This window comes from Carassius carassius, chromosome 16, assembly GCF_963082965.1.
Source record: "Carassius carassius chromosome 16, fCarCar2.1, whole genome shotgun sequence".
Taxonomy (NCBI): Eukaryota; Metazoa; Chordata; class Actinopteri; order Cypriniformes; family Cyprinidae; genus Carassius; species Carassius carassius.
The window spans coordinates 17,973,139-18,045,227 of record NC_081770.1 but is presented as its reverse complement, the minus strand read 5'-3'; the positions used below and the strand labels follow the sequence as shown (position 1 = coordinate 18,045,227).

The 72,089-nt window shown below is 38.3% G+C and overlaps 4 protein-coding genes and 1 pseudogene across 4 annotated transcripts in view; 1 reads left to right on the top strand and 4 right to left on the bottom strand.

The window, feature by feature from the left end:
- Positions 1-19,230: 19,230 nt before the first annotated feature.
- rrp36 (ribosomal RNA processing 36) lies at positions 19,231-22,106 on the bottom strand. The gene is made up of 8 exons (XM_059569388.1): positions 21,870-22,106; positions 21,227-21,579; positions 20,961-21,096; positions 20,513-20,579; positions 20,292-20,396; positions 20,132-20,206; positions 19,890-20,007; positions 19,231-19,661 (listed from the first exon to the last, which is right to left on the bottom strand). Exons 2-8 carry the CDS (start codon positions 21,519-21,521, stop codon positions 19,483-19,485), a joined length of 975 nt encoding a protein of 324 aa, XP_059425371.1. The 5' UTR covers positions 21,522-21,579; positions 21,870-22,106; the 3' UTR covers positions 19,231-19,482.
- Positions 22,107-23,434: 1,328 nt separating this feature from the next.
- LOC132159784 (amine sulfotransferase-like) lies at positions 23,435-26,060 on the bottom strand. The gene is made up of 6 exons (XM_059569389.1): positions 25,837-26,060; positions 25,444-25,646; positions 25,248-25,374; positions 24,124-24,218; positions 23,812-23,992; positions 23,435-23,615 (listed from the first exon to the last, which is right to left on the bottom strand). Exons 1-6 carry the CDS (start codon positions 26,000-26,002, stop codon positions 23,488-23,490), a joined length of 900 nt encoding a protein of 299 aa, XP_059425372.1. The 5' UTR covers positions 26,003-26,060; the 3' UTR covers positions 23,435-23,487.
- Positions 26,061-30,556: 4,496 nt separating this feature from the next.
- On the bottom strand, positions 30,557-42,482 carry LOC132159785 (amine sulfotransferase-like). Its single transcript, XM_059569390.1, has 6 exons — positions 42,269-42,482; positions 41,864-42,066; positions 41,659-41,785; positions 34,716-34,810; positions 31,391-31,571; positions 30,557-30,765 (listed from the first exon to the last, which is right to left on the bottom strand). Exons 1-6 carry the CDS (start codon positions 42,432-42,434, stop codon positions 30,638-30,640), a joined length of 900 nt encoding a protein of 299 aa, XP_059425373.1. The 5' UTR covers positions 42,435-42,482; the 3' UTR covers positions 30,557-30,637.
- Positions 42,483-47,388: 4,906 nt separating this feature from the next.
- LOC132159786 (amine sulfotransferase-like) lies at positions 47,389-51,929 on the bottom strand (annotated as a pseudogene).
- A 14,220-nt stretch (positions 51,930-66,149) lies between these two features.
- The window catches only part of LOC132159747 (beta-1,3-N-acetylglucosaminyltransferase manic fringe-like), a 14,932-nt gene continuing 8,992 nt past the window's right edge, over positions 66,150-72,089 (top strand). The window contains exon 1 of the mRNA XM_059569343.1: positions 66,150-66,749. Within this exon, the coding sequence (XP_059425326.1) occupies positions 66,408-66,749 (342 nt within the window). The 5' untranslated portion in view covers positions 66,150-66,407. The remainder of the gene's footprint in view (positions 66,750-72,089) is intronic.

The window sequence follows — 72,089 nt, the reverse complement described above, 5'->3', positions numbered from 1 at the left end:
ACAATCAATAGATTTTTCCTTAGATGTTGATTTATGACACATAATTTAAAATTAGATAGATTTAAATGATAACTAAAAAATATTATCATATTTCCATAAGAGTGTCACTAAATTAATTTCAGACATTTTGATGACCAAGGAGAGGGAGTGGTCATGTGAAACATCCAATCATTCGGTATCTCTGAAAAGCCCTGAATGTGCTCTGTACAGGACATCCAGACTTAAAACTGTGGCATGAACAGTCTCAAGAGAAATTCACAAAAATGTAATGTCCTCATATGAGGCTGCAGGGTCTCAAGAGGCTAAATTACTTGTTTACTAAAATGGTATGCCAGAGTAAAATATAATAATAGAATTAGATTTTTTAATTGCATTTTTTATTAAAACACGATGATTAAAATTAAAAACTACCACTGTTTAAGACAGTAGTTTTATATTTTCACCGCCTTGGAATTATATGGTTCTTTCTGGATTCTGAGCGGTTCTGAGATATTGAGCTTCAAAGATTTTGCATTCCATTTAGCAAACGTGATATGTGGAACAAGTCTCTTTCATGCATAAAAATGACAGAGACCATAAATGTATTCTAAATGTGGAATATCAAAAATCCCCTCAAATTTGTAAATGGGAATTACTGGAACGCTCAAATGCAGATAGAACCTTCTAATTCTAAAAAGTCATTTTCCACTTGGAATTATAAGGTTCTATCTTGCAAAACATTAACTGAAGCAACAATTTTCAAGAAATAAAAAGTTTGCTTTTATTTGTTTTAAAACATAAAATTAGTATTGTAACAATGTGTCGATATGATAAAAACGGAATGCTTTTTATGAAATTCATTTCATAATTTAGGATGAATAATTTGTATTCTTTTTTTAAAACGAGTAAAGCATAAAAGGCAATGCTAAATATTTTTTTCAGTGCAGATGTTTAATTTCATGCAGGAATATGGTGGGTAATTAAACACATCATTGCAGGAACAGTTTAAGTAGCTACTGTGATATATCTAAATAAGGACTTTGGGATCTGTCTCTCTAGAGATCAGTTTGGACCGAGATAACGTTTACATTTATGACCTCGTCAATTAAATTGTTGACCATTTGACCTTAAAACTTGAGACATTTTAAGACTTTAAACTGCAAGAAAACAATGATTTAGCAAAGTTGTTTCACAAAGTTTAACCCTTACATTCATGAATGTTGCACCAATCATTACATATCGGGTCTATGTTATATCGTCCCAGACCTGTAACACGGATGGATCTCTAACCACTGCAATAGTGTAAAACTCTCCTGATATATTAATAACAATTACAAAGGAATAACATAAAGCATATTCTGTTACCTTTTGGAAACTGGAAGGGTTCAATTTGAGCAGATGATTTGATTTTACCATCACTGTCACCGTCAGAGCGCACTTAGCATCTGACTCATATTTGCGATCTCAACCATATTCTTCAGAAACAACATTTTGATCGCTATTCACCCCATCCACCATCGGATGACTGTGACACATACATTTCATTACATACAGTTATTGCTCTGCAGTAAAGCCATTCAATTCGATTCAATTTTTGATTGATTGCCGATGATATTTTGTTTTATGCCTGTAGTAATTATGAGTGAAACATCTCGTCGTCATCATCTATGAAACAGTGCCACTCTGATGAAAAAACTGAGTCATCAGATATTTTATTAGTGTTGTGAAAAAATTCTCTTCTTTAAGAGATAATAAACATTGAAAAATGTTTCACTGATTACATATTATTAAAATATTTTACATTTGAAATATTTAACATTCAATCTTTCGCGCTGTCACAGAGAAGTCCAGCGACATGACAAAGAAAGTTGATCCTGATTGGTCCGCTTGTGTGCATTCGAAGTGCTGATTGGCTGACAGATAGAACCTTATAGAACCAAGTTAGAGCAAAGACTATAGAATACCCAAGACGTGTCACTCGTATAGTTTTGAATGAGGAAAATGCAATGCTCAATATGGCCGTTCAATCGCAGGAAGCCCCGCCTTCTGAATGAAAGAGCCAATCTCTAATCGGTAAAGTCAGCGCATCACTGAAGCTGCCGTTAGAAGTACCGGTTGTTATAGAAACAGTCAACGCTCTGAGACGTGCTCTTAGATCTATCCTGAGAAACAAGCTTTTTATAACACTATTTGAGCAAAAGTAACAACATTTATGACACAGTTGTTATCAGATTTATTTGGTGATTTCAAATATGAAATTTAATCGTAAGCTTAGTGAAAAGTTTTGGAGAATTTGATGTTTTCCCATTCAAAGAGATGGGAACTGCACTTGGATGAGCCCCTAGAGATGTTTCAAAGATGGCCGCCGAGTGACGTGACTTATCTTAAAGAGACTTTGGTTAGATTTCGACTTTGTAGATAGAACCTTTTTGTCTCTAGAGGGTGCAAAGGACAGTGTCTGGGTCAGGAAAGTTTCTTTGATATGAACATTTGTTAAAAAACGTCAAATCTTTAAAGTTTAATCTTAGTTGAAGATTATTATTTATATCGATATTATTTGACTCCAAGGGCCCAAATGTGCACTTAAGTATATAAAGACTGCATGATTAACAAGCTGATTAATAATTCACTGGATAAGATTATTATTGTTATTATCATTATTTTTACATATTTAGATTTTCTGTTGATTTAGCTTATTTTAATACTTGTTTTGTGTGATCTTTAATAATTTGTTATTCAAGTTATCTTGAGGTCCCATTTGAAAGTTGTCTGAGGCTGAGAACCACTGAGCCAAAGCAACGGAAGCACTTCACCAGTTAGGTCTAAATCTAAGTGTTACAAATAGCAGACTGGCCAAATTGTTTTATAACCAATTGATAGCTGACCACTGAAAAACCTTTTAAGCAACGACTTGGTGAAGCTGCTTGAGAATACAGACCTCACGCCTCGACGATAATAGCCCAATTACAGAAGCAAAATTGTGTGAGTTGTTATTTTGGACAGAGGGTGGTATTAAACTTGCTGCTATTTGCCAAGAAAATGGGGGCCACTGCTGCACCAAGGGATTATGTGTCAGTCAGTCCTAATGTGGGTAAAAATGAAAAAGAAAAAAAAAAGATTGTAAAGACATGGGGCAACTGCCAGCAGTGCTCTAGCGCAGCTAACTACTAACCCGCAGCTGATAAATGCATCCGGAGGGAGCCATGAAAGTCAAATCAGAAATGGAGGACAGCGTTAAAAAAAGAAGAAATATTCTCTTTGGGCATTCTGGATATGCATATCTATGCATATTAGTGTGATTCTGTGTGGATATAAGAAGTCTCAAGGCAGTTGAGTTCATGATTTGAGAAAAGTTATCAGTATGCAGATACCTAGTAGGAGTGTGCGATGTTGACCAAAAAATTATATCTCAGTGTTTTTGGGTATTTTTTTTCAACAACAATAATTTAGAGATATTTTCATTAGTGGGTTTTTATCCTGGCACCTTGGCTGGTTTAGGCCTATCATGGATAAATAAATATACCTCTAAAACTGCCAGCAGGTGGTGGCAAGTCCCCTATTTAGCAAATGATGAGTGAATAATTGAATAACTCATGAATTGAGTTATTCAGTTTGAATAACTCAGCAAATTGCTGTCTTTATGAATGGATTATTGAACAATTGAGTCAACAATTGACAGATTAATTCAGGAATGAAACAACGCTGTGCTGCTCTGAGACATGCAAATGTTCTGCTCCACCTTTGTTTTGAACAAAGTTTCATGGCAAAACAGACCGTATTATGTCTAAAATGTATTTTAATATTATACTAAAATTATTATTATTATTATTTTTTTAATGTTGTGTAAAACTTATATCACATTCGTTCATAAGCACACTATTATTCAGAAAATCTTTTTATTATAATATTACTGAACTGCCTACTGTCAAGACATGCTTGTTTCTATACTCATACACACTCATTTATACTCCTCGATCATGTCAGCTTGTATATCGTTCAATCAACAATTACGATATTTTTGTTAATAATAAATATTGCATAATCCTAGCCAACTAGGTAGATATTTTTAAAAAATGCTCTGAAATCGCTTTACTTTCAATGACATCACCAAGCCCTCATATTTTTAGCCTCTTGCCTTATACCACTTATAAACAAGTTTCATAATTTGATTAATTCCCGATTGATAGCATTTGTTTGAAACTCGTTTGTGCACGTGGCTAATGAGAATTCACTCATAATCCGCGATGAAAACATAGAAAAGCTTTAACACATTTCCCCCACTATGATTCAGAGCCACTGGCACCTGTTGACAGAACCAGTGGGTGGCAATTAAGCTGCATTTGGAAGAGCATGGCATGTCAACACACTGTGGCTGCAGTCATGTACTGGAACAGCTTCAGCGGCTTTTAATTGGACACATCATTATCTGTCGACATCGCATTTGGATTCTTGAATTATACAATTGTGTAGTTTTGTTCCCGCCACTGAACCTACAGGAGGTCTCAGTCCTCTTGTTTCCACTTCAATTAGTCTAACAATGCAGTCAGCTGGCTCCTGTGCCACCCCAGTGCCCAGACCGCCACAAAAGACCAAAATAAAAATGCGTCATCCAGACGCTCGGTTTGTTTACTCAAGGATGCTGTCAATCTGTTACTCTGCTTAATTTACCATGACAATTTGGTAATTCAGTACCTAACCATTTTCCTCTCTTAAAGTTTCTTATTAGCTCTTCTTAGCTGAGATTGTTTACTTCCCCAGGAATAATGTGGTTAGATAAATGCACCTTGAGTGGGTGAAAAGTAGGCTACATATAAAAAATTTCAATAGGCCTATTTCAAAGTAAATTTTGAACAATTCTATCTATTTTCATTTGAATAAGTAACCTAGAATGTGTATATTTGCAAGTCTGTACATGTGCAGCTCTGCTATTACACACACTGTGGTGTTGATAATGTTAGAATTAAGGAGTCAACAATTCATAGTACAATTCTTATAAGTCCGAATAATTTTCGCGAATAGACTCTTCTGAACAAACCAGCAATTCTGTGAAGAATAATTAGGCATACACCTTTGCATTATATCCTAATACATGCTCTGCACGTTAATACACCTCACCCTATTTCACCCTAAGTGGGTTGGTTGTTTACTCGAGAACCGCTCGGATCGATTTAGTTATGTTAACATTGCTCAGGGCTGTGTTTCTCAAAAGCATCGTTAGCCTTGGTGGCAATGGGTCTACGGTGTACTTAGGCTCAGAACGGTTTTGTGAACTCAAAGAAATGATTAATTCATGAATCTGACATAGAAAACATATTGTATAGAATTTAGGGGTGTAACGATTCACTCGTTTTCTCGATGCATCTTTTACAAACCCTGACGATTCATATGCATCGATCTTGAAACATGATTTTTGAATCGTGAATCACCGATCTTGGACAGTAATCGATTCAAAATGCTAAGAATCGAATGAATCGCGATTTCTATAGCGATTCAATGCTTTCAAAATGTATACACATTAAATTACTACAAGCACGAATTAATGGAGACCTTGAAGAGTGTTCGTGAATCGTGCCTCTTATCTGTCCTTCACGCGCTCCGCTGTTTACCGACTGAGACTGTCACAGGATTGCGCTCGCGCTCCGTTCGTCTCTGACGCAGCTGACGTGTGATCTATAGGACTCGTGGCCAGTAATGCTAACGTGAAGTAGTTTTACTTTTCTGTAGTTTGTCAATGGCTCTCTGCATCTTACCGACAGAGTTACCGGAGCCGTCGACAGCTGTATTTATTGCATGGACGGAGTAGAAATGTAAGTGTCTAAATCATACGCACAGATCCATTGAATGATAAATGTTTTTAAACAATGCGGATGAACCGAATATACGAAGGAAACTTGTAAAATTAACCACAGCATTAACAACGACCTTAAAATAAGAGCGCGAGATTAATCTGATAATCAGATGCATGAAAGTAGCGTTTGTTTCATTAGCAAACAGACATCTGGCGCGTTTTCTCTCAGAATCATTCGCTGATGGAGAGGAAAAGTTAAATAGAGATGGAGACGTTTTCACACTGAAAGAGAAGCGATCTCGCTCTCATAGGGGCCGTTTACACCTGGCCACTTCATGCGTTTTCTCAGATCGGATAGCTATCCGATCGTGAAAAGACCAGGTGTAAATGCCCTCCGAAACGCATTTGAGACGCATTTGAATCCGATCGCTCAAACCACTTCAGGAGGTGGTCTGGGCCGCATTCCAGACAAAACTAGACAAGTGTAAATGCATCTGGTTGTTAAAACCACATATGTAAATTGTACTCCTCCCCAAAATGCTAAAAAAATAAACGTGTGAGGGCGTGTTATAGGCTATATGTAATATTATAGCCAGATATGACGACGCTACTGGAACACGTACCACCAGATGAGAAGCTGAGCATATATTCATTAAACCAACGTGCAAACTATCGCAAATCAAAGTGAAAGTAAGTCGCGAACGCTTAACACACAATCATCATCATTAATAGTAGAGAAACGAAATGATCTTACCAGTGCTGTTGCCGCTCTTTCTTATTGCGGTCTTTGATTTTGAAATTTTAGCTGATAATCAATAAAATGCAGCTCATATCTGTTGCTTTCGGTGACGTGCACTCCATTAAATCTGCATATAGCGCGGGAATTGAAGATCGGATTTAAATCCGTTTCGCAAAAACACATTCATGTGACCAGGTGTAAATGGAACCGTTTTGATAAATCAGATAGCTATACGATCTGAGAAAACGCATGAAGTGGCCAGGTGTAAACAGCCCCATAGACGTGCCAGGCTGTATCTGCAGCTAAACTGAATAAAAGCAGAATGAACTGATGAAACTAAAAAAAACCCACAAACAATTTATTAATGATGCAGTGCTAATTGACATTTATTACAGTACAGAAACTATAAAGTATATTTTCTACCTTATTCTGTGCAGAAAATTTAAATAATTGCTAATTAAATGTAGCCTAGCATATAAAACAATCATAAAATTGCCATTAGGAAAAAAATATTGATTACAAATGATTGATTATTGTCCAGCAGTGTATTTGATTTATTACAGCTAATTAAAAGTAATTAAAAAAGAAGATAATTCCTTGTAAAAAAAAAAAAAAAAAAAAAATAATAATAATTATTATTATTATTATATAGGCTACATACATAAAATGATTGTATTTGACATTTCTGTCACTTCTGAAATTATGGCTACGCCCCTGGTGTGACAAAATGTTAGCTTATACATAATACTCTTTAAGCTCTTTTTTAAAAACTTGGCTTACATACATTTTTACGTATGCCATGTCGCATCATTAAACTAGCATTTAACAATGGACAAAAGTTTTTTTTTTTTTTTCTAACCTATGGCTCTCTAACCATAAATGCTACTGTAATTTGCCCCCTGACTAAGCATTTAAAGAATTTAGTAGAAGCATTTAAATAATCCCGTGAATGCACTTAAAGAATGCAGAATCGAATCGTTATAATCGAATCGAATCAAATTTAATTGTGAATCGAATCGAATTGAATCGTTCTAAATTTGCAAAAATCGTTCTTGAATCGAATTGAAAACCTACGAATCGTAATCGAATCGAATCGCTGCCTTGCCAAAGATTCACAGCCCTAATAGAATTACATTAACCAGAAAGGATAAAGAGCACTTTATCAAACTTGTCTGGTATATTTCCTTTGAATTAAAGTCCTTGTTTTAACCAGCCACAAGTTTGTTGGTCACTTTCTGCGTCACGTCAAAAGCTCCGCTCCGCCTCCCTCTGAGTTCAAACAAACCAATATCCCGGAGTAATTCATTTACTCAAACAGTACACTGACTGAACTGTTGTGAAGAGAGAATTGAAGATGAACACTGAGCCGAGCCAGATAATGACTCGTTCACGAGTCAAGAACCGGTTGCATCGGTTTATGGATCACCAGTACTTCTCTCGGACAGTTCGATTCAATAAACCGGTTGAAGAAAACGGTTCACCGCTTCTTTTGCGCTCGACGTAATGGTGTCATTGGCGATGATTGCCCTTGATTCAAGCCTTCGGTTAACCCGCGCTCATAACACTAGCACAGAATCAGTTCAGAATCAATCACCAAAAGAATCAGTTCAGTTCAGATGCTCTGTGTGTCAGTCTGCTTCACGCTGAATCACACATGCGCAGTATCATCAGTTCATCGGTTCTCGAATCGGACGCGTCTGACAGGAACGGTTCTTGACTCGAGAACAAGTCAGTCTTTTGTTCGTTATCTGGCTCGGCTCGGTGTTCATCTTCAGTTCTCTCTTCACAACAGTTCAGTCAGTGTACTGTTTGAGTACATGAATTACTCCGGGATATTGGTTTGTTTGAACTCAGAGGGAGTGTCAGCCACATTAAAAAAGTTAATATCTTAAGTCATTTGTGAATTAATGCATATTGGAGAGGCGAACCGTTTAAAGCGATTCAGTTCGATTTGGTGAACTGGTTCAAAAAGATCCGGTTACATCGAATGATTTGTTCGCGAACCGGATATGACAAACTGCTTTGTTTTGAACTCTCTCTCACAACAGACACAGAAGAGAAGACAAAGCTGAATAAAGTCGTAGTTTTTGCTATTTTTGGACCAAAATTTATTTTCGATGCTTCAAAAAATTCTGACCCTCTGATGTCACATGGACTATTTTGATGATGTTTTACCTTTCTGGACATGGACTGTATACTGTGCACACAGTTTATACTGTGCACACAGTTTCAATGGAGGGACTGAGAGCTCTCAGACTAAATTAAAATATCTTAAACTGTGTTCAGAAGATGAACGGAGGTCTTACGGGTTTGGAACAACATAAGGGTAAGTTATTAATGACATAGTTTTAATATTTGGCTGAACTAACCCTTTAAGGTTTTTTGTTTACTCTTCAGCTTTAGTGCATTACCAGTGCAAGAGCGTGCAAAGAAAAGTGTTCTGATTGGCTGAGGCGTTTTCTGCAGGTGTCCTGTGATTGTTTGGCACCGCATCACGTCGCATTTTTCGTGTTCATTATACAGTATATGACAAATTTCTTTCTACTGCAGTTTTATTACAACGCCGCTTGTTATGACACAGTTTACATGATTTGAATTTCCATTCTTTTTTTTTGTTTTGTTTACAATTATACAATGTGCCGAAAACTATTCAAAACATGTTACACAGGCAATCAGGTTAAATTCCATTTCTGTCCCCACATCTATCTCTGTGTTATGGGATGTGTCTTCAATGTGTTTAGTTTAGGACAGCTCAGTGTGTTTGTGTGAATGAGAGTGAGTGCGCATGTCCGAGGCGCGCCCCTCCCCCCTGTCTGATCCCCGCGAAGCAGCGGATGAATGTGTGTGAGAGTGATATGGTGACCGGTGCAGGTAGTTTCAGTGCAGCCAGCAAAATAAAGCACCTAAACTCTTAGGCAAGACGGCCTCTTTGTTTTTATATGTTACCATCGCACTAAGCAGCGTGAAGTTTAGGGAGTTAACCCCGGGAGGAGAACTTCCGGCCCTGGAGAAGACGGATCTCCCCTGTGTCTCCCAACCACGGTTAGGAAACAGAAATAGGAAAGGTTAACACTGGCGACCCCGGCAGGACATTCACGTTGTTAAAAGACTGGTGAGCATTGAAAATAAAAGGGCAATAAAAAGTAAAGCCGAGTAACTGTAATAACAGTGTAATAGCGGCGTGGCTAAGCTAATACAACATGGCGACCGCTCGTTATCCCTCCGATGTTTACGGACGGTAAACCAACTACTCAAACCCATTCATGTCGCTAACCAATGTTGAGGACATCAGTCAAGGTACTGTGAAAGCTTATAAACGCAAGGCTGAGAGAAAACATGAACATTATAACCCATTCCTGTGTGATGAAAGTTGCACTAGCAGAGGCAACAGTTCCCATGCCCTGTTCTTTTATTAATCCTGACATGACTGTAAAACATGGACATTTCCCATTGCGCCAGCCCTGTCCCTCATCTCCAACACGTAAGAGCCGCTCTGCGTCCCGTCAGCCTCCTCTGTCGGACAGTGATGAGGACTATAACCCCAAAGAGAGAGTCCCCACTCTACGTCCCAGCCAGTACGACGGCAGCACACCGTGGAGAGAGTTTCTGGACAGGTCTGAGAGCTGCGCAGAGGCAAATCACTGGTCAGTCAAAACAATGGCCATTCAGCTGAAATTCTGCCTCACCGGAGCTGCAGGCGCCATCGTCCACAGAAACCCTCGTTCATCCAAATGGGACTACCGCCGCCTGCTGGAGGAACTCGAGACTGCTTATGGCCCTTCTTCAGATCATGCAGCAGCAGTAGCAGTAGAGCTGAGGCAAAGAGTGCGTAAATCTGGTGAAGCGCTTCATGTGTTCAGAGATGACATTTATGGAAAAGTAGCTATAGCTTATGGTGATTGGTCAGAGGCTAAACAAGACGCTATAGCTGTTGAAGTTTTCACAAACCACCTGGGTGATGCAGAGCTAGTTCAAAGACTGTTAGAGCAACGTCCAGCTACACTAGCTTAAGCTTACGAGATAGCCCACCGTCATGACACTACCAAGAGAGCTGCTTCCTATGTCACCAGCATCATGCAGCCAGGGGCCCGTAACCTCACTGAACGCAGGCCTCGGGCCGCTGTTGTCAGAGAAAGAGACAAAAATGAGACTATGACTCCCACTACCTCTGCAGTTAGCCCATCACCCAATCACTTTGTCCCACGCACATCCTCTAAAACAATAAAGCAGCACAAGAACTTTAAAGGGGTGACATTCGCTGCTATAACTGTAATGGTTGGGGTCACAAACAGAGCCAGTGCTCGTCCCCTCAAAGAAATACAAAGACTTTCCTTGCAAGCACTGCCAAAGAAAGCCCGCTGGCCACTGTGTTCCACCTTAAAAGCCAGAATCGTGAAATGAACATTCACATGCACATATCTGAGCTGGAGGTATGTGCAGTCCTGGACAGCGGAGCGTGGAGGAGCGTGCTGCCCCTTCACCAATACAATGCCATTCACCAAGACGTGAGACCACCGCTTCAGTCATCCACTGTAGAGACTTTGCTCGGGGTGGGACCAGGAGACGTGCCAGTGCTCGGTGAGGCCAAGATACCGGTCAGTATCAACAACCGTCAAGTTGAAGTGGACTTCCTTGTAGCGGATATAGAGGACAATGAGGTGCTGCTTGGACATCCTTTCCTAACCCAAGCTGAGGCCCGCCTTGATTTCGGTAAGCACCGCATAATTCTGTTTGGAGAAGAAGTGCCCTACTTTCACCCAGAAACTGAAGTCACACGCTGTAAGAGTAGCCAGAACTGTTGTGGTTGAAGCGGGAAAAGCACCCGTAATGGACTATTCGAATTGAAAGTTATGCCGTTCGGCTTATGTAATGCCCCGGCGACGTTCCAACGCCTTATGGACCGCGTCCTTGCCAGCATGCAGTGGGAGACCTGCCTCGTCTACCTGGACGACATCATCATGCTGGCCAAGGATGTGCCCGAGATGCTGCAGCGACTGAGCCAAGTGTTCCAGAGACTTTAACAGGTGAATCTCAAACTGAAACCAGCCAAATGCTGCCTGTTCCGCCGCCAAGTCTATCTAGGTCATATTCTGACTGAACACGGTGTCGCTTACACACAAATGCTGACAGTCTCTCCCGCAGGCCCTACCGCCAGTCCTGTCCTTGTAATCTGCAGGACCCTTCCTCGCAGCGGAGAACCACAAGTCACCAAGCAATTCAGTGTGATTTGGACTCTGACACCAGCTCCCTATTGCTGAGTCCGGTGGGGGTAAGCGCTGTCAATGTTACCAACACAGACACTTTAAAACAAACAGAGATTATTTATGTGACAAACACAAATGAGACCAGACTGTTTTCTGGCTGGACTATGGAGGAGTTGCGCCAGGCTCAAGTTGCTGATACAGACATTGCACCAATCAGAGCTTGGTTAGAGGTCAGTAGTGAGCAGCCCCCGGGGGTCACAGTCTCCCCATGCAGCCCAGCCACCAAAACATACTGGAGTCAATGGAGAAGACTGTACTTCAGAGATGGAGTACTGGTCCGCCGCTTTTACTGTTTAGATGACACACAGTTCTATCCTCAAATTGTTCTTCCCCACAAAATGCAACCCGATGTGATGCGCCAAATGCATGAAGGGCCAGTAGGTGGACATTTTGGTATTGAAAGGATTGTGGCCAGACTTCAAACCAGATACTACTGGTACCACATGAGAGAAGATGTGGCCCTCTGGTGCCGGACTTGTACAAAATGCGCATGCAGAGCCAGACCCCACAAGACTCCACAAGCACCAATGGGAACAGTCAGAGTTGGAGCCCCCATGGAGCGCATTGCACTGGACATTATGGACCCACTCAATGAGACAGAACGTAAAAACAGTTATATACTCGTAATACAGGAGTATTTCACAAAATGGACTGAAGCATTCGCAATCCCTGACGAAAAGGCTGTGACAGTGGCAAACGTTGTTGCAACTGAATGGGTGTGTCGCTTTGGAATGCCTCACTCTCTGCACAGCAAAGTTTTTTTTAATTTTCTTTGAATCAGAGGTATTCCAAAAAATGTGCCGTTTGTTTGGGATCGACAAAACCCACACTACACCATTCAGACAGCAGTCTGACAGCCAAGTTGAACGTTTCAACGCAACACTCCAAAAGATCCTGGCCTCTACTGCAGAACACTGTCACTGGGATTGGGACCTGATGATCCCATATGCAGTTATGGCCTACAGAGCGACCAAGCACAGCGCTACTGGTTTCACCCCCAACTTCATGATGTTCGGCTGTGAAATAAGTGAGCCAGTGGACCTTGTGGCTGGTTTCCCCATGGACTCTGACCATGCACCTTCAACCCCCGAGTATGTGCAACAAATGCGTGAGCGGTTGGAACTGGCTCACAACATCAACCGAGAAGCCCTTGGTGAGTCAGTCACACGTGCAAAAAGACAATACAAAAAAAACGCTTGTCACACACAGTACAAAGTTGGCGACGCGGTGTAGTATCTCATCAAAGGAACATGTCATGTCAAAAACAAAGTCAAAAAGTGAGTCACCCATGGCAGTTTATTTGCACTAGAGACTTTATAGTTCACGTTTTTGGACTCTAATCTAGTCTGTTCTATACTTTTTTTTCTACAAAAAGCACTTTTTTCACGTTCAAAAAAAAAAGAAAAAAAAAAAAGAAAAGTTGAAGAGTTTTTCAATGCTTTTACATGCTTGCACTTTATTGCATCCAATGTATGTTTTGATTATTACTGTATTAGTCAGACAGTTTTACCTCCGGCCACCGAAGAATAGGATTTAAAAGGTGATGTACTCTTATGTTTTATTAGAGACTATTGCATTTCTAATCATTTTTCACTCCTGTGTTCACTGTTGAATGAGCTTTAGAACTTTTAGCACTGTTAAGACACTTGTTAAATTAGTATAACCTACCTATTTGAATTTACATACTATTTGAGACACAGCTATCTCTTCACATTTTAGGCCTACAGATATAGAGAGTGTGTGCTAAGTACATTTAGATCGAATGGAATTAGTGTTAATTGCCAGTCCATGGTGGGGGTAGTATTGTGGGATGTGTCTTCAATGTGTTTAGTTTAGGACAGCTCAGTGTGTTTGTGTGAATGAGAGTGAGTGAGTGCACGTGTTCGAGGCGCGCCCCTCCCCCCTGTCTGATCCCCGCGAAGCAGCGGATGAATGTGTGTGAGAGTGATACGGTGACCAGTGCAGGTAGTTTCAGTGCAGCCAGCAAAATAAAGCACCTAAACTCTTAGGCAAGACGGCCTCTTTGTTTTTATATGCTACCATCGCACTAAGCAGCGTGAAGTTTAGGGAGTTAACCCCGGGAGGAGAACTTCCGGCCCTGGAGAAGACGGATCTCCCCTGTGTCTCCCAACCACGGTTAGGAAACAGAAACAGGAAAGGTTAACATCTGAAATAATATATATCTAGTAAAAACATCTCTTACATATACACATCAGGAAGTGATCAAACCAGCAGATTATTTATAACAAATTTCATAATATAGATGCTATCTTAAACTGTGAGTTGATTAACCAATGATTTTTCTTGTAGAAGTTAAAAGTAAGAGAGACATCACCATTGCAACACTGAGATGCAGTTGTCATTGCTGCCTCGCACCTGAGGGAGTTCCTATGGCAACATGAGCCTCAGGTGATACTGTTGCTGTTCTGATGCTCAAAAAAGAAATGCGAAAAGACTTCAAGAAGAGTCAACAATGAATCATGCTCTCTGAGTACATTGTTCCTTCAAGGCTGCTTCTGTACCTCTATGAACATGGCAGATGGTGTGATAATGAACCAGTTTTTGTCTGGTTTACTGCCACCATGCAGGTTGTAAAGCAATGTCAACATTAAGCCACATTTGTTCTGGGTGGCACATATGGCTGACTTCAATTAAGATGGATTGCAGGTTAATTTAAGGATTTCATAATACCACTCACCTTTGTTTTTCCATCATTTTTGTCTGCAATCACTGTTGTCAGTGATTGCATTGTTTCCTGGGCTGAAAGGCAATGTATTGCACCATTATCAGTTATTATTTAATTAAAGTGTAATGAAGACACTTGAAGGCATATGATCAGTTAATCAGTCTTTGGCTTTGTTCGCTCATTTTTAAAATTCATTTGGAATATAATTAAGCGTCTTAATATTCCACACGCATTCATCCCATTGTTAACAACTCCATATGGGGCATGTTTTATGCGGGGTATGAAATGAATATATCAGTGTCAAGACTTAAAGCGGTCTGCCTTTGAATATTAAACACACACACAAAAAAAGAGTCACACTTTTGATAGTGTATATTCAAACCCAAAGAAATAATTACTTTCCACTAGGTATAGAAGTCTAGATAAAAATTCAACAAGAATTATAGTTTCAGTTAAAACTGATTTGTTTAGTCCAGTGAGTGAAAGATGAATCAGGCACTCCATTTGTGCTTAAGAAGATGTTAGAAAGCCAGAGCCGCTGTGAAAAAAAAAAAACATGATTTTTTAAAACATGTTTACATTGTCAGAAGTACGTCTCTTGAGGAGTCTTTCAAACTCCTTTGTCTTTCTGCATAAGATGTTTTGTATACATATCTGTCATATTAAACCCTGACAAGACGCTGCCTGATATGAAAAAAAGGCTGAGGCACTGTGGGACAGCTTAGTTTGTTTTATGTAACCAAGCACCATTATATGCTCATGAGTTTAGATGCTCCACGCAGAATCTGTAAGATGTTTAGTTAAAAGACAGACAGACAGAGATAGATAGATAGATAGATAGATAGATAGATAGATAGATAGATAGATAGATAGATAGATAGACAGTCACTTTGAATAGTAAGAGTGCAGACAGAAAAAGAATGAATCATGGATCTATGTCAAACGTAATTACATATCCCAATATTTCACAAAAGTACTATCAAACACCCAGAACATTTGAGAAGCTGTACAAAATATCTTTGAAACCTCTCATCAAAAACCCAGAGCAATCTACAGTACAAACCATGTAAAAAAACAACAACCAGAAGTACCTTAATAACCACCTAAAAACATACCTAGCAACCCTGAAGATCCATAAGAACCCATACAAAAAACCCTTGCAACCGCATTGCAACCATGCACTACGGTCTAAGATTTGGTGAGGTTTTCCTGGGCAAGCATTTTCTAAAAAGCTAGTTTTAGCTAGTCTGTTTTATGCCGCTAGTGATGCAGAAAATACACAGACCTTTAAATAAATTACTTGTTCTTTGGCCCTTTTGGAAATCTAAACTTAAAGGAGAAAGTCTGTTTCATGAATCAACAAGAGGTCTTTATGAATAAGGAAAGATTTGTTATATTTATATTTGTGTCTTTTCTGTGCCCAAAATTGATTGCAAAGTCTAAATATTACATTTCTTTTGTCTTGTGTTTCACACTCTAAGCTTTGCTATGCAAATACAGACCTTTGCAAGTCCACTGCCAATGGCATTGGGCTGATTAAACCAAATGTGATTTAACCTTCAAGTGTTTCAGCCTGAAATAACCATTTTATATTCAAGCAATATGGCTTGGCTTGGAACAGTGTTAAAAGTCTGCCTGTGTTTGCGATGTCCTTTTGTCACACATCCAAACTCAAATTCCCTATTATCAATGCAGTTAACTCTAAACTGACACAACATCAATCGCATCCGCACCATGTTGCATCCCTAAACGAGTCCTTGATTCCCCTCAACCACCTCATTTGTAAAATTCAAATATCCATAGTCATAAACAAATCTTTAGCCTTGGAAAGCAGACATGTGAGACTTGGGCAGCATCTCGAAATATCCACTTTCCATCCTACGGTCATCAGATAGATAATCTGACGGGCGAGAGAAACTGCGGGGTTTGGTAATTCAATCCAGGCGGCAGTTTGCTTCTCAGCACTCCGTCGGCTAATATCATTATGGACAGGACTGTCGTAATGTGTCAGGGGACGAGGCAGAGGTGTCGCGGAGTCAGCGTCTGTAAGGCACACAGCTCCCTCCTCATTTAGCAGGAGATTTCCCAGCAGGCCACCCCTGAAATGGATTGTTGGCTCTTGGCAAGGCAAACCACTTTATCTTAGAAATCTTTCAGGGAAGAACTAAAAAAAATGAGAAGACATTCTCTTTTGATTGTTAAGGAGTTAAAATGATCGTCTGCTTGATGAAGAAGTTTGAAGTCAGAGTGATCCAACTTGTGTGTTGAGTATGCAAAAATGCCACTTTAAAGTCATGATTGGCAGTGGGAAACTTTGGCCTTTATGAGTTTAATCACTAAACACTTGTGGTGGAAAGAAATTGGTACTGATCATAAGAAGTTGTAATGTAAATTTAGACTGGACAACTTCGTTTGTAGGCCTAAAAGTTTTATGCTAATGTGTCATTGGTGAAAAAAGCGGGAAAAAAAATGCTTTGTCTGAAAATGCTTTATGACCAATCTACATTTCCAATGGTTTTACGGTTAACTGGATTTTTTTTTTTACTGTCAATACTTGTGTTGCATACATAGCATCCGCAATTGAAACTGGTAAATTCGAGTTTCATAATTATGACTTTGTGGTCATGTTCATGTACATTTAACTGAAATACTTAAATGTACCAATCAATACACAGGCAAAACATCATTTATACATCTTTAGGCTGACCATACAGAACATGTTCTGGCAGAGATTTGTAAATTGCCGAAATTGTCTTAGCTTTGTTTTTTTAACAACATGCTTTCTGTAGTCCTTGTACATTATATTTACATGCATTTCTTTTTCTTTGACTGTTCTCTACAGATGCCTTCTTTCCTCACACCACGATTGGTCGATTGTGTATAATGCCTGCATGCTATTAGTCCAACTATTTTCAGAAATTACCTTTAGCAAATGAAATGAAAACAACAGATCAAAGCCTAAACTCAGACATTTTAGGCAATTTAGAAATCCTGGCCAGGACATGTCTGGGGAAAAGTAGATGTATGGTCACCCTACACACCTTGAATGCATGTTAAGCACTTCATTACATTGTACTTGCATTAAAAATGCTTCCTGTCTTTGGCAGAAAATGACAGCAAAAAAGGAAATATTAAATTGTTCAGCAAGTAATACGGTTTCAACCAAAATAAATTTCATGTCATTAGTAGAAACAAGAATGATTTGAACACGGAGCTTTGACCATGGTTTTGCAAAGTAGGATACATTTACATGTTGGTCCTGGGACAATATTACTATCACAATTTTAGAGATTAGGTTTGGGTGCATGTACACCATTCTTATCAATCCATATTTCAAGGTCGAGGACTGACATAGGTTTAAGTTTCTTTGATAGGAATGTTATTCCTGGAATAACAAAAGTTGATTAAAAGATGAAAGGAGCATGTCCTTGTACTAACACGTTTTTTGTTTTGATGCCCTTTGGTGAGGTTTGAGTCTGGTCTGTTTCATTTCCCAATCCCACTCCACTTATTCCACCGTTGTATCTATAAATATGAAGACATCAACGAAGTGACACATTGGTAATAAAATGCAAATCTGTCCTCTGTGCCTATTGCAAAAGAGTCTCGGGTTGCCTTGGGTTACTTTCCTGTGCACGAAGCAGTAGCAATATCCTAACTTCTGGATTAATAATGATGCTTGCCAGTTTAGCTTTCTCCGATCTCTGCTCGTGTTCCAGCTATCACTCCTTTGGGTGGCCCAATGGCCATAGAGCATATGACAAATGCTACAATCTTCTTTTAGCCAAAGCATCGGATTCTTTCTCATTAATACCGGAAATACGACTGCATCTTTAACAAGACAGATTAACGATGAAAGGGAAAGGATTGTGTATTTAAGATTCCAGAGACAAGATTTCTAAAAGCCTCCGGTGACCCAAAGAAAGGAATTAACTGCAGAGGAATGATTCCAACATATAACCAAAGGTTACGGAAGACCTCTAATCCACCGTTCTGTATTCAAGTGAGGATGGTTTCAAACACAAAAATCTTAGCTGGAGTGTCCTGCTTTGAAATCGAGCCCTTCTTGAAATTTGTAGACTGCATTAAATCCACCCCCTTAAGGGACGTGATGGACTCTAGTTGCACATGGTCCAGCAGGTTAGGAAGATATATAGCCATGATAGTCCCATCCATTACTCAAGGATGCAAATGAAATGATTAAGTGTGGACTTTATCCTTGTGCAGATTGAACCAAGGGGTGTTTGCTCCAGGATTGCAAGGTTTTAGGAAACCCTTGCTACATAGTGGGTTAATCCAGAGGAACACTGAAGATGCTGAAAACTTAAGGTTTGTGAAAAATTGTGATTGTTCGAGCAGGGTGCTTGCTGCTCGTGTCTTAATAATCACAGCAATTTCAAGATACGCCCATCTTCGAAACCCAGTGGATTTACCACAAACAACCTTGGCCTAAACAGGCTGTGTTTAAATGGGTCATGATATAGACGAAAGAGAAATATATTTGGATTTTGAGAGGGCAGATACAAATACAAGCTGACTCATCCCGTTGACGGATGTCTGTATAAACGGGTTTACGCCTAGTGCCCTTGAGGTCAAAAAATTGGATTAACGTCATACGGTGGCAGTTCAGATAGTTGATTTTCTGCATATTAACTTCTGCTGGTTTGGAACGGAGGTTTGCTGAGGCAAAAAAAAAAAAAGGTTTATGCAGAGATTCTTTATTTGAAGAATCGGCAGCTCCATCTAGTGGTAAAATAATAGAGGCGTCAGAGAATACATTTAAGATTTTATTTTTAGAAAATGTTCAAAACGTAACTAAACAACAAAAGAAAATGGATATTCAAGATAAGCATCTTAAATGTCGAATCTGTTAAGAAAACACGTCTTAATCCATGACTCTGCAAATGTAGGTGAAATGTACGACTCGAATCATCCCAAGTCTGCTTTTAACATCATCGTCCAGCAGGATTTACTTTTTTTAGCAGACTTTCTTCTGCATTTTGTCACACTCAGACAAATAAACAACTCAAGGTGCCACAGATGGGCCAGGATTGGTCCATACTTGGCGTCTCTTGTGCTGATTGGGCAACTTTTTGCGATCTTTGGTGGCGTTACGCTTCCTCTTCTTACTCAAGAAGTTCTCCAGTTTCCCGCTCTTTTTCAGCTCGCTGTACTTCTCAGCCAATTCCAGCTTCTTCCTGTCAGCTGTAGAAAGGTTTTAAAGATGTTATATACTATAAATTATCATACAACCATATATTATTTGATGTTTTCTTTCTAAATAGCACATAGCTATGAACACTGGTGCTCAAACTGTCTAGTATGACATTCACCAACAAATGTTCTTCAAAATAACTTAAATGTACTTTACTTTAGATATATGTTCACAAGGTCAAAAGTCATGAAACAGGATAAGAACAAAGACGGATTTACATTTCTTTAGGTAGAACGGTTTGTGTCCCTGGCCAACCAACTCTCTCTGTTTCCGCTTGAACTGAAGTTCCTTTTCTTTTTCCTGCTCTTCCCTTTGTCGGGCCCTCTGCTGGTTTTCCTGTTGTACACACATACAGGGATTAGACATAAAGCACATCATGAACTGCAATATTAAGGTTTTCACAACTGTAATGATGTTTTATATAGTGTTCTCTAAATTATTTAAGTTTAAAGTGTTGTACCATTCTTTTAAGCAAGGCTTTCAATTCTTCCTTTTTAGAGTCTGATTTGGCTTTCTTGAGTTTCTTCTTCACTATCTGAAACAAATCGCAGTAGGCATAAAAATAATGCATATAATGAAAACCAAAAGAAATCTGTAAGGCATTTTAGAATTTGACAGACTTTTGTTTCCTTTTCCCGGATGACATTAATGAATTTGTACGTCTTGTTAAAAATTTCAGGCTTGTATTCCCCCGAGAGGTCATCAAAGCGAGGGTCCCTTGAAATCTGAAAAAGTAATGTTTAAAAAGTGAAAAATCACAGTTTGTTAAAATACCTATAATAACTCTAATTATGAGCAATCATTAATAATATTAAATTAAAAAAAAACTCCCGAAACGCACCCTTTTCTTAACAGGAACCACTTTTCGGAGAAAAGGCACATGTTTCTTTGCAGAAATCTCTTGAGGTCTAAGAAACATATCGTTTTTAGATGACGCATACACATAAACCAAAAACAGCTATACAAAATAACTTTAACCCACATGAATGAGTATTTTCTTGTTTTTAGCATGATGGACCACTAAAAACAGTGATCAAAGGTGGTTACATTTTTAAAAGCCTAGCTAAGCAGGACAGTGTTGTTATTGGTAACTAAAACTATTAAAAAAAATGTTCATCACCTGAAATGAAACAAATCTAATAGAATACTAATATTATGTATGTGAAAACTGAAAAAAATGCACATGCTGCCTTGACAACTAACTGAAATAAATGAGTATATATAAGCAAAATCAAAACACAAATAAATAACAATTAATCCATAGAAATAATACTAAACACTGCAGGTACTTGTGTTTAGTTAGTCGTTTCATGGGCTCGTTTTTCCTCTGAGTCTTTGTGGCACCGTAAGCGATTTTATTGTACGCTTTTGTTCCAACTTTATTCTGTAGCTTCATGATTTCCTCAAAGGACATGGTTGACAATTCTACACAAAAACAAAGACATGAAAGTAAATGTGAAATTGCTCTTTTCAACAGCTTCAGCAATTAAATATTCCTAAATAATAGCTTAAATGATAAAACCATTGCCAGGGTTACAAACATATTCGATCTTACCTTTTTTTAGGTTTCCCTCCGTGTGTGATGTGTCATTGCTGACTCCATCTTCAGGGTTACTATCTGCTTCATCTTCATCACTCCCTGACTCATCTTCGTCTTCATCATCCACACCATTGTCTTCGTCCTCTTCAGGTTCAGCTTCATCTCTCATCTCCTCTTCATCCTCTGCTGAAGTTTGCATTGCACTCCTTTTACGAAGTAAAGCAAAGTTTCTCTCCATCTCTAAAACGTCCTCTTCATCATCTGAACTCTGATGTTCCATTTTAGTCGGACTCTTTGCTGATTTAGGCATTATGTTTTGGGTTTTTTGTCCTTTTTTTAATCTTGCTTTTATTTAGCTTGTCTATGAGCTGTAGAAATTAGGCATCATGTTATTAAAAAGACGAAATTTAAGAACATATAAAATGAAATATTTATAAGTTTGATGTTACTTGTTAATAATTACTTAAGACCAATTACATTAATTCTGAATAATCTTGTAAATGCATTAAAATTGGCCTGAAAATTGCTGTCAAGTACACACATATAATATCAAATTATAGATTATGAACGTCAAGTTGTCATTCAACCACAGTAAGCAATATATGAAAAGCTTCCATAAAACGTTAGATTTGTTTATTAGCATTTTGCTCGTACTTACCCTGGTGTTTTGTATTCAGACATCCGTGCTCAAGTTAAACAGACAAACATTCCGACAGAATGAAGAAAATCTCAACAACACGTGCTTATTAAAGATGTAACGTACTGCCACCTAACAAGAAGAACAAAACTGCTATCAATTATTATGTCACAGAACTAGCAAAGATGAATATTTGCGAGAAATGCGCTTCCCATTCGCACGTGGAAGTGTAAGAACAGCGCATGCGCGTCACAACACGCCTATCAAAATAAAGGTCCCGGTATATTTTTATTTTTTTGTCAAATTTTTTTTAAGACACTTCGATATTAGTGTTTTTTGCATTTAATACGATAGCCCTGTAAATTCATTCATAATAATCAGGATTATAGCCAAATAACAATAATAATAAAAAGGTAATAATAATATTAAGAGTGTACTGAAATTAAATGTAATATAAAGATAGATTTAATTAACATTTTAGTTTCCAGAATAACGTTCTAAAAAAGTCAAATATATATATTTGACTTTTTTAGAACGTTATTCTGGAACGTCTGGAACGTTATTCTATAATTATATATATTTCTTAAACTTTCAAACCAATAGAGAGAGAGACACTGGTTGAAAAATACAGACTGTAAATTCATGTTGTTTGCACATTTTACATAATTTTCACAATAACCCTTTAAACTCCGTCAAGACTAGTTTATCTGGTATCTGTTTTGATATGGTTGTGTAGCCAGCACATCCGATTACAAAGTATGCTTTCATTTTATTATTGTAATAGTGTTTTATCTTTATTCGTTTGTAAAATGTATTTCACATCTTGGGTTTTCAGTCATGCAATTCTGAGATGTCCTAGACCATGTTAAGAGTCTGCCACTGATTTGTCAAAAATCATATTAAATAATAAACTTTTAAATAATGAACTATTTCAATAGTCTTCAGTGACTCCTATAGAAGAAATGTTGCATTAATAATGACTGGATTGTCCACAGGCCTGAATGAGACAGGCAGGGGAAATTAAATTAATATTATAATCATGAAGGGGATTGAAAAAAACAATGTTCTTCGAATTTTAAATCTTTATATCTTGATTCTTTGTTTGGCACTGCATAAATGACAAACTCTGGATTTTTCACTTTGAAACATCTCACTTACCAGATTTGGGGAAGGTAACAACAAAGACATCATCATCCTTTGTTTCAAAATCCTCTAAACTGTCAATATATTCTGGAGTAAGATCATGATTGTCTGCCAAAGTTATAACAGTTCCTTTGTAGGTGATCATTTTGTCACCAAGCATTTTGTATTCCTGCTGAGCCATGTTTGAGGTCTCACTGAACCAAACCAATGACTGTAAATAGTGAAGAATACCTTGATATATCTACAGGCAGATTACAGGCTGTTACACAATCGTCAAAGTAATTTTGGTGTAGTTAATGGCCAACCTCTGGACTAATTTCTTCAACCTATTCTTTTATTATCAGCCTTTGCACATATCAAATCAAATCATGCATTTCCTAAGGTCAGTAAACCTCATGATTCCCTGACTGTTATCTGTTTTGATATAATAGCCAACACATCCATTCACATATAAATGGTTTATTAGTTTGTAAAATGTATGCCACGTCTTGGGTTTTCAGCCATGCAATTCTGAGATGTCCCAGACCATGTTAAGAGGAACGTCCTTCATTCTTTCCTGGTAGACACGGTCAAAACATTCACTCTGAGCCACGGTTAAAGAGTTCTTCCAGTCCCCAACTGTTCCTGTAACACAGCAGGTTGAACACATTAATATATCATTTTCCCACTGATGTGTCATACTTATCACATTTAATAATGCAATTTTAAATAATGAACCATTTGAAAAATGTTATTGACATGAAGGTGATACATTCATATCTTGAAGCTTTATTTGATGCTGCTTAAATTACCAACTCTTAGTTTTTCACTATTGTCTGACCTTTGCGCATAAAGAGTCCCTTTGGACGGTCTGTGACATTCTGAGGAAGGGATTCATAGTTGGCCATTGGGTCTTTCTTCATGTGCTTGAACGTGGCTGTCTCCACCACTTTATCAATCGCTGCGTCTGACAGATTCTTTCCCACAAACTCACAGATTTTCACAACGACGGATCTGAGGTCCTGATAAAAGATTTATACATTTCATCAGTTAGTCTATATAGATCCATATATATCCAAAGAGAAATACTGTACAATAACTCAAAATAAGTTTGATGGAAAGGTCAAAGGGTCATAGGCCAAACCTGTCTCACCTTGATCATTTCTTCATAAGTAAGGATCAGGATGTTGTATTTGTCTTGATTTGTGATCCATCCTTTAACATGGTCAAACCAACAGCCACCAATCACTACAAACCAGAAACAGGCAGCAGGGTCACAAAAACATGTTGAGAAGAAAAGGAATTAACTACAAAATAATTTAAGATTCAAGGTGAAGAATTAGGTGTTAAACTAAAAATGAAACCAGCAGGAACACTTTAGTTCCATGCCACTATTTTTCAAAACTGCAAACTTGGAGTCATCGGGAGGTTCTCAGAGATTTTGCTAATGTAAAGAATCCCTAAACATGACCCCCATCTAAGAACCACAAGCTGAAGTGTTGTAAAATACATTAAGATAAAAAAACAAACAAGGATTAATAGATAGATTGTGACTGTTAAAGGGGTCATATAATGTCACTAAATATAACATTACTTTGTGTATTTAGTGTAATGACGTGTGTTTATGCAGTTTAAGGTAAAAAAAAAAACATTTTTTTCCACATAATGTTCATTATTGTTGCTTCTCTATGCCCTGACTTTCTGAAAGTGCGTTGTGATTGGACAAATACCTTAAGAGTTTGACAGAAATTTTAGTCCCCTTACCATACTGTGATGACGTGTCCCAGCATGACAAGAGAAAAACAAAACAAAAAAACATTACAAACGAGGCATTTGTTGCACCCAGTGGGGGCATAATTAGTGATCATAATGACTAACACTGTCTTATTACGTGTTGCATATCGCGCTGCGTAAACATAAAATCATGCCTGCATTTGACGACAAACAACACGTACTACTCTACTCTGCTCAAAACTTGCATTTGAATCATCAGTGGTATCCTTGCAAATATGGAACTGTCTCACTTTATAGAAACAGACACTGGTATTACGAATTCACCTTGCAAATAATAAAGCAAGAAGAATAGCATGATGCCCAGGGAGAGGGCTCCCAGCTTGGCATTGGCCCGAACACTGAGCACCCCCCCGGAATTGGCTGCGTTGATTATCTGTACATGCTTATCCCGAAATTTGTTAATAAAACATCACGTTGTAGGCTACTCTCACAGGAAACAGTCCTCATCCTCTTTATTTAGGGCTGTATTGTTTTGGCCCTTACTGTATCCAGTGAAGAATTTTTCCAGCAGCACATCGAAGCTCTCAGAAGAATCCAGTTGTTTCATGTTGTTGGAAAAATGGAAATATGACACCATGACGTCTTTAGGGTTTCTCATGACATAGATGACCTGACAGCAAAGACAGGCGTATTAAAACGTGCATGACATCGAGCCATCATCTAATGAACGCATACACACTTTTCCTTTTCTTTGCAGCATTTTGGGCATCAGTGGCTGGAGTAAATGGGAGCAGAAGAGTCTTGGAGATGGACGTGTGTTGTAATCTCTCCCTGTGATCCGATACTCCAGCCAAGGCATCTGTTCGTATGTGATTTGGTTGGCTTTGTCAGGGAAATCTTCTGCATATATTAACGTCATGATCTGCTGGGTCCACACCGTACCTGAGAGACAGGTGTAGAGTTAAAATACATTGGGTTTGACTGATTTTTTTAAATTCAACATTTACGTAGTAAAGCATAATTCACATTGTTCTGCTTTTTTAAACAGTGGCAAAGTCTAAGTGTGCAGAAAGTTTGAGTACAGAAGTACTTTGAAATAGACATCAGAAATACAGCTTAACATCTCACTTACCAGATTTGGGGAAGGTAACAACAAAGACATCATCATCCTTTGTTTCAAAATCCTCTAAACTGTCAATATATTCTGGAGTAAGATCATGATTTTCTGCCAAAGTTAAAACAGTTCCTTTGTAGGTGAACATTTTGTCACCAAGCATTTTGTATTCCTGCTGAGCCATGTTTGAGGTCTCACTGAACCAAATCAACAACACTAGTAAAGAGCATAAATAGCAGAGAAGACCTTGATATACCCAGGGCCAGACTTACACAATAGCAAGTTAAAGTGTTATTTGTTTTTATGTAATTCATGGCCAAACTTTGGACTCCTTGATGCAATCTATGTTATCATTTCAAATGGGAAATGCAGTAGTAAAGTTTAGAAGGCCAATAAAATCACAAATATGAATGCAAAGGTATGGTGTAATGCACAAACTATGGTTGCATTTGGTGGATCTTTATAAATTCAACAGTATTCTGGATCAGTGATTCTCAAGCTTGAAATTAACTGCTCGTGTGGCCCATCATAAAACTGTATGCTAGAATATGCCTATTTTATGAATTTCTGCTGTAATTATGAAAACGAAGCTACATTATTGTTTTGTGATTTTGCATTTTAAATCAGATTAGAATTCAATTATTTTAATATATTAACAATAATTTATTATTTTAAATATTTTAAAGTCATTCTGTGGTCCCTCTTGGAGGTTTGCTGAGGGCCCCTTTTGGGCCCCGGTCCCCTGGTTGAGGACCGCTGATGTAGTTGTACTGAAAGAAAAAAACATCAATAAAATGGTCATATCAGACTCAGAAGGAAATGTTTCATGTGATCTATATTGTAAAATCTCTTTATATGGGGTCATTTAAGCCATTCTACACCTAACATTGAAAACAACACTGTTAAAAGTCACGCATAAGTGATTAGAGCTGTTTAAAAAAAGTTTACTCTAGGGCTTTGTCCCAGGTTAATCCCATCATCCTAACACTTGTTTGCAGTTTTGAACATAAGCCTAGATAAAGACTACGAAAGTTTGAAGCACAGAAACTGATGCACAAACTACACTAACATTATTAAAACACACACACACACACACAGAAATGATTATTTACTATTAAATTATTCAAATTTTTTAAAATGTAAAATGAATGGCCCTTTCAGAGGGGCTATTTAAACTTGTTGGCAGAACCTATTTACTCTAACTATTTACTATTTGTGCACCAACGTGATTAGGATAGTCAACATTACAAAAGAGATTATCAAACAGCTCTAGTGGCACAGATGATAAAGAACCTGCTGTAGTCTTTTTATGCAATCGACATTCGAGTTTGAATCCGCTGTTTGTGCTTATGTTATGAACTTGACAGTGTTTGCTGACATCTACTGGTCATTTTGAGGAATTGAATCATCTTAGAAATAGTGTTGGGGAGTAGCTAGCTACAAGTAGCAACGCTACTAGCATAACTAATTTTCTTAGTAGCTTTACAGTAGTGACGCTACATTCAAAACAGTGTAGCTTTTCCAGTAACTTTTTCCAGACCTAAACAATCAAAAATATACTGCAAATAAGTTAGCTAAAGGAAACAGGATTGATTAATAGGATTTAGGGATAAAGATTTTTTAAATAAGTAAATTTTTTTTCTAAAATTCCAATCACAGTTAGTTTCGTTCATCGTCATGTTTCGCAGTGTGGAAATGTTGCCAAAATAACAGACCGGTGTGTAAAACTCTCTGAGATATTTTAAAGATTATATGCCGTGAACTTTAAATATTTAACATACTTTTGAAAATCCAGCGCTTAGTTGATCCTGATAAGCGCTGTTCATCACAGTTCTAAACACGACGGCGTTCTACTTTCGTGAGGGGGTTTGGCGCCACGATATCTTTGTTTCCAGGCGGTACGTTAAAGAACGTGACACACGTCGTGGAAATCCTCTAGAATTCAACCAATCCAATGACGACTTTGACACTCCTGAAGTGTTTCCACTTTTGTGTCCCATATGCATCAGACGTTTAGCCAACGGTCCGTGGCCGTGATCTCTGAGGCTGATATTAGTAGCGGTGTAGAGTGACCAAACGCTACTTTACGTTCTGGCGAGTCATATGCCTGTAATGCACTGAAGCAGCACAGCATCTTCTTCTGACTAGATCACAAACTAAATTTGTTCATTAAAGCCATCTGTTGTGATGTCACGCATCTTGTGGCTTTACAGTCTGTCCACCGACAAAAGATCGTCTGATGGTTTTGCAAATGATGTACAGGAGTTGAAGGGTTAGTTCACCCTAAAAGGAAAATTATGTCATTAATAACTCACCCTCATGTTGTTCCAAACCCGTGAGACCTCCCTTCATCTTCTGAACACAGATAAAGATATTTTAGATTTAGTCCGAGAGCTCTCAGTCCCTCCATTGAAACTGTGTGTACGGTCTACTGTCCATGTCCAGAAAGGTAAGAAAAACATCATCAAAATAATCCATGTGACATCAGAGGGTCAGTTAGAATTTGTTGAAGCATCGAAAATACATTTTGGTCCAAAAATAGCAAAAACCACGACTTTATTCAGCTTTGTCTTCTCTTCCGTGTCTGTTGTGAGAGAGAGTTCAAAACAAAGCAGTTTGTCATATCCGGTTCGCGAACGAATCATTCGATGTAACCGGACCTGTTTGAACCAGTTCACCAAATCGAACTGAATCGTTTGAAATGGTTCACATCTCCAATAAGCATTAATCCACAAATGACTTAAGCTGTTAACTTTTTTAATGTAGCTGACACTCCCACTGAGTTCAAACAAACCAATATCCCGGAGTAATTCATTTACTCAAACAGTACACCTGACTGAACTGCTGTGAGGAGAGAACTGAAGATGAACACCGAGCCGAGCCAGATAACGACGAAACACTGAACCCTTTGATATATCAACTGTAATTTATGAAAAACAATGATTAAAATGCGGTCTTCATCGAAGACTTAAAGCACATACAGGAGGTGAATAAAAGCCTTTGAAACTGATTAATTTCTCTTCTTTATTGCACTCTAGATCAAATGTCTATTTTTACAATGAATGGTAATAATATATTTTATTCTTTGATTCGATTCGATTCATGATTCGTTTTGTTTCCATTCAAGAACATTTTTTGCAAATTTAGAACGATTAAATTCGATTCGATTCACAATTAAATTTAATTTGATTAGATTTCAACGATTCGATTCTGCGTTCCTTAAGTGCTTTTACAGGATTATTTAAATCCTTCCCCTAAATTCTTTAAATGCTTATTCTGGGGGCAAATTAGACAGCAGCCTTTATGGTTACAGAACCATGGGATTTAATAAAAAAAACACTTTTGTCCATTGTTAGATGCTAGATTAATGATGAAATGTCATGGCATATGTAAAAACGTATGTAAGCCAAGATATAAAAAAAAGAGCTTTAAAAGTATTATGCATGGGCAAACTTTTGTCACACCAGGGGTGTAGCCATCATTTTAGAAATGACAGAAAAGTCAAATAGAATAATTTTATGTATGTATGTATGTATGTATGTATTATTATTATTTTAGAATGAATTATTTTCTTATCTATTACTTTGAATTTGCTATAAGAAATCAAATACACTGCTGCTTTTTTTTTATTTTCTGCACAAAATAAGGTAGAAAATGTAATGTAATAAATGATATGTCAATTAGCACTGTATCGTTCATAAATTGTATTTATGTATTGTGTTTTTTTTTTGTCTTAATGTTTTATCATTCTGCTTTTTATTCAGTTTAGCTGCAGATATAGACTGGCACGTCTATGAGCTAGGGCTGGATCAGAATATTCGATTATTTATTCGGTGGGTTGGCATTCGATTTTCATATATAATCTTTTTTCTTTTTTTTTTTTGAACACCTGGCATCTTCATTTGTGCTTGAATATAGCCGCTTTTTTACTATTGGGCTGAACAGTTCTGTCAGGTACAGTTACAGAGCGCAGTACTCCTCCCTCCCTCTTTTCGCACCTCGTTTCCCACACACAGGTCACCTAATCCAATCATCTGGAGTGCCGGTCATGCAAAAGGACCAGGATTAGCAAATTCCTCTGAGACTACCTGCAGTTACGAGATTAGATTGATCGACAATCTGACATAACAAATCCTACACGTCTGAGAACTACATTTGTAGAGTAATCGGTTGAGACTTTCAAGATAAGAAATTTGGCTTGAAACGTAATTGCTATTTTCTGTTTTGGGTGTAATTACTTTAAATCAATCTATCTTTGCTCATGAACATTGACATAGTGACCTTTTATTTCAGTGAAAAGAGATGGTAAAAAGTTTTTGTTTTTTAAATTAAAATACAAACAAACTGTATGAAACAGGATTTGCAACCCATTTGATTGTGAAAACTGAAAAGTTACAGATAATTTCTTAAGTTATTTTCAGATTTATTTAAATAAAAAGATTTACATAGAGAAAAGATTCATTCTTTGTAAATAAGGTAAATGGATGAATCACTGTCACAGCAAGTAAACAAACAGTAATAAATCTGGGAGGCTTATTTTTTTATACCACACGACCTATGAAGTGAAGCTAAAAAGATAATGAAAAAGTATACAGACAAGTGGTCAAAAAAAACCTTCATTAGAATATTTGGACTTTTAAAATTCAGAAAGTTCAGAAGGCCAATATTAACCTCATCAATCCCTGATTGTTATCCCTTTTGATATGGTCATGTAGCCAACATGTATGTGGTCATATAGTCATGTAAGTGTTTCCTTTTATTATAATGCTAGTGTTTTATCTTTATAAGCTTGTAAAAATGTATGCCAAGTCTTGAGTTTTCAGCCATGCAATTCTGAGATTTCCCAGACCATGTTAAGAGGAACGTCCTTCATTCTTTCCTGGTAGACACGGTCAAAACATTCACTCTGAGCCACGGTTAAAGAGTTCTTCCAGTCCCCAACTGTTCCTGTAACACAGCAGGTTGAACACAGTAAAGGGATATGAAAAATATGTTATTAATTATTAAATTAATTACTCGTTTATCTTCAAAACACAAATTAAGATACTTTTGATGAAATCCAAGAGCTTTCTGACCCTGTATAAACAGCAACACAACTACCACATTTTATGGCCCAGAAAGGTAGTAAGGACATCGATAAAATAGTCCATGAGGCATCAGTTGTTCAACCATAATGTTATAATTCTGAAGCAAATTATAATACAAAGGAGAGAATATTTTTGTGCACAAAGAAAATAAAAATAACAATTTTATTTAATGATTTTGTTCTCTTCCAGGTCATTCTCCACCGCTTTTCATGAGAGTACCATGATTTGTGTTTTGAAGATGAACGAAGGTCTTACGGGTTTGGATCGACATGAGGGTGAGTAATTAATGACAGAAATTTCACGTTTGGGTGAACTATCCCTTTAATACAACATTTTCCTATTGCTGCTGATATAAGACACTTATTTAATGTAATAATACATGTTTAAATAATGTTTAAATAATACATGCAAAAATCTTATTAACACGAAGATGACACATTTATGTATTTGTATCTTGATGCTTTACTTGACACTATTTGTCTTACCTTTGCGCAAAAAAAGTCCTTTTGGACGGTCTGCGGCAGTCAGGAAAAGTGATTCATAGTTGGCTAACGGGTCTTTCTTCATGTGCTTGAATGTTGCTGCCTCCACCACTTTATCAATCGCTGCATCTGACAGATTCTTTCCCACAAATTCACAGATTTTCACAACGACGGATCTGAGGTCCTGATAAAAGAATTGTGTATCTCACTATATACTGTATATATATATATATATATATATATATATATATATATATATATATATATATATATATATATATATATGTTAGGACTGGTGATTAACATTTTTAATCTAATTAATTACATGATGTGGTGATTAATTAATCTAATTAATCGCACATCAAATTTGGAGAAATTACTCTGAAAAGATCATTTAAAGTCATTGTTGTGTAAAGCATCAACAGAGATTACAAATAGTAGGTTCGGCAATAAATATTTTGTTTGATCAAATTTATTAAATATGGCCTACTCTTTTGGTCCTTGTGAGTAAATGATGACAGAATTGTCATTTTTGGTTGGGTGAACTATAACTTTAATAATTTTCTTAATTTTATTATTATTACTATAAAAATATTAAATTATTTCTTTAATGGAATGATACTCTAAATAATAAACTAAAACTGCCAGTAGGTGGTGGTAAATGTCTTAGTGATTCAGGAGTGAAGTAAATGGTTCTTCATGAATGGTGGGTTATCACCATCAGAGTGATTGATGTGTGACATCAAAGTACTCCAAAAGAGCTTAGAGAGCAGACGACTCCTTCTGCTTTTGAATCGCTCTCGCGGTACTTTGATGTCATACACCGATCGGTCTGTGCAGTGCCACTTCAAAGCCAACACGACTATGGCCAATGGTTCAACGCACCAAATGGTTCACCCAGTTCGTTCAAAGCGTAGATTAAGAAATGAAATGCCACTGTGGGTTGCTCGGGATGAACAGTTCTGCTTTGTCTTTATCTTCTGGTTTGCAAAACTGAGCAAAACAGAATTGTGTCTAAAATAACACAATATTAACTTTTTAATGAACTGTTGTATAAGATTAGTATCACATTTGCACTCGTGTGATATTGCACTTAGCCTACTTCTCGTGTGATATTTCTTAACTATGTGATGTAAATATGAGACAGAATTTCAAACAGGAGCATTTTGCCCCATATCTTGTATTTTAGGTATATTCTCTAGGCTCCATCACGCAGTAAATTGTTGCCCTGCCTCATATTAGTCATCAATCGACTGTATGAAATGGCAGATGATCCACACAGGTCTGGGGCGGGGCAAGTGCGTTAAATGCATTAATAATTTTACGCACGTTATTTTTTCCCTAATTAATTAATCTAATCAATGCATTAAATTACCAGCCCTAATATATATATATATATATATATATATATATAAATATATATATGAACATATTTACACACACATTACAGGGCTGTTGAATGCTTGAATCTGATTGGCTGATGAATGAATGAAGGTCTGCAATTATTTTCAAGGAAACCCATGGCTAAAGTAGTTCCAGGCAGGTCTTCACTGCATTATATGTCCATATCACTTCACCACATGATTTCAGTTATTTCAAAGGTCCTTACAGCCTACAAAAGCAAAATAATTAAAACCCACAATGACACTGACCAAGCAAATAAATATAGTAAACTATAAGATAAAAATCACATTTTGCCACAATATTATGTTTTATTATTTATGGAAAGCAAATACTATCTTTCTCTCGCTCTCTAACAAATGCACACACATACAGTGCAGACACACATACACACAGTGAGGCTCTGACGTTTCTATCAGTAAATAGCTTCACAACTTCAAAGCTCCAGAACATTTTTCACTAGAAAGGTATTACAGCGCTGTTCTTGAAGAAGATTAACTTACAGTTTCGCTAGTAGTAGAGACTCCGCTGATGTTGAGAGACGCACAGACTCAGGTATCACAAATGCTAAATCAGTCTCCCTCTCTCTCTCTGATAACTTCATTATTAACTGCATTGTCTGCTATCAATGGCTCAAGCCTCCAATACTAGGTCTAAAATGATGTTTTGGCATTAGCAACCTCACCTCACTGGTGAGAGCCAGGGAGGAACCTTTAGCAGGAGAGGACAGATGGAAACACAGGCCACAGTCAGGACTGTGCTCAATGGCGAAAGTGGTGATGGAGGTGAAGCCCACTGTGCAGACAGAGAGCCGAGGAGGTGGAGCGATGGATCAAGATATCTGCAACGGAGCCACAGCAATGATCACCCGAGATGTAGGTGGAGATCCAGTGGCTGTGGGAAGGCAAATCTACAGCGGAGGTGTGGTGAAGTCCAGCCCAGTGAGGAGTCGGAATTGAGGGTGAGAGTAGAACAGTTGTCTAGAGGGCGGGATGAGGTGGAGTGCAGCCATCTGAAGCCGGACGTAGAGTCATGGGCTTCTCAGGTGCAGGAGATGAATACTTCCAGGAAGCCCGAGGTGGAGCCCCACCAATGAATGTGAGGTGAAACAGAGGGACGAATTCCACGAGTACTGCCTCTGCAATTGATGAGACAGTCAGCACGCAAACTTTTTCAGAGGAGGTCCCCTTTGGCTTGCTGTTGGCATTCTCTTTCTGGTGATTGCTCTGATGTTGTGACTGAGGCATTATCTCCATCTGCAGTGGGCTCAGGCTGTCATTCCTTGCAACGGAGCACCCACTCCACATAGACCACAACGCTCCATGCTCAAGGCAAAGCGGATGAATGGTGGCAAAGTAATCCATATATATATGTAAATAAACACTGACAAAATGAAAATACGAGTTTAAATTACATGCTGCTACTGGTTTTCTTTGTGGACCAGTGTTCTGTCACACGGGCGGTTGTATAAACACACATGACAATGAAGGCAAATATGTAATATATGATAAATCCAACAGGTAATCCAACATGAACAGAGCAATATACAACACATCTAAGACAGGTGACACCAGACAACTAGACTGTAATGGGACCAAACATTAATACACATGATAATGAGACAAACACATAAACATAAAGACCTAAAGAAAGACTGTGCAAGCTATAAAAAACAAAAAAAGAAGAAAAAAAAACAGGTAACTGTAGTATAAGCGTCCTGTGTAATTATTAGAATTGAATTATTAGGTTTAATCACCACCATTCAACGGCCCGTCATCAATTATTCCTCTCACACACACACACACACACACACACACACACACACACACACACACACACACACACACACACACACACACAGAAGAACATTTACTCCTAAGAAAGTTTCATGGAAAGGTCAAGGGGTCATAGGCCAAACCTGTCTCACCTTGATCATTTCTTCATAAGTAAGGATCAGGATGTTGTATTTGTCTTGATTTGTGATCCATCCTTTAACATGGTCAAACCAACAGCCACCAACCACTACAAACCAGAAACAAGATTAGTGTTTTTCAAACTGCAACAGGTTCAAGACACTTTATTTTTGTACTAAGTAAACTTACACTAAGAAGTATGTATAAAAGATATAGCACACAATAGTACTAATTTAAGAAAGTACTATTAAACGTACTAATATTAGTACTATTTCCAAATCACATAAATCTTAACTATCATTTATTATATATCATTTAAAAGATATACATTTTTATTAACAAGGGATGGAAGTGAAAAACACTTTATATTGATATGTGTGTAGCTTTTAAACCGGTTTTCTTTTACAGGTAGAATTGTCCAAAAAAGAGATTGAGATTATATAAATTGCTCAGTGAGGCAAACAGGGTCACAAGTTGAGAAGAAAAGGTATCAACTGCAAAAGACTTGAATTAGGTGATAGACCAAGAATTAAATCATCAGGAACACTTCAGTCCTGTGCTACTATTTTCCAAAACTGCAAACTACTTGGAGTCGTCAGAAGGTTCTCAGAGACTTTAAGGTAAAGAATCCTGAAACATGACCCCCATCTAAGAACCTCAAGCTGAAGTGTTGTGAAATACATTAAGACCAATTATAAAGAGGTCATATGATTTAAATTTTTCCTTTCTCTTTGGAGTGTTACAAGCTCCTGATGCATAAAGAAGATCTGTAAAGTTGCAAAGACTAAAGTCTCAAATCCAAAGAGATATTCTTTATAAAAGTTAAGAGTCAACCCCCCCCCCCCCCCAAAAAAAAACAGCTTGTTCTAACACGCCCCCATATCTCTACGTCACTATGTGGGAAGATTTGCATAATATTTTTGCAGATGTTCACGCAAAGAAAGAAGACTCAGACTCACAGGCTGTAAGTATGTTTTCATATTTAAAGAATTTGCCACTGATGATTCAAATGCGAGTTTTGAGCAGTGTAGAGTAGTGCTAGTTGTTTGTTGTTTTTCTGATCACAAATGCAGACACGGTTTTGTGTTTACGCAGTGCAATACGTAACGCAATGCATAAAAAAACAATATAAGTCATTATAATTAGTAATTATGTCCCCACTGGATGTAAAAAATGCCTAGTTTTTAATGGGTTTTACTGGTTTTGTCTTGTCGCGCCGGTGTTCTGACCGGGACACCGCATCACAGTATGGTAAGGGGCGTAATATCTCAGTCACATGCTTGAGGTATTCAGCCAATTACAATTCCCTGCATAGCTGGCCAATCAAAGCATTTCAGAAAGGCAGGGCATCGAAGAGCAACAATTACGTGGAAAATAATGTTTTTTTTTTTTTTTTTCTTAAACCACATAAACACATTACATTAGACCAAATACACTTAATAATGTTATTTTTAGCAACATCATATGAGCCCTTTAAAGCCTTAATAGACAGATTGAGGTTGAGAGTGACTGTTGAGGGACCTGAACCACTTCCTCTTCCTCTGAAAGGTTTATCTTGCTCATTGTTAGTAGCAGGTAACACCACAACTTAAACTGGTGCTGGTCCCTCAAGAGTCACCATAGCGGGGCACACAGTGGAAGAAGTTCACGCAGTGCAAGGAGCTTCACGCCTACAGCAGAAAGAAAACACTGTGGATTGCAAGTTTTGCGGCAAAACACATGAGAGGAGCAAACATACAGGTCCTTCTCAAAAAATTTGCATATTGTGATAAAGTTCATTATTTTCCATAATGTAATGATAAAAATTTAACTTTCATATATTTTAGATTCATTTCACACCAACTGAAATATTTCAGGTATTTTATTGTTTTAATACTGATGATTTTGGCATACAGCTCATGAAAACCCAAAATTCCTATCTCAAAAAATTTGCATACCATGAAAAGGTTCTCTAAACACCTGCAAAAGATTCCTGAGGCTTTTAAAAACTCCCAGCCTGGTTCATTACTCAAAACCGCAATCATGGGTAAGACTGCCGACCTGACTGCTGTCCAGAAGGCCATCATTGACACCCTCAAGCGAGAGGGTAAGACACAGAAAGAAATTTCTGAACGAATAGGCTGTTCCCAGAGTGCTCTATCAAGGCACCTCAGTGGGAAGTCTGTGGGAAGGAAAAAGTGTGGCAAAAAACGCTGCACAACGAGAAGAGGTGACCGGACCCTGAGGAAGATTGTGGAGAAGGACCGATTCCAGACCTTGGGGGAACTGCGGATGCAGTGGACTGAGTCTGGAGTAGAAACATCCAGAGCCACCGTGCACAGGCGTGTGCAGGAAATGGGCTACAGAGAAGCAGCACTGGACTGTTGCTCAGTGGTCCAAAGTACTTTTTTCGGATGAAAGCAAATTTTGCATGTCATTCGGAAATCAAGGTGCCAGAGTCTGGAGGAAGACTGGGGAGAAGGAAATGCCAAAATGCCTGAAGTCCAGTGTCAAGTACCCAAAGTCAGTGATGGTCTGGGGTGCCATGTCAGCTGCTGGTGTTGGTCCACTGTGTTTTATCAAGGGCAGGGTCAATGCAGCTAGCTATCAGGAGATTTTGGAGCACGAGCATGAAGCTTCCATCTGCTGAAAAGCTTTATGGAGATGAAGATTTCGTTTTTCAGCACGACCTGGCACCTGCTCACAGTGCCAAAACCACTGGTAAATGGTTTACTGACCATGGTATTACTGTGCTCAATTGGCCTGCCAACTCCCCTGACCTGAATCCCATAGAGAATCTGTGGGATATTGTGAAGAGAAAGTTGAGAGACGCAAGACCCAACACTCTGGATGAGCTTTAGGCCGCTATCGAAGCATCCTGGGCCTCCATAACACCTCAGCAGTGCCACAGGCTGATTGCCTCCATGCCACGCCGCATTGAAGCAGTCATTTCTGCAAAAAGATTCCCGACCAAGTATTGAGTGCATAACTGAACATAATTATTTGAAGGTTGACTTTTTTTGTATTAAAAACACTTTTCTTTTATTGGTCGGATAAAATATGCTAATTTTTTGAGATAGGAATTTTGGGTTTTCATGAGCTGTATGCCAAAATCATCAGTATTAAAACAATAAAAGACCTGAAATATTTCAGTTGGTGTGCAATGAATGTGAATACGGTGGACTCTAACAAAAGTAATGACTCCCAGTTGTTTGCTGGCATGCTCCTAGGAAAAAATATGATTCAATTTCAGATCGATTGTGGCGCTACATGCAACATTTTGCCTATTAACATGCTGAACACAGATGCTAAGCTGGAGGATACACATTCTGTGTTAGTGATGTACAATGGAAGCAAAGTGAAGCCACTGGGTAGATGTAAAGTGAAATTAAGAAACCCAAGAAACAAAAAACTGTACCAGCTACAGTTTCAATTTGTGGACAAAGACTGTTCGGTACCACTGATTGGTAAGAGAGCCAGTGAGGCTATGAAACTCATAAAAGTACAATATGAAAACATTATGGCTATTGACAGTATTGTGACAACAGAGAGAGACACAAAAGGACAATGGAACAAATAAAGTCAGATTTCGCAGATGTGTTCACTGGAGACGGTTGTCTGGAAGGAGAATACAAAATGGAAGTGGAACTCCCAAAGCGACGTGTTCCGGTCGCCATGATGAAACCGCTGAAAGAGGAGCTTCAGGACTTGGAACACAGAGGTATTATCACACCGGTAGACTGTAGCACAGACTGGATCAGTAGCATGGTGGTGGTGCAAAAAAAAAAAACGGCAAACCTAGAGTATGCATTGATCCAAAGCCCCTCAACAAGGCACTCAAGCGCAGTCACTTCCCACTACAAACCATTGAGGACGTACTCCCAGATATGTCCAAAGCTAAAGTGTTCACAGTGTGTGACGTCAAAAGCAGTTTTTGGCACGTCAAGCTCGAAGATAAATCCAGCTATCTGACTACGTTCTCCACCCCATTTGGCCGTTTCAGATGGCTAAGGATGCCCATGGGAATAAGTCCAGCACCGGAAGTTTTCCAGCGAAAACTGACCCAAGCACTGGACGGATTACCTGGCCTATACATTATTGCAGATGATGTGCTCATTACAGGTCAGGGAGAGACACAGGAAGCGGCAGAAGGAGACCATGATGTGAAGCTGAAACTGTTCCTGGAGCGGTGCAGACCAAAAAAACATTAAGCTGAACCCAGACAAGTTCAAGCTGAGGAAGAAGGAGTGTACATACATTGGGCACCGCCTGACGGCAGACAGACTGAAAGTGGATCCAGACAAAGTTCGTGATATTGAACATATGCCGAGTCCTACAGATTTGAAAGCGGTACAGAGACTGTTAGGTATGATAAACTACTTGGCTAAGTTTTGCCCACACCTTTCAGACCAGTGTGAAGTGTTGCGGCAGTTGACACACAAAGGCACAGACTGTGATTGGTTAGAGCAGCATGAGAATGCGTTTGTGAAACCAAAAAAGACTATTGTGGATGCACCTGTTCTGAAGTACTATTGCCCAGAGGAGGACCTTGTAATGCAATGTGATGCATCGGACACAGGTTTGGGAGCTGCACTCATGCAAAAGGGTAAGCCCATCGCCTATGCAAGCAGAGCACTCACACAGACAGAGCAGGGGTATGCCCAGATTGAGAAAGAGTTCTTAGCTATGGTGTTCAGTGTAGAGAAGTTTTATCAGTACACGTATGGTCGCAAAGTTACTGTCCAATCTGACCATAAGCCGTTAGAGACCATAGTTAGGAAACCTCTTTTGAGTGCGCCTAAGAGACTTCAAAGAATGATGCTACGTATTCAGAAATACGATCTGACTGTAGTGTATGTTCCTGGGAAAGACATGTTACTGGCAGACACCTTAAGCAGAGCATATCTCCCTGAGTGCCCATCTCTGAGCTCTGTAGAAGCTAAGATCGAGTCGGTTAATATGGTGCAACACTTACCCATTTCAGGTGACATCCTAAGCCAGATCAGGACAGCTACACAAGATGACAAAGCGTTACAAACTGTGATCCAACTGATGAAGCAGGGTTGGTCACCGGACAAAAGGGCAATACCTCAGGAAATCAAACCCTACAGTACTTCTCATTCCAGGAGGAATTAAGTTATCAGGACGGCATTGTGTTTCAAGGGGAACGTGCTGTTATTCCATTATCACTGCAGAAAGACATCATCCGCCGCCTCCACTCCTCACATCTCGGGGCAGAAGGATGTCTTCGAAGGGCCAGAGAATGTGTCTACTGGATTGGCATGAACGACCACATAAAGACACACATAGCTCGCTGTGACATCTGCAGGTCAGTGGATGACAAACAGCACAGAGAAACGCTCAACCCACACAATGTGCCAAGCAGGCCATGGGCCAAACTAGGCGTTGACCTATTTTACTTTGATAATAAAAACTACCATGTATTAGTTGACTACTATTCCAATTTTTGGGAATAGACTTTTTCCCAGACACAAAAGCTACTACAGTGATAAAGAAGCTAAAAGCTCATTTTGCTAGACACGGCATTCCCAACACAGTAGTCTCAGACAACGGACCTCAATATGCATCTCAAGAGTTCCAAAGATTCAGCCAACTGTAGGAATTTGAAAACAAAACCTCATCGCCAAGGTACCCACAGAGTAACGGCAAGACAGAGTCTGCTGTTAAAATGGCAAAGAGACTGTTACACAAAGCCAAAGCTTCCGGACAAGACCCCTATCTCGCGCTCTTGGACCATCGTCACACACCGTCACAAGGGCTGAAGAGCAGCCCAGCTCAAAGACTGCTGAATCGTCGAACGAGGTCTCTGCTACCGGTGAAAAACAGCCTTCTCCAGCCTATGTCAATGTCAATGTCAATGTCAATGTCACCTTTATTTATATAGCGCTTTAAACAAAATACATTGCGTCAAAGCAACTGAACAACATTCATTAGGAAAACAGTGTCAATAATGCAAAAATGATAGTTAAAGGCAGTTCATCATTGGATTCAGTTATGTCATCTCTGTTCAGTTAAATAGTGTCTGTGCATTTATTTGCAATCAAGTCAACGATATCGCTGTAGATGAAGTCTAAAGTGATTCAAGCAGAGCAGGCACTGTTTAACAACCAACAGCGTCAATGTGCATACTACAACCGATCAGCCAGGGATCTAAATGCCCTACGACCAGGTGACACGGTCAGAGTGCAGTCACTTGAGCCTCACGCCAAATGGAAGCTGGGCAAGGTGAAAAGACCAGTTGACTCTAGGTCCTATGAGGTTGAAATGGATTCGGGTGCGGTTCTAAGGAGGAACCGTAGACACCTCAGACGCGCTCATGTAGTTCCTCAAACAGAGGTTGTTGATATAGAGACAGTAAACACTCCGGAAACACATACAGAAACTGTACTATCCCAGCAGAGCCCTCAAACTCAGAAATATACCCGCAACAGTGATGTGCCAAAGACAACCAGATGTGGTAGAGTTGTTCGTCAGCCTCAACGCTCCAAGAACTTTATTACTTAAACTGGCATTTAGGTGACGTGAAGAGAGAGAGAAAAAAAGGGAAAGTTATGTGAGATGTAAAAGAGAGAAAAAAAATTTGTACATGTGAAAGTTCATTCCTATTTGCAGTTAATGTTTGCAAATGTGTTACAGGGAAAAGAAAACTCTCTAAAAATTCCTATTTGCAGTTAAATGTTTGCAAATGTGTTACAGGGAAAGAAAACTCTAAAAGTGAAAGGATGTAACAATATGAAAATTGTTATAATGCTTGTTCAGATTATACTTGCCACTAGGGGGCGAAAAAGGGCTATTCTGGGAAAAAGTCAAAAAGTGAGTGAGAAAGTGAGCTCACACGTGAGACTGTGTTGACAGACTGTCGAATAAAGTACCCAGTTGGGCCAGAGTTAAGAATATAGATTCCTGTTTTATAGGAAAACACCACACTTTAACAGGCTGTATTGTTTTGGCTCTTACTGTATCCAGTGAAGAATTTTTCCAGCAGCACATCGAAGCTCTCAGAAGAATCCAGTTGTTTCATGTTGTTGGAAAAATGGAAATATGACACCATGACGTCTTTAGGGTTTCTCATGACATAGATGACCTGACAGCAAAGACAGGTGTATTAAAACGTGCATGACATCAAGCCAGTTTATTAATCGATTGATGAAAGCATACACACTTTTCCTTTTCCTTGCAGCATTTTGGGCATCAGCGGCTGGAGTAAATGGGAGCAGAAGAGTCTTGGAGATGGACGTGTGTTGTAATCTCTCCCTGTGATCCGATACTCCAGCCAAGGCATCTGTTCGTATGTGATTTGGTTGGCTTTGTCCGGGAAATCTTCTGCATATATTAACGTCATGATCCGCTGGGTCCACACGGTACCTGAGAGACAGGTGTAGAGTTAGTCAGTTATAAAATACACTGGGCTTGATTGAATAATGCAAAACATTTATGTTATTACCTTGAACATTCATGTGCTAATGGAAAGTTCACACTTTTCCGTTATAGCTTAAATGGGCAAAGTCAAATTATGCAGAAAGTTTGACTACAGAGGTCATTTATTTTATACATACATCTCACTTACCAGATTTGGGGAAGGTAACAACAAAGACATCATCATCCTTTGTTTCAAAATCCTCCAAACTGTCAATATATTCTGGAGTAAGATCATGATTTTCTGCCAAAGTTAAAACAGTTCCTTTGTAGGTGAACATTTTGTCACCAAGCATTTTGTATTCCTGCTGAGCCATGTTTGAGGTCTCACTGAACCAAACTAACAACACTAGTAAAGCGTAATAGCGGAGAAGACCTAGGGGCAGATTTCACTGAGAAAGTATCTTATCTTTGCATTTACGCAACAAGTTCACCAAGTTCATGGCTGAACTTGGGACTTGTTGCTTTAACCTAAATCTCTGTTATCAGCCTGTGTACATAAATGTAATAGTAAAGTTCAGAAGGCCAACAAAATCAGAGATATAAGTTCAAAGACTGCTGTAATGCACATATTTTCATTGCATTTGTTTCATGTTTATACTATTCCAGATCACTGGCTCTCAACCTTTTTGATGCAAAGGGTCCGAAACAAGAACATGAGCAGCTTATTGACTTATAGGTTTTAGGTTTGAGATGATCTATCGCAAGAGTAAAATAAGAGATGAGGGCAGTTTAAGAAAGTTTACTCTAGGGCTTTGTCTAGGTTAACCCCATCATAAATACACTTGTTTGCAGTTTTGAATGTAGATAAGACTATGAAGAAATTATAAAAATTGATGCACACTGACACATCATTAAAACTACTACACAGCATTCATTAAAACACAAACAAACACGAGTTTTAGGGTTTGAAGTGATCCATCATTATTATGTTTATGGACTTGCGACTTGACCTTGACGGTATTTGCTGATATCTCCTGGTCATTCTGGGGAACTGGAAGATCTTAGAACTATCAGAAGCGTATACAACCAGTTCTATTTAAATAGCCTAAATAAATAAATAATTTTATACAATTAATTGTAATTTAAATCCCTTAACTTACTGCATAAGGTTTTCGTTTAGCCTACTTAAAGGCTTGCAAGACCGTTTGAAGTGACCCTGCAGTACAAAGTTTCAGGTTTTGTAATAAATTAAAATAATAATAATAATAATAACATTAAATAAATAGAAAGAAACACTGTCTTAATGAAACAGGATTGTAATGAGTTAAACCTTCATATTCATTCGGAAGAAGGAGGCGGGAACCGGCGGACAATCAAAAAACATTTTAATAATACAAAATAAACACAAAACAGCGCACCAGCCCCTCACGGACGACTGGTGCGCTCAAATAAAAACCAAAACACAACTAAAAGCCCAGGCCTGGTCCTCTCTCGTCCTTCACTGTCGTCGCTCCAGTCTTATATCCTTCCATCTCCTACGTGGGACTCGAGACCGGCAGTGTGCAGTGCCCAATCATTGCCGGCCTCACTCCTTGTTCCCACGTCCCTCGGCCCCGCCCCACTCGCCACATCCCCCCATCGCCCCTCGCAGGCCGGGGGGTACCCACGAGACTGCGCTCTACTCCCCCCCCCTCCCTCCGGGGGGGACTGCTCACGGGAACCTGCGGGAACCTGGGGGTAGGACAGACGAGGCGAGAGAAAAGGAGATGGAAGGAGGAGCGACCGAGACGAGAGAGGGGAGAGAAAAAAAAAAAAAATTCCGGTTCCCAGACGCACTGCTTCTCGGCCCTCCACTGGCTGGGCGATCTCCTCCGCGGTGCCTGGCGGTGGCACTGGACGGCCCTCGGCGGACAGCACGACACCCCTCCGCCGCCCGGTGGACGGCTCCTCTGGTTTCGTGGGCGGTCGACAGCGAGCTCGCCCGTCCCCGGCAACTCGCTCCAGTCCACCGCCTCGAGCGTCCATGGCGGCATCCTCCTCGCCAGCTCTGTGGCACCGCGGATTCACCACAGCGGCGAGGGATCTTCAGCAGCGCGTCCCTCCTTCTCCCGGGTTTCGGCACCACTGTAATGAGTTAAACCTTCATATTCATCCAGAAGAAGGAGGCGGGAACCAGCGGACAATCAAAAAACATTTTAATAATACAAAATAAACACAAAACAGCGCACCAGCCCCTCATGGACGACTGGTGCGCTCAAATAAAAACCAAAACACAACTAAAAGCCCAGGCCTGGTCCTCTCTCGTCCTTCACTGTCGTCGTTCCAGTTTTATATCCTTCCATCTCCTACGTGGGACTCGAGACCGGCGGTGGGTCGCAGGTGTCCCTGATTTGCCCAATCATTTGCAGCCTCACTCCTAGTTCCCACGTCCCTCGGCCCCGCCCCACTCGCCACAAGGATTTAAAACCCATTTGGATTAAATCAATAGCAGTTTGATTGTGAAAAGTCACAGTTAATTTCAGAAGTTTTTTTCAATTGTTCAATGTAATGAAAAGACTCATAAAGAGAAAATATTTGTTTAATTTGTGAATAAGGTGAATGAATGAATTATTCACAGAAAGTAAACAAACAGTAATTGTAACTTGAAGGTTTATTTTTACATCATATTTTTACACCATATGTCCCAAAAAAATTAAAAATATTCAGAAGGCCAAATTTATCCTCATCACTCCCTGATTGCTATCTGTTTTGATATGGCACATCCACCACATCTATTCACTTATTTTGCCTTCCTTTTATGATCATGAAAGTGTTTTAACTTTATTAGTTTGTAAAATGGATGTCACAGCTTGAGTTTTCATCCCTGCAATTCTGAGATGTCCCATACAAAGTTAAGAGGAACATCCTTCATTCTTTCTTGGTAGACATGGTCAAAACATTCACTCTGAGCCACGGTTAAAGAGTTCTTCCAGTCCCCAACTGTTCCTGTAACACAGCAGGTTGAACACATTAATATATCCTTTCCCCACACTTATCACATTTAATAATTAACTTTTAAATAATGAACCATTTCAAAGGTCCAATGTCAAGAGATGTTGCATTAATAGACCTGAATGAGACATGCAGGGTAAATAATAATTCTTAGAAATATGATAATGCTTAAATGACCAACTCTTAATTTTTCACTTTGGTCTGACCTTTGTGCAAAAAAAAAAGAAGTCCTTTTTGATGATCTGTGAGGAACTGAGGAAGGAATTCATAATTGGCCATGGGGTCTTTCTTCATGTGCTTGAATGTTGCTGTCTCCACCCCTTTATCAATCGCTGCATCTGACAGATTCTTTCTCACAAACTCCCAGATTTTCACATTTATTAATTTCACTGGTGGATCTACAGAGATTCATAAACTGTTTAGAGAAGTACAGTTACTCCAAAGATATTTTAATGGAAAGCCATTTTTTTTGTCGTATTCTTGTTATCATTATGAAAACCTATTGCTAAGATAAAAGCTTATTTTACGATGATCTGTGAATTAGCTGTGTAACAAACAATAATATAAGCAAAGAAGAATTAGACATCTAGCCAAGGGGTGTGCAATACTGAAAAAAATGAAACACCTGCATGTTGTTCAGAGACGCTAAACAGCGCTGTGGCTTTGTTTGGAACCATTCTTGTTGGCGAAATAGAACAATAGGCATTTGGTGTCTAAAATGTAGGTATCTTGATAGAAGCTTCTTGTTTATTTAACATTTTGTTAACAGACACTTAGAATGCTTGCATATTAAATTAATAAACAAATGTAAAATAAAAGTTTTACATTTGCATCTTGATTTTATGGTTTTAACATTTATTTTAGATTAGTTAGGCCTAGCTTATTTTAATTTCTTAAAAATAATGTATTAATTAAAATACTTTAAAGTCTTTCTGTGACCCTCTGCTGAAGACCGCCAGTGGGTCCAAGTCCGCTGATTGAGAACCACTGATCAAGACACACCTAGAGAATAAACGTCAATAAAGTGGTCATAAACAAGCTAAGAGGGAAAGCTTTTATGTGATTTTTTTTTTTTTTGTATTTATTTAAATGGGATAACTTAAGCCTAATTTAAACCTAACATTAAAAACCACAATCATAAAAGTCACACAGTAGTAGATGAGGGCAGAGAGTTCACTTCTAGGGATTTGTCATAGGTTAACCCCATCATAAAAAAAACTTGTTTGCAGTTTAGAAAGATAAGACTATGAAGCAATTATAGAGGCCGGTGCACAAACTACACTGCTTTCAAAGCAAACAAACAGGAGCATGAGCAACTCATTGACTTAGTTTTAGGTTTGGAATGATCTGTTACTAAAATTATTATACGACTATGGACTTGCGACCTGAACATGACGGTGTTTGCTGACATCTACTGGTCATTTTGAGGAACTGAAGCAACTAGAGATATCAGAATGGAATACAGTCGGTTATTAAACAAATATTGACCCCCCGAATCACACACACATTTAATAAAACATAAATTCGCTCCCCACACTTTTTCTTGGCAAGTATGTTCACGTAGAGGTTTTCAAAGGCCAGTGTGATTTAAAAGATTAATTTAATCTAAATTTAAATTTCAAACAGACAAGAGGAAGTCTGTTTGCAATAAATCTATGCATAACCTCAAGTTTTATTTTGTGGAAATTGTCAATTAAAAACATAATTTGTACTATGCAATTTTTAAGAAACTGTATTATCTAAGCACAAACTAGATAAAAATGTGTATCTAGCTTTACCAATTGCAGTGTCCCAATTTACCTGAAAAGGCCAGAAGAATTTGACGTTTCTGAAACTATATGTTTAAAAACAACAACAAATATTCCTATCTATCTGTCTGTCTGTCTGTCTGTCTGTCTGTCTGTCTGTCTGTCTGTCTGTCTGTCTGTCTGTCTGTCTGTCTGTCTATCTATCTATCTATCTATCTATCTATCTATCTATCTATCTATCTATCTATCTATCTATCTATCACTTGGGATTCTATCTGCATTCTGGGGAATTTTGAGATAATGAGCTTCAACGGTTTTGCATTCCAGCTGACTGTTTAGATAGAACCTTTTTTTTGTTTTTTTTTCAATAAAAAGTCCCAAAATGTATGCAACATAAAAAAATCCATCAAACAATGTAAATAAGTTGTCACAGAATAAGAATATGTGAATAACTCAATTTTAACAATAACGTCAGATAGAACCTTATGTTATATATATATATATATATATATATATATATATATGTATATATATATATATATATGTGTGTGTGTGTGTGTTTTCACAATATTATTCATTCCTTTTATTACTGTGATAATGTTTTATCTTTATTAGTTTGTAAAATGGATGTCACAGCTTGAGTTTTCATCCCTGCAATTCTGAGATGTCCCATACAAAGTTAAGAGGAACGTGCTTCATTCTTTCTTGGTAGACACGGTCAAAACATTCACTCTGAGCCACGGTTAAAGAGTTCTTCCAGTCCCCAACCTTTCCTGTAACACAGCAGGTTGAACACATTAATATATCATTTTCCCACTGCAGCTGATATGTCAGATGTACCACATTTGGGATAGTTCACCCAAAAATGTCAATTCTGTCACACCCTCATGCTGTTCCAAACCCGTAAAACCGCTCATCTTTGGAACAGAAATTAAGATATTTTTGATGAAATCTGAGAGCTTTCTGACCCTCCATAGACAGCAAGGGTCTTAAAACATTTAAGGCCCAAGAGGTACCAAGGTACCAGGAGCATTGACAAAATACTCCATGTGACATCAGTGATTCAGCCATAATTTTATGAAACTAGTTTTTGAGCGCAAAAAAACACTCATGTCACATGGACTATTTTATTGATGTTTTTGGTACCTTTCTGGGCCTTGAACGTGGTAGGACCATTGCTGTCTATGGAGGATAAGAAAAAAAAACTGTTTGGGTGAACTATCCCTTTAATGAACTTTTATATAATTAACTATTTCAAAGGTCTAATGTGAAGAGATGTTGCATTAATAGAGCTGAATGAGACATGCAAGGAAAACAACAATGCTTAGAAATGGGTAAATGTTTAAATTGCCAACTCTTAATTTTTCTTTTTGGTCTGACCTTTGCGCAAAAAAAGTCCTTTTGGGTGATCTGTGAGGAACTGAGGAAGGAATTCATAGTTGGCCATTGGGTCTTTCTTCATATGCTTGAACGTGGCTGTCTCCACCACTTTATCAATCGCTGCGTCTGACAGATTCTTTCCAACAAACTCACAGATTTTCACAACGACGGATCTGAGGTCCTAATAAAAGATTTGCACCTTTCATATAGATATTCATATACTTTATATCTAAAGAGAAATACAATAAATCCAAATAAAGTTTGATGGAATGCTAAAAGTGTTATAAACCAAACCTGTCTCACCTTGATCATTTCTTCATAAGTAAGGATCAGGATGTTGTATTTGTCTTGATTTGTGATCCATCCTTTAACATGGTCAAACCAACATCCACCAATCACTACAAACCAGACACAACATTTACATACAATTTACATTTAGTCTTTTAGCAGATGATTGTATCCAAAGCAACTTATAAATGAGGACAATGGAAGCAATCAAAATCAACAAAAGACAATGATATGCAAGTGGTATAACAAGCCTCAGTTAGCTTAACACAGTACACATAGCTTGCTAGTTGTTTTTATTATATGATAAATAAAAAGAAAACAGATGGAATAGAAAAAGAATAGAGCAAGCTAGTGTTAGAGGCCTTTTTTTGCTTTTGACCTTGTGCTGTATTTGTGTGCTGACGAACGGCCAAACCGTATAGAAAAAGCTGTGATTTTGAAAATACTCACGCTAGTGTGAACAGGGCCTAAAAGAGATGGGTTAAGGGTGGGTTTCTTAAGTAGTGGTGTTATACGAGCCTGTCTAAATGATGAGGGAAAACACCAGTGTGGAGGGATGTGTTAATGATGTGAGTGGCAGGTACAACTGCAGGGGAAATGGCTTGAAGGAGATGAGATGGAATAGGATCAAACAGACAAGTAGTAAGGATGAGTTTGGAGACTTCTGCCTCAGAGAGTGAAGAGAAGGATGCGAACGAGTGTACTGTATGTTTGCTGATGTTGAAGTCTTCAAGCATAACTAGGGGAGTACCAAACTCAGGAAAGTTTGAGAGCAGCACATCTAATTCATCCAAGAAGTTACCTTATGGTCCTGGGGGTTGAAAAACAACTACAAAATGGATTTTTAAAGTGTGGGTAATACTGACTAAATGTGATTCAAAGGAGCTGTTAATACCCAGAGAAGGTAAAGGAATACATTTCCTATCATTAGAGATGAGCAGACCAGTACCTCCACCTCTTCCAGTCAGACAGGGAGTGTGAGAAAATGAGAAATTATTGGAGAGTGCTGCAGGAGTAGCAGTGTACTCTAGTTTGATCCAGGTCACTGTCAGAGACATAAGGTTTAGTCTTGAATGACTAGAAATAGATGTAATGAAATCTGTTTCTTTTTACTGCAGACTGACAATTCCAGAAACCAATAGAAAAAGAAAGTAGTGGGTTAGCAGACAAAGGCAAAGTGTGCAGGTTGTTAGGATTGCACTGCCTATTGTAATGTATGGAGCGTGACAACATAGTCGAGGATCCAAATGCAGCTATATTAAGATCGTAGTCAGACAGGCAGGGTCAAACACCAGCAAAACAGTAATATCCAAGGCAAATCCTAAAGAGTAATCCAATAAACAGGCAATGGTCAGGGCAGGCAGCAAACAATCAAAACAAGGAAGAAGTCCAGGATCAAAATCATGAAGGCAAGGAACCTAGGAAACTCTGAGAACTATGAAACCCAGAAAACAAGGAAACTAGGAAACATTACAGGCTATTTACAGGCTAGGCATCGTGACACCTATAGTGTGTGATGCGTGTGACACAACATTAGTGCTTTTTATAATTTGTAGCAGGTTTTTTTACTATTTTACCATAACCTACACTGATACACACACACACACACATATATATATATATCTCAACTAATTACTCAATGTATATAAGTAAATATTTTCAACTTGAATATTAGGGCTGTAGATTTAACACATTAAACTTATTAATTAGTAATGGAAACAATGTGTTAAATTTTTTTTACGCAGTTAACACTTCCACATGACTGTTGTTTTTGTCCCAAATGTGATATTGATTTTATACAACAGTTCGATAAATGAGAACTTTATATTAAGTTGCATTAAGACACTAATTTGTTTGTTTTTCTTCAGTTTTGTCAATGCAAATATATCTTTAAATCCACGGCAGAACTGGTTTGAATCTCCAAGTAAGGCCCTGTCCCACATCACCCCCTAAACCAACATAGTCCATGCGATGTAATGTCACTTGGACTGTCGGGTAGAAGTCTGCATCAGTTTGGGATCACCAGAAGTGCACATTTAGGGCACACAACGGCTGCAAAGGGGGCGTTTGTGAGCATCCTTCTGAAAGCTAAAATGGACTTTTCACGTGGCAGACATTATACTGTAAGTCCACAAATGTAAGTGCACCTGAAGTGTGCCACTTGGGACATTTAATTTCATAATGAATTCGTGTTTTTTTGAATGAGTCGAATGAATGAATGAATGAATGAATGAATGACTCAATGTCTTATTCATTAAGATATTTACTGCCACCTACTGGGAGTTTTAGTATCTTATTTAGAGTATTATTTAAAGTAATTTTATTTGTATATATTAATAACAAATCTGAAAAAAAAAAAAACTATATTAAATAAAAACAAATTAAAGGGATAGTTCACCCAAAAATTATAAATGAAAAAAAAAAATCAAAAGTCAATTGTGTGTGACTATTATTTGGATAAGTAGATTATTTAATCACTACACTGGTTATATATTTATATTTCAAATTACAAATGTATATACACACTGTTTTCAACTCTTTTTTGTATTTATCTAATTTCCACCAAAAGAAAAGAAAAGAAAAGATATAAAGGATATATTGGGACTATTGGTTTTGGCTCTTACTCCATCCTGTGAAGAATTTTTCCAGCAGCACATCGAAGCTCTCAGAAGAATCCAGTTGTTTCATGTTGTTGGAAAAATGGAAATATGACACCATGACGTCTTTAGGGTTTCTCATGACATAGATGACCTGACAGCAAAGACAGGCTTGTTAAAAAACAATTCGTGACATCATGAGAGTTCATTAATCAATTGACAAATGTGTACACACCTTTCCTTTTCTTTGCAGCATTTTGGGCATCAGCGGCTGAAGTAAATGGGAGCAGAAGAGTCTTGGAGATGGATGTGTGTTGTAATTATTCTTCATTGCTCAATACTCTAGCCACGGCATCTGGTCGTGGGTGATTTGGTTGGCTTTGTCCGGGAAATCTTCAGCATAAATTAAGGTCATGATCCACTGGGTCCACACCGTACCTGAAAGAGGGATGTAGAGTCAAGCATAAAGTACTAGGGGCTTGATTGAATAATGTAAAACATTTTGTCATTACAAAGTCAAAGTATACCAAAAATGTGTCTACAGAGTTTTTCAATTTCATAAATATAGCCTAACATCTCACTTACCAGATTTGGGGAAGGTAACAACAAAGACATCATCATCCTTTGTTTCAAAATCCTCTAAACTGTCAATATATTCTGGAGTAAGATCATGATTGTCTGCCAAACTTATAACAGTTCCTTTGTAGGTGAACATTTTGTCACCAAGCATTTTGTATTCCTGCTGAGCCATGTTTGAGGTCTTACTGAGCCAAATGAAGGGAACTCTAGTAAAGAGTGTAAATAGCTGAGAGAAGGTATTTATCCAGGACCTAATTTCACTGATAAAGGAGCTGTTACACAAGAGTCTGTTAAAATGTTATTTGCTTTTGCGTAGTTCATTGCCAACCTTTGGGTTTGTATCTTTAACCTAACTCTTAATTATTTGCATTTGTAGATCAATATAATAGTGATGCTCAGAAGGCAAACAATATCACAAATATGAATGCAAAGACCACTATGCACAAATTCTGCTTGCATTTGGTACTCAACCTTTTTGACATTAAGGGTTCCCCATTTTATTAAGCTGTGAGTGCTGGCATATTGAATTAACTGTAATTAATTTTTGGGATTCCAGAAGTTTCAGGAACCACTGTTCTAGATATACTAAGAGGATAAGTTAAAGTTAAATAAGAGATGAAGGCAGTTAAAATTTATTTGAATTTTTTTTTTACTTTTAGGGCTTTGTCCCAGGTTAAGCCATTCATTAGAACACTTTGTAGTGTTAAACGTAGTTAAGACTATGAAGCAATCATAGAGATTGATGCACAAACATGAACTTCATTAAAAACAAACTGGAACATAAGCAACTTATTGACTTTTAGGGTTGAAATTATCTGACACTGGAATGATTCTAGGCCTATTTACTGGATATTTATGACTTGAACATGATGGTGTTCGCTGACATCCACTGGTCATCCACTGGTCATTTTGGGGAACTAAAGCATCTTCAAAATATCAGAATGGTGTGGGAGAAAAAATATGAAAGTCAATGGCCAGCAACTGTCTGTGTTCAACAGAAGAAAGAAACTCATACAGGTTTGGAACAACTTGAGAAATAAGTAAGAAAGTTAGTAAATGATGACAGGACTTTCTTTCTTTCTTTCTTTCTTTCTTTTGGTGAACTATGCCTTTAAGAAACCATTTTTTACTTAAAGGGGTTGCAAGACTGTTTACAGTGAATTGAAAAAAATAAAAAATGTGATTAAACTGGTAAAGAAAACTTGCTGACAAAGTTATGCTACACGCAATGATTGTCCGAGTTGTTGGTTTGCCGTTCTCAACCATTAGTGACTCCGTCGAAACAAACAGTTCACTCGTGGACTGAATCGGTAAGTGACTCCACCTGAATCATTCGAAACAGTTCACTCGTGGACTGAATCGGTAAGTGACTCCGCCTGAATCATTCGAAACGGTTCACTCGTGGACTGAATCGGTAAGTGACTCCGCCTGAATCATTTGAAACGGTTCACTCGTGGACTGAATCGGTAAGTGACTCCGCCTGAATCATTCGAAACTGTTCACTCGTGGGCTGAATCGGTTAGTGACTCCGCCTGAATCATTCGAAACAGTTCACTCGTGGACTGAATCGGTTAGTGACTCCGCCTAAATCATCCGAAACTGTTCACTCGTGGACTGAATCGGTAAGTGACTCCGCCTGAATCATTCGAAACATTTCACTCGTGGACTGAATCGGTTAGTGACTCCGCCTGAATCATTCGAAACAGTTCACTCGTGGACTGAATCGGTTAGTGACTCCGCCTAAATCATTCGAAACTGTTCACTCGTGGACTGAATCGGTTAGTGACTCCGCCTAAATCATCCGAAACTGTTCACTCGTGGACTGAATCGGTTAGTGACTCCACCTGAATCATTCGAAACTGTTCACTCGTGGACTGAATCGGTTAGTGACTCCGCCTGAATCATTCGAAACAGTTCACTCGTGGACTGAATCGGTTAGTGACTCCGCATAAATCATTCGAAACAGTTCACTCGTGGACTGAATCGGTTAGTGACTCCGCATAAATCATTCGAAACAGTTCACTCGTGGACTTAATCGGTTAGTGACTCCGCATAAATCATTCGAAACAGTTCACTCGTGGACTGAATCGGTTAGTGACTCCGCATAAATCATTCGAAACTGTTCACTCGTGGACTGAATCGGTTAGTGACTCCGCCTGAATCATTCGAAACAGTTCACTCGTGGACTGAATCGGTTAGTGACTCCGCATAAATCATTCGAAACAGTTCACTCGTGGACTGAATCGGTTAGTGACTCCGCCTGAATCATTCGAAACTGTTCACTCGTGGACTGAATCGGTTAGTGACTCCGCCTGAATCATTCGAAACAGTTCACTCGTGGACTGAATCGGTTAGTGACTCCGCATAAATCATTCGAAACTGTTCACTCGTGGACTGAATCGGTTAGTGACTCCGCCTGAATCATTCGAAACAGTTCACTCGTGGACTGAATCGGTTAGTGACTCCGCCTGAATCATTCGAAACAGTTCACTCGTGGACTGAATCGGTTAGTGACTCCGCATAAATCATTCGAAACAGTTCACTCGTGGACTGAATCGGTTAGTGACTCCGCATAAATCATTCGAAACTGTTCACTCGTGAGCTGTGTCCCAAAGTTGAGTGTACGCACTTCGAAGGCCACGGACTTCGAAGACCATGGTCTCCGAAGTGCACGAAGGGCCCTCCGAAGTGCGTGAGATGCTATGCCTTCGCAGGATTTCCTAATTCCCCCACCTGGTGTTTCCGATTAGCGCTCTGTCGCATAGCAACGGTGCGAGAGGAGAGCTGACGAGAGGACAATCCTGCCAGGATAGGTGGAGCCAGAACTGCTAATTTTTGCTTTTATGTTTTATGTCAAAATGGAGAAGGTGATGTACCTCAGGCTTAGCCAAGACTGACGCCAGGTAAATTACACTGGTTTGCTGCGTCCTTTGTTTGATTACAACTTTAAATGCAGGTACTGGCTTGGAGATTACTTGAATAATGTGATGATACATATGAAAAATGACAAAATATACGAACACACACATGGCAGTTCAAATGCTGACTGATATCTTACAAAGGTGCGATTTTATGTAGTTTATTGTCTCGACCAAGGTGATCATATGTAGACAGGTTTGCAACCCAGATTTTTTAAGGCAGTTAACCATGAAAATAAAACGGAATAAATTGATTATAATTTTTTAGCATTGTACAGTTTAATGTTCAGTGGCAGCTGTGACAGTGCTCTGTTTGACCGGTCCCAGTCCTGCAGAGAATAATGTATTAATATTTTCACTATAAATGTTGTTACTTTCATTTTCAATACTGTAAGAAAGTACATTCGTATACTCCTACAAATATAAAGTACTACAGTGTTTTTGTTTCCTCTCACAGGACAGTAACACTACAAAAATATGGTCTTTTACAACATTAGGCATTGTTGTAGATTAAACTACCCAATAGTTTTACTCTCAATATCTTAAATATATTAGAGTATGCAAGATAATACTTTTACTTAAAGGACAGTTCAGTCAAAAATGAAAATTCTGTAATAATTTTCTCACACTTAAGTTGTTCCAGATTTGGAATTTTAAATTTTTGGGTGAACTGTCCCTTTATCAAATATGACAACTAGTAGTTTTTCCCCAATATGGTATTACTAGTTGTTATAGTTTACTAAAGTATCCCAATATTTCTTGTACTAATTACATTGTCATAGCTCTAAACAATTTCTCTTTTCCTTCCTTCCCTAAATCAGACTGGACCCCTGTACTGTAGGATGAAGCTGAATGTAGGAGCGCTGGAAAGGTGGTTTTGTTCTGAGCGGCGAGGCCCTGACAGAGCTGCTGGATCTTCTGAGAAGTGCCACAAGTCTGCCAGTGGTACATCATAAAGATGGTCTCCAAAGCGATGGTGCTCAAACCGATGGTGTTTTTCTAATGTTTAACCTAAGCTATGCTGTAAATGGTTGTAAAAAGTATGTATAGAACAATTTGTTTTAATGTGTAAAAAAATATTTACAGGACAAAAAAAAAATAAACACATAAAAGAATGTTTTGTTTAAGCTGCATTAAAAAAAACAATGTACATGAGTACTTCTCTTTTATTTACACATGAATATGAAAAACAAAAATACATAATGTACAGAAAGTACATTATGAATAAACTACACACTAAAAAAGAAAAATGTATACAACTTATGCATTTCATTGTTACTTGCATCACAAAAATAAACTAGAGAAATTAGTTTTTTCCATTGACAATATGATATTTTAAAAAAAGATATCGAAAAACTGTAATATACCCATTTTCTCATACTGTTATCTTTTGGCTAATGAAGAATGTATCTGTTACGCATACTCTTAAGAAGAGAAAACTTGCGCACTTCTCTCTCTCTCTGGAGTTTGATGTCTTCCCTGAGCAGCTCCACTCGCTCTCTCACCTGTCCCAGGACACTAAGCAAATAAACCATGCCTGTTAACAACAACAGCACAATGAATTTCAGCAAAAAAAAATGTACTATGACCTTTGTATTTTTAAGTCTTTCCCAGCAACTCCACCAACTCGCTCCAGAATAGTAATAAAACAATATGTCACAGCAGGCATGCACACAAAATACTGCAGTGCTAAAGTTTGGTTAAAACATTTGTAGACATATCTTGTATGACAGCACTTCAAAAACACAACAAAGAGAAAGACTTATATAACTTTTGTCTTATATAGCGGCTGTCTTATTGTTTGTGGGCTTTATGTAAAAAAAATAAATAAAAAAAAACCCTGGCTTTTAACACTTTCGTTAGGTATTTGGGTGAATGAAAATACAATAGCCTAGTACTTACATATCAATGTGAAGTCCTCCACAGAACTCTCACCTGCCACCGTCGTCATATGCGCGCAAGTGATTCTGGGATATGGTAGGGTGTGAAGTGTCCATAGACAATTCTCATTTGTGCATCCTCGTTTCCTTTCCTCATGTCTTAGCTCCACCTCTTCAGGATGCGAGGGAAGGACGCAAGGAAAAGACGTGAGGATGGAGGACTTGAATCAAGTGAAATGATTTATCCTCACTCCCTTCAGCGTTACTTCAAAGTGTCATCAGCTGTGATTAAAGGGATCTGCCCTTATGTTGTTAAAGTTTGTTAATTAAGACATTCATAATAAATATTAATAAAGCAAGATGCCCTGTTTGAAATATATGACATGCATGGTTTATTTGAATTGAAAAGGTCTACAAATTATTACAACAGATGTGAAGGGGGAGGAGAATTTATACGTGCGTCACGTTAAGTCGATAAAAGACTTCCGCATTGGATACACCTGTGTATCCTCGCTCATCGCTCCTCATGAAGCCTCCTCCCTCCTCGATCCTCGCCTCATCGTGGTGCAATTAGAGAATTGAGATGTCCTTCAAGATGGCTCTGCTCGATCGGTTTCCGGGTCATAGAATTGAGGACGGAGGAGCGAGGAGACGAGGAGGGATATATTTTCATGGGAATTGAACGACGCATTTGAAGTCGCTTTCGAATTCAAATGCGGTCTTTGAAGTGCGCATTCTGACTTTGGGACAGCTTACGTCGTGACGCTGTGACGCAATCGCACTTCAGGCGGGAAGGAAGTCGACCGGAAGTTGAAGTCGGCCGCGTGCCGCCATCTTGTAGCAGAACTTCCCTTGCGTTAGCATCCCATTGACTACCATTCATTTTGGCGTCACTTTGACAGCGAATAACTTTACATCTGAGGCGTTTAAAGACTCTATTTGTCCATTATTGATTTCTAAAGATACGACAATGTATAAAGGGCTCCATTACCTTCTATGTTACATTATGGCCCCGTAGAACAGTTTTTGTAAAAATAGGCTAACGATTGCGTCATAACCACTCGACTCTCTGTCGCACAGTAGAGAAATTACCGTACAGACAGGAGGAGAAGCTCGCAGGCAATCGGGGAGACGTCAAGAGAGAAGCCCATAGATACAAGCCCTGGCGTTACATTTTAAAATACTATACAAAATAATTAATCAGAATACTTACTCCTGTTCACTCACGCCAAAGAACTCCCCGCTCAAGCTCGCCGTCTCTGCAAGATTTACGATGGCAGTTTGCACGCACAGCTACTAGAAGATTTACATCTGTCAGACAGGTTGCTGACGTCATCAAGCTTAGTTTGAGTCTGCGCGTCAGAAGTGCTAAAAATTGCTAAAAATGGGCTTCACTCGTCTCAGTTGAGTTCCAATGGGGTCGCTGTGTCCATTTCTTTTACTGTATATGTTCACATCCGCACTTCGGAGTCCACACACTTCAGTTTGGGACACCCTTCGTCGCGCTGCTGTGACACATTCGCACTTCAAATGCGCACTTCGGAGTCCATGCACTTAGGTTTGGGACACAGCAGTGGACTGAATCGGTTAGTGAATCCGCCTGAATCATTTGAAACAGTTCACTCGTGGACTGAATCGGTTAGTGACTCCGCCTGAATCCATCGAAACTGTTCACTCGTGGACTGAATCGGTTAGTGAGTCCGCCTGAATCATTCGAAACAGTTCACTCGTGGACTGAATCATTTGAACCGTGTTATGTTTTTCAGAGGTATTTTCAAAGATCAAACTTGCCAACTATTTAGTAACATACGAGTAGTCAAAAAGGTTTTATTTTGTTTTATTTTATTATTTTTTTTTTACTGTGGTCAAATGTGTGATACATACTTAGATTTAGTCTTACATGGAACCTGGGTTTGAAATGACAATCATCCTTCCACTGGAGAGTCGAACATGAAAAGGACCGGGAATAGCAAACTTCTCTGAGACTACCTGAGGATCTGAGTTTAGATTATGATCTACAATTTGATATAACAAATCCTACACATCTGAGAGCAAAATTATAAATGTAGACTAATTGGTTGAGAGTTTCAAGACAGCAAATTCAACAAATTTTAATTTTGGTGTGAACTATTCCTTTAATGAATAGCAACATTTTAAGTATTTTACTTAAATTAATTGCTATATAGGAAAAGTTCACAACAGAATTTAAATTTGCTGAAAATGTAATTATCCTTTAGGCCATCCAAATTGTAAATGAGTTTGTTTATTTATAGATATGGAGAAAGTTATTAATCTGAATTCGGGACAGAAATATGCACAGATCAAGCACTGTTTACAAGTGAAAACGATCCGAAACGGTTCTAAACAAATATGGAGGTGGATTTTGATATGAGAGGACAACAGGTGGATGGACTTTTCAATGGAAGAAACATCATTACAGATTATGGAATCATATTTTGATGTGTTTGTATGTTGTTTTTATCACCTTTTTGGACTCTCATTCTGACGGCACCCATTCACTGCAGACTGTATTCTGTACTCTGACTCTCCATTCATCAGCAAGTGATGTAATGTAATGCCAAAATTCTCCAAATCTGTTTTTGATAAAGAAACAAAATCACATTCTTCTTGGATGGCCTGAGAGTGAGTCCATTTTCAGGAAACTGTATTTATTACTTGCATGCTTGTATAGAAAAACCAAGTTTGAATATTTATGCTTTAAAAAAAATACAAAAAGTTTTTTACAATGTATTTATTTTTACAATACATGACCATTAAGTGACAAAATCCAAACTTAACAGAATGTAACTTTCCCTTATAGATGTCTCTCATAAAAGAAAGAAAAAGTTTCAAGTATTACAATAAAAGTTAATCTACTCATCAGCTACAATATTTCTTATCTCACATAAAAGCTAAACCATTTTTTTTACTTTAAACAAAATCAAGGTTAATTAATGTATTTATTTGTATAAATTGGTTTTCAGGTGGTGTATGTAATGTGTTTCAGTCTGTTTGACTGTTGATGTGTCTCATAAACAACCAGAGTATAAAATAGGCCTCACATAAACAGAATAGTTGACTCCCCTGCTGGGTACTGGTTTGCTGGATCCCATGGGATGTTGGTTGCTGGTTTGCTGGTCCCCAGCACGGTAAGCAGGTGTGTTGGTGGACCAGCATAAGGTATGTTTTGCATGCTGGTACCAGTTTGGGATGCTGGTGAACCAGCATTTGTTGTCTTTTGGGTGCTGGTATGATCCCAGCAAGACCACAACAAAACTTGTTTATGCAACATTTCTTTTGAAACTGGTTAGAGTTTATAGTTAAGACCAAGACAATTTAACTAATACATTTTAATAAATTATTTGTTTATGCTGTAAATTTCCCCGTGTTAAACAAACACTGCTCAGTTTTCATATAATCCTGATCAACGGAGCCCCGCACATGACACGCGGGAAAAAAATAAAAGGCTAAATCGTGTGCACGATTTACTAATTCGTTCCCTCAATGTACTAAAATGTGCACACGATTACTATAGCGTTCCCTCGATTTACTATTGTGTTCACTCGATTTATAAATTGTGCGCATGATTTACTAATTTGTTCCCTCGATTTGCTAAATTGTGCGCACGATTTAGTAAATCGAGCGAACGCAATAGTAAATCGAGGGAATGCAATAGTAATTGTGTGCACTTTTTAGTAAATTGAGGGAACAAATTAGTAAATCGTGCGCACAATTTATTTATTTTTTCTTGCATGTCATGTGCGGGGCTCCGCACTGATCTATAGTAGGAGTGCGCGATATATATTGTTTGCGATATTATCGTGATTGTCGTTTTAACGATCTGCGATTTGACATTATCGTGTATATCGCAAAGACCTTTTAAAGCACATACAGAGTGCATGCATTTTATTATGTGATGAAGTCTAGTAGGTTAGACTAGTGTGTGTACACATTTAAGTGTGTTTTTTCAATACATGATGTGGTCTATTAAAATGCATTTAAAATGAACACAAATAAAAGTATGCAGAATATATTTATAACATTCATAGTTAATCAATTATCACACGAAGAGTGCAATTTTTTCTCCAAAATATTTTACAACAGTTCAATAAACAAAGTTAATTTAGAGACTTATATTTTAGACACCAAATTGCCTGTTTTTGCTCTATTTCGACAACAAAAATAATTCCAAACACTGTCTCTGAGCAACATGATGGCGAATGAATCAAACGTTTAACCCTTGTATTATGTTTGATTTCTGAGTACGATTTTGATGGAGCAGGTCAAATTGACCCTAACTGCCTCCAGTGCAATTCCTTACATATCACATTATTAAAAACAAGAAGGAATCAGGTACAGAAAACAGAAAAAAAATATCATGTAACACTTTAGAATAGGTAACTACTAACTACGCCATTTCTCTCAATAAATTCTTAATTTGCTGCTTATTAGTAGTTACTGCGAAGTATTGCCAGTTAACCTGCCTTACCAAGCGTTTTCCTTGTGAGTATTCTGACTGCCTGTTTGATCACGATTCTGCCTGTTATTTCGTTCAAGTCTCTTGGATTCCCCCTTTGGATATATTGCTTGATTGGACTGATGTTTGTGTTTGACCTGTTTGCCTGCCTACTCGTCTCTGCCTACTGGATAACCCCTGTGTATGTTGAAAGATCGGACTGCCCTTACGGTACTGACACATTGCCTGGTAACACGACTCTGTTTGTACGATCTTCCTTTAATAAACTCCTGTAAATGGATTCACATTCTGCCTCAGCCTCTTCATTACAGAATACTTCGCCTCAACTGAATCCAGTGGAAGTTTCTAACATGCAAGCGGCGTTCGCTTATCAAAGTGAAGTCTTAAAGGGGTACCAAGATCAGTTGAGTAAACTTTAAGCAGTCAACGAGCACTTGAGGAACTACATCCAGTCGCCTCCATCAACCACGCCTAGAGCTCTACCCGATAAATTTGATGGTTCAGCTGATAGATGTCGGGGCTTTGTTCATCAGGAGAAGATTTATTTTGACAATCAGGAAGAAAAATTTAATTCTGGCGAAAAGAAATGTGCCGTCATGATGTCTTTATTGTCTGGGAAGGCGATAGACTGGGCTTCAGCCGTTTGGGATACTGACATGAGATTCAGACGATCCTTTGACTATTTCCTGCAACAACTTCGAGAAGTGTTTGAATATCCCGCAGGGGGCAAGGATATATCAACTCAACTTCTGCAACTGTCGCCAGGAAACAGAACAGCCGCAGAGTATGCCATCTTGTTTCGCACCCTCGCTGCTCAGAGTGGGTGGAATGATGTTTCGCTAAAAGCCGTATTCCAGAGAAACTTCAATCAAGATGGATAATTTGATGAGAGAGACTCCACAAGGAAGGTATGTGAAGGAGATACCGCCTGTTATCCCGACTGTAATTAAAACGCCCGAAGAACCCATGCAAGTCAACGATACCAAACTTTCGGAAAAGTGAACGAGCACGGCGATGCCATCTCAATCTCTGTTTTTACTGCGGTGAACCAGGCCATCGTTGCCAGAGATGTCCACACAAGGCACAGAAGCCCATTTTGGCATATGGAATCATTAATCAGTAATCATTGCCCCAATTACTTGGGATATCATGGAGGAGATTCAATGGGAACAGATCCCAGATCCAGCTCCTACCAACTGCCCACCTAACCTCCATTACGTTCCACAAAGTCTGCGCCCCAGAGTCATTCAGTGGGTCCACTCCTCAGTCAGCTCTGGCCACCCAGGTAACTCTCGCACTCTACACCTGGTACGTAACTCATTCTGGTGGCCTTCAATGTCCAAGGACGTCACTAATCATGTCAAAGCTTGTTAGGTTTGTGCTCAATCTAAGACCCCCAAGGAATTACCCTCTGGACTCCTGCAACCTCTGCCCATTCCACAACGTCCCTGGTCTCATCTCTCAATTGACTTTGTTACTGACTTACCGCTGTCCCATGGGAGGATATAGTCAGTGACAGAGGTACCCAGTTTACATCTCAAGTATGGAGAGCATTCTGCAAACAGCTGGATATCAACGTCAGTCTCACTTCTGGTTATCATCCCCAAGCCAATGGTCAGGTGGAACGCTTGAATCAGGAACTAGGCCGATACCTACGGTCCTATTGCAGCAGAGAACAGCATCGTCATTCGTCAACAGGCCTAACCCCTTTCCAGTGTGTCCTCGGATACCAACCCCCTATGTTCCCTTGGTCTGGCGAACCATCATCAGTCCCCGCTGTCTTCGTTACAATTTCTCAAAAAAACTCGTACAAATAGCAAAACACCATGGATTATCTGCAAAAGCCAGTCTCTTGCTCAAAATCCTTAGTTCATCTCTCAAAAATAAACATCTGTGTCAATGAACATGTCAGAATGACACGTCCTTGTGTCATAGTTTACGGATAAGACAGTCAAATTGCTTAGTCATGTTGTCAATATAACAGTGTACTCTGGAGGGATGTTCTGATGTAAACTATGGCAACTGTTATGGATGACAGTTACTGTATTGAACAGTAGGCCATATGCTTATGTATGCAATATATCCATTTCAAAAGTATACATTTACACATTACTGTATGTGGGATATTGATTGAAAGAGACTGAATAGAATTCCCAGTTACACTTTTACTAGTGGTCTGACCAAAATCCTTTGGTGCATTTCTCAAATCAGAAATAAAATTATCAAAACTACTTGTACAACCTCCACATCATCTATTCATTGATACACATCATAAAACCAGTTTATCATTCTTTTGAACAATTTTGCTTTTGTACATTCATGCAATTGATTATGTACATTTATCTGCGGTTTCCTACATTATCAGTTGCTAATGTCATGTCGCTCAAAATGTATTATATAGTTTTCTGTGCAACAGTCTTACCCCTCAAAACATCTAATCTTTAGTTCATCATATAGGTCATTAATTAAATGCAAAATGTTTCTGTAACAATGTTCGTCATGTAGGACAGAAGACGGCAGGGTCGGCTGTGACTACTGACTGTTTATTTATAAATTTTCAAACAAAAAGTGGGCAAAACATGCACCAACAAAAGACAAAACAATCAACATAAATCCAGTCCACAGGTAGCAGCCAGTAGTCCTTCTCTCTCTCTCCCGCTCCTGTTTCTTCTGGTGTTTTATACTCTCTCCACGCCAATTACTGCAACAAGAGACAGGTGTTCGTTATTTGCGCTTAACCCACTCACTCACCACGCGTCTCCTGACTCTCTCCCCCGCTGCAGGGTTCGCTAAACCACGCCCCACCCCTTGCCACAGTTTCATCTAGTTGTCATAAACTGCCAAGCACACCTTTTTTTCACATTATGATTAGACTTTTTGTCAATTTGGCATGAATTGTGCAAGTGAACTTTGACTAATGAAGAGAATGTAGATCAACCAATAATGAACCATTTCTCTGAAATAGCTCAAAGGTATGAATCTCATGAATCTTCAGTTGGAAAGCATATACTGTATAGACAGAGGACAACACAAGAGTTACAAATTCTGATGAACTTATTTTTTATTTTTATCTTTGTGCCCATATGCCTTTTTCCTTTTCTATATAAGAATGACATTGTAAAGGTTTATTTATTGTTTTATTTTTATTTTTTGGTTAGACCACTAGTAAAAGTGTAACTGGGAATTCTATCCAGTCCTTTCAGTTAATATCCCACATACAGTAATGTGTAAATATGTACTTCTGAAATGGATATATGGCATACATAAGCATATGGCATACTGTTCAATACACTGTCATCCAAAATGTTGCCATACAGTAGTTTACATCAGGTAAAACTAACCAAGTGCACTGTTATATTAACAACATGACTAAGCATTTTGACTATCTTGTTTGTGAACAATGACATAAGGACTTTTCATTCTGATGGCACTGATATGTTCATTGACATACTTGCTTTTGAGAGATGAACTCAAGATTTTGAGTAAGTTACAGGCTTTTGCTGGTAATCTGTTTTGTGGTGCTGTTTGTACAAATTGTTTTGAGAAATGCACATACTTCTTTGCAAATAGTAAGGATGATTCGAGAAATGCACCAAAGCGACTGAGAAAAACTGTAATACAAGGGTTAAATGATTGGGTTCAATTGCAATGACTCATGCAGCCTGATGTCTGCTCTATCTAACACTCTGTTGTCTGCACAAAATACTGTATATCTACAATAAATCTTGCATTCAGAACAGCAAATCAAGAGGCATGTAAAGGGCTTTTCAATGCACAAAGAGTCTGAAAAGGCCTGCCATTGTTCAAAGTAGGGAGCAAGGCACTTGCCGTTTTAAAAGGATCTTTTCAGGCAGGCCATTAACTGATCCTGGGCCCTTCCTGGCCAGGGTGTGCCTGGGCATCTCTGATTTACCTAAGGGACCAGTCGCCCGTCCATGGGGCCACCGAGGGAGGGGGGCTGGAGAAAAGGAGGCAGCTGGTTACTGGTTGCAATGGATGAATGGATGAAAGAGGAGAAGGCTGAGAAATTACAAACAAAGGTGCTGATGAAGGTTACTGTGAGGTTAGTGTTGAACATGACATCTTAAATCATCTTGACCCGAGGAAGAGTTTAGGCCAGGATATAACAAAAGAGTGTTAAAACACAATAAATATTTAAACTTCATGTGCACTTGACTACTTGACAATAAGTGATTGGGATAACAGTAAGGACAATGCAGTTCTCTGGCACAAGTTAAAAGTGAAATGATAAAGAAGTTCAGGACAGATGCCAGAACGCCTGCAGTGTCACACAGTGAAGCAGCAGAAATAAAACAGGACATAAAGAGCTGGGAACCTCCCTCAGAGAGAGTCCTCTAAAAACATATAGACAAATATACATTCTCATATGCTGTCATCATTCATTGATTATTCAAAGCACAACAAATGACATACTGTGTTTTTACAGTGACATACTATTTTACTATTTTACAACTTGTCTTGCAAATGCTAATTCAACAGAAAGAGAGAGACAACTGAATTTTAAATATATCTTTATTATAACATCTTTCTCTTAATTAACATAATTCTTCACACTTGTGTTTCTGAATGAAGTGTGAATAATAAGTGGCAAATAATATAATTGTATTTTCTAATCAGTATTTTTCCTTTGGAAAATTGTTGGCTGTGATGGTAATGACACCACAAAAATGTGACAATAAATCTTGGAATAGTTCACTCATTGCTTAGATTATCACAGGTGCAATTTTATATTTTTAAGAATACTTATTAAAGGTATACATATATATTTATATAAATTATCTATATAATGCAATTGTTAATATATTAATAATGTAATTTTATTTTGTATTATAATATTTTCATTTGACACATTAAGGTTGAAATTACGTGACAACTGAAATCACAAATTCGTCACAATCAATAGTTAAATATATAGGCTATTTTATTGGCTCTTTGCTTATCATAGGTGCAATTTTATATTTTATTTAATTTTCAAGATATATTAAGGGTATAATATATAAAATGCATTTGATTTAAACATTTATTACATTCGTTTTTTTTCTCATACACTCATACATGAAATAACGAGTTTGCCTTCAAAAAGAAGCTTTCAACAGGAAATATGGTTTAATTGCACATTTGCAGCCATACACCTTATTTTATCATTCACCATCAGAGCGTGACTGCGGAAAGTGGGCGGGGCGTAAAAAGTTTGCGAAGCCTGAAAGTGAATGACAGTTCATCCATCCTCCGCTTTAACGGAGCGCGTGAGGCACATCAGGCAGGACCCGAGCGGGATTACCAAATGAAAACTTTCACGGAATCACAATGAATTTGAACCACATATTCCAACCCACCCAGGGACTTACTGGTTATTGTATTTCATTATTTCTTCTTTTTCCGCGCGTGAATGCGTCCAGATGTCGCCTGTTATAGGCTCCTTAAACGAGTTTAATATGCGGTCAAAAGCGAATTAAGGATTTTAGAAGATGATCGCAAGGAGGCTGTTTCATGTACTACCTGTCTTCGCTCTTACACTTTTCATCCTGGTTTTGCTGGATTTGCAACTGCGAACCCGGAGTGACCAAAGACCCACCGCCCCTTTTGCGCACGAAAAGACACCATCTATATCAAGAACTACAGCTGTGAACCAACACAGAGATGTTGTTAATGTCAAACAAATGCCAAAACGTCAGAACTGGAGGGAGATGAAGCTACAACCACCTTTAGGACTCAATGACATCTTCATTGCAGTGAAAACCACTGGCCGGTTCCACAAGACCCGCCTCGCTCTTCTTCTGGAGACCTGGATCTCCACGACTAAACACCACGTGAGTGTTCCTTGACTATTAATACTCCAAATGAAGAGGATTTAGTGTTAAAATGTAAGAAAACCCTGACTGATCAACCACCAGTCAGTGTTTTTTATGATGGTTCCTCCTTGATCATTTTTATGTGTCAGTGTCATAATCTTGATTTGAGATGCAGTCTCACCCAGCAACCGCTGCTGATGTCACGGGACATCTGGCAGACGTGTGCACTTCCTGTGGCATCAGCTAGAAGTTGTGTGCAAACGCATTTGTGAAAGAACAGGTGCAAAACCTCAGACTTGTGTGATGCCAAAACCAAACAGGTTTGTTATGACGGTCTCACAAGTGGCACCTATGAAATTCTGCAACACTTGTGAAGCTATTGGTTGTATTTCATGCAAATAAAGTAATTTTTTTTACAAGCACAGATGAGCTAATTTTATTAACGTTGGCACCACACCGCAAAGATTAGCCCACGAATGAGTGCACCTATAATAAAACACAGCAATCTGCCCCATTTCCTGTTTTGTCCGCTCTATGCTCATTTATAGACTGAGCATTTCCTGTCTGTGTTCTCTAATTCAGTAGTAGCCTTGTCACGAAGGGTTGAGATGGACTTTTAGGTCCTCTTTTTGTCACAAACAGCAGAGCTTTCAGCTGTGACCTTTGAAAGATAAACTAATGAAGATGACTGACTGAAAGGCCATTTTAGTGAAGTCAAGTTTGGTTCCTTGCACTGTTTTTCTTATAATACACAATATTTGGTGGGGCAGTGAATTAAAGACATTTTAAACTCAAATAAGTTCAGGGGTTTTACCAAAGGATTACGAGTTAAAGGGATAGTTCACCCAAAAATGAAAATTTTATGTTTATCTGCTTACCCCCAGAGCATCCAAGATGTAGGTGACAAGATTTTTTACATTCTATCATACTTATAATGTAAGTAGATGGGAATCACGGCTAAAACATACAATAATAATAATAATAAAAAACATTTACAAATTAAAGCCTGTGGCTCATGGCGATACATTGACGTGTAAAGTTAATTGAACAGTATTTATATCGTTTTTTTTATTGCGTGAATCAGAGGTAAAAAAACAACATAAATACTGTTCTTGCACAGATCAATTGTTCTGTGTCTTTACACATCAATGTATGGTCATGAGCCACAGGGTTTCATTTGGTTTTGTTTGTGCATTTTATTGTTTTATTGCATAATAATAATATTACAGCATTGTATGACTGACCGACTGCAACGGTTTGTGTTAAAAATCTCAGTTTACTGCAGAAACAAAGTCACCTACATCTTAGATGCCCTGGGGGTGAGCAGATTTTTGGGTGAACTATCCCTTTAAGGCTTGTAGATACTGAAACCATGTCTGATTTGACAGATCTAAAAGACCAGGCCAAGTGTGTGGTTACAGCATAGCGGCTCGGTGAATCTCAGGCAAAAGACCTGAGACATGTCATGGTCACATTTCACCGCAATAGCTCAAAAATAATAATAATTAAAAATATATATAATAATAAAAAAAATAGTAATAATTGCACTCTGACATTTTGACATTATTAAAAAAAAAAAAAAAATTAAGCACTTTCCAGGTAAAATATTTCCAGGTAAAAAACTAATGATAACATTTATTTTAAATATTATATCAAATAAAGTATTTACTTAATTTTATAATAATAATAATAATAATATAACTATATTTTTTACTATAAACATTATTTGAATATTTTGTTATGTGAATTAATTAAAATATTAATAAAATACTTGTAAACAATAACACATCGTTTGAATTAAAAATAAATGTATTATTTACTTGTTTTTAAAAGAACAATATATATAATAATAATTGTTATTATTATTAATATAGAAAATAGATATTTTATATTCCATTAAATATCTTTTTTTTAAAGATTATTATTATTGTTGTTATTATTATGTGATTAACAATTAACAACACAAATAAAAAAATCATAAAACTCTCTTCAAATTATTTATGTAAAATAAAATTGCAATATAACATTTGTTTGTTTATTTTCTAAAATATGGCACAAATATATTTTTGACAGGTTTTGTGAGATTTTCCCACTATTTGTCAACAACCTCATATTTTTTATTTATGCCATTAAATTTATGCTCTTATTTATTTATGGCTTGGCATTTAGTGGTATGCCAGCTGGAGTATAATAAGATTTCCCACCCACTTCTGGTGTTACTTGGACCTGGTTGTTGCTTAAATTCGTGTTGCATGAGACAAAATGTTTATGAGTGAAGCCCTGCCTCCTGGCATTAATTCAGAAAAAGTAAGACATAATTATTATTCTTGATACTTGCCAAAAAGCATTGATAAAGATTGATAAAAAAAAACTTAAACGTGCCCCTTAATGGACCTCCATTTACACTGTAAATGATCGGATTTGACTGTGGCCTGCTGTAACATGACATTAAGAAGCAGAACAAAGCTGGACTGACGTACTAACACATGCTTACACACATACACACTCACAGTTTGGCAGGCGCTAACAACACAAGGAGGACGTTGGGAAGATGTTAGTGATTGGACTTGCTGTTTGTTATCACTGAGTGGCTTGTCAAAACAAATTCCCAATGTGCAACTCAGGATATAACACTTTCAAAGCAGCAGCCGTCACTCTAAATATAAGACGACAAGTGCAAAATAGTGCCGCGCTGCTGATCCAAATACTTGTAGGATCAAAGAGAACGTGTGTGAAACACTTGGGGCTAAAATTACTCTTGTACTAATATGTTTTCTCTCTCTCTCTCTCTGTGTGTGGAAGAAATTACTCTCAAACATTCAGCAGTTTGCCACTCTGAAAGTATGAAACTGGAAGGGTTTGATGTTGAGGTTTTGCATCAGATTTTGTCTCTCAAAGAGTAGAATTAAAAAATCCCTGCTTCTGCTTTATTGCTCCTGTTTTGATTATGAGCAAATGCTGAGTGTGAGGAGGAAGTGTGTTTATCTGAAGTTTGAAGATTCAGCCTTTCCTTTTCCTCTATGTGGAGGCAATGACTAATTTTAAATATGATTACTAAACATTACAATTTTCTGGTGAGATGTGCTTGCAAACATCCCTGCCACACCATTGCTAGGATACTGCCTTACGGTTGCTAGGGTGTTTTAGGGTATGCTTACACAACAACGATTGTACTAAAAACATTTTTGAAAAGTTTTGCGGTACCCATTCAGAATGAGACACGTTCACATGGATTTGCAAAAATGACTAAAAACGCTGTATTATGCATGCCAGGCCAGTAGTTGGCGATGTCATTTCTATAGACGGAACATATAATACATGCATGTGCCATCACCGTTTACACAAATTCATGTTTTCTCAGTTTACACAAAAGAATATCGATATTGTTTTCAAAAACAGACATTTTGAAACTCGTTTTAGAATCCTTGCATTTTCAGGCCCCTAAAACACTGTTGTCGTATAAATGAACTGCTAAAACACATTAAAAAGTTTTCTGATTTTTATTTTTATGGTGTTGTGTAAAAAACACGTTAGATTGTTTCTAGGCTATTCTGGCACTGTAATAAATTACCTATTAATTTACAGGAAATTATTGCAGCACAGACAACAGTACATTAAATAAATCGTACAGTATCAAAATGATACTTGACAGCAAATTACGACAAAAACGTGCGTTCAGAATTAAGATACTCTATAAACTTGCAATTCAGAGAAAAAAAGTCAGACTATTTTTAGAATTTTGAGTTTACATTTTGCAGTTTGTTTTTTTTCCCACCACGGAATAAAAAAATCGCATGATTGCAACTTTTAATATTACAATTCTGACATTTCTCGCAAAATCCCTCCCTCCTTCGTTACTGTTTCTATGTCTGAATAGCCATGCCACTCTTACGCCACACATCATGTTAACACAGTAGAAAATACACCATGGAGTAAAGAGGAAACTGACAAAACGCTGTCAGACAAGACAAAGCAGGTCACTTCTGGTTCATTGTGATTGGTCAGATCACCTGTCAATCAAGCTCCCTGCAAAGGTTCAGCTGACAGCAAATTATTGCAAAAACGTGCATTCAGAATTGCAAGAACTTGTAATTCTAAGAAAAAAGTCCGAATTGTGAAATAAAACTCCCAGAATTCTGCCTTCTGAGTTTACATTTTGCAGTTGCTTTTCCTTAATCTTACAATTTTGACTTTTTTTTTTCTCACAATGACGTGTTCATATCTCACAATTATGACTTTTTGATTCTTTTCAAAATTGTGAGAGATAAACTCAGAATTTCTAAACACATATAACTCAAAATTCTGGGAAAAAGTCATATTCAAGTTTATAACTGTCATTTTTATAGTAGGAGGTTGCTAGGACATAATTTAGTGGTTGCTAGGGGGTGTCTCTATTCTAGTCTGTTGATATGGCTTCCGTCTCTTGTTCGAAGTAAGTCTTTGAGTTTTATCCTCCATTTCATTTAATCTGCCAAGCAGAAGTTATAAATTATATTTCTTTGGAAAGTACGACAAACCATGAGAGTTAACAAACCAGTGTTTAATGCACACGATTAGGGGTTTGTTCAAATTACATTTCAAGCTCCAACAGCGGGTTTTTAAGCACAGGATGTTGTTTGTGCTTGTCAGTTTTGCTGCTTCTGTTTGTGTGTCCTTTGCCTCTGTGCCAATAAGAGGAAGTGACAGCCGCAGACTGCATTTTGAAACAATGACAAAACGGAAGTCTATCTTAACAGAGGAAGTCTTAAGCTGGGGAAACAGGAACATAGTGTGAAACAACAAGTCCGGCACTTTTAACAAATGTAAGAAAGAAGAAAAAAAAACTGAGCAAAGACTCTTTTTCATTGTAAGATTTTGTAACTGTTACAGACTAGTATTGTTTTGTGTTTGTTTTTCGTGATGTAGTATGTCTATATGCGGCTTTGAAAGCCTTTCATGATCAGTTTTGGATGCATCTCCTTTTATCGTCCATCACATTATTAGCCATTTTCAGAGATTTGTGCCGTTTTCTTATCCCATTCATCCCATTTGTGCTTATTTCTTTCCCTCTCAAGTTGAGAATAGCCTACAAACTATATAGGCATCTAGTCTATGAGTTTCACTTCATAATGCCGCTAATAGACGGTTGTGCTGCCGTTTCACTCTTTGTTTATCTCCAGACTGTGTTTTAAAAGCCACTGTGATCAGCCGCTCCACTTTAGCTGAAATGAGCGCTAAAGATCCACCCTTATGATTTATGAAGGAGCTCAGGGTTTGAGTGGGCTGTTTCCGCTCGCTCTGGCCCATTGGCTTTGATGGCCGCAGCATTGATCTGCGCACTTCGATTATTCCGCTTGTACTCAAGGGTGGAGCGGCACG

Excerpts from the sequence above, each read along its gene's own strand:
- LOC132159784 (XM_059569389.1), bottom strand. The coding sequence starts at position 26,002 with ATGGCTCAGCAGGAATACAAAATGCTTGGTGACAAAATGTTCACCTAC. Across the intron at positions 25,647-25,836 it reads TGTTACCTTCCCCAAATCTG|GTACGGTGTGGACCCAGCAG; the intron begins GTAAGTGAGATG and ends CCTGTCTCTCAG. Across the intron at positions 23,616-23,811 it reads GGGACTCTTTATGCGCAAAG|GAACAGTTGGGGACTGGAAG; the intron begins GTCAGACAATAG and ends GCTGTGTTACAG.
- rrp36 (XM_059569388.1), bottom strand. The coding sequence starts at position 21,521 with ATGCCTAAATCAGCAAAGAGTCCGACTAAAATGGAACATCAGAGTTCA. Across the intron at positions 20,397-20,512 it reads TGGTTCCTGTTAAGAAAAGG|ATTTCAAGGGACCCTCGCTT; the intron begins GTGCGTTTCGGG and ends TTACTTTTTCAG. Across the intron at positions 20,008-20,131 it reads AAGCCTTGCTTAAAAGAATG|GAAAACCAGCAGAGGGCCCG; the intron begins GTACAACACTTT and ends TGTGTACAACAG.
- LOC132159785 (XM_059569390.1), bottom strand. The coding sequence starts at position 42,434 with ATGGCTCAGCAGGAATACAAAATGCTTGGTGACAAAATGTTCACCTAC. Across the intron at positions 42,067-42,268 it reads TGTTACCTTCCCCAAATCTG|GTACCGTGTGGACCCAGCGG; the intron begins GTAAGTGAGATG and ends CCTGTCTCTCAG. Across the intron at positions 34,811-41,658 it reads AAAATTCTTCACTGGATACA|TGGTTGGTGGCTGTTGGTTT; the intron begins GTAAGAGCCAAA and ends TCTGGTTTGTAG.